At 36.3% G+C, this 72089-nt stretch overlaps 1 protein-coding gene across 4 annotated transcripts; it reads left to right on the forward strand.

The window, feature by feature from the left end:
* Positions 1-6930: 6930 nt before the first annotated feature.
* Positions 6931-49584, forward strand: RBM26 (RNA binding motif protein 26). 4 transcript variants are annotated; one of them, XR_004256154.1, is made up of 23 exons: positions 6931-7428; positions 14261-14379; positions 15014-15150; positions 16098-16186; positions 17017-17234; positions 17972-18253; positions 19651-19890; positions 23076-23213; positions 24450-24590; positions 25554-25662; positions 26700-26859; positions 28083-28247; positions 29097-29228; positions 30115-30186; positions 31370-31498; positions 32757-32831; positions 34082-34249; positions 35114-35218; positions 36163-36372; positions 37327-37413; positions 40469-40582; positions 43426-45456; positions 45824-49584. XR_004256154.1 is itself a non-coding variant. In XM_032226347.1 (22 exons), the coding sequence occupies exons 1-22, from the start codon at positions 7358-7360 to the stop codon at positions 43513-43515; spliced, it is 3051 nt and encodes a 1016-aa protein (XP_032082238.1). In that variant the 5' UTR covers positions 6931-7357; the 3' UTR covers positions 43516-49584. The 4 variants fall into 4 exon arrangements, 2 of the variants coding, with proteins under 2 accessions (XP_032082238.1, XP_032082239.1); XR_004256155.1 differs by having other exon boundaries at positions 43426-44543; positions 45370-49584; XM_032226347.1 differs by having other exon boundaries at positions 43426-49584.
* The last annotated feature ends 22505 nt before the right edge of the window (positions 49585-72089 follow it).

A 72089-nucleotide genomic window follows, 5' to 3' on the forward strand; every position in this document is an offset into this window, starting at 1 on the left:
TTTTAAGGAATGCCTCTATTGCGTGTCTGGAAAAAATACCAATATAAAATTAAATGATAAGATACCTATGTGGGCAATACCCAGACACGCGATAGAGAATATAAGTATAGAACAAAAACAGGATGTAACCACATACAGAAAACTTCTCACCATAGAAATGGGTGTATTACAGTTAAAACCTCTGAATGTATTAAAAGAGGAAAGGGTAATCCAAACCTGGTTTCAGTATGGATAGCTACAGGCTAGATGGAAAAAAGACCAGAAAATTGGTATTATGCAAAATGTGGATAATTTAGTAAAACAAATTAGGGACCAGAGTCAAATGCATATAAAAAGGTTACATAATATATTGATAGAAATAGATTCTGAAACAGAACTAGTTAAAGACTGTATGATAAAATGGGCACAAAATTTTGAAGAACCAATAATGATGGAAACATGGGAAAAGATATGGGTAGGAAATGTAAAATTTACACAAGCCCAAAACCTGAGAGAGAATTTTTACAAGACGTTTTATAGATGGCATTTAGATCCTAAAAAATTAGCTGGTATGTATTTAAACTTACAACCGAAATGCTGGAGATGTGATTGTGTTGATGCTACGTATTATCATATATGGTGGATTTGTAAAAAAGTCAAAGCATTTTGGATAAAAATATGGTGGATTATTCAAAATATTCTTAAAAAGAGGATAAAGTTTACTCCTCAGTTATTCTTGTTAGGTATAATTACAGATTGTACTGTACTGTTATAGAGACTAATTTGATTCTGAATTTAACAACGGCAGCAAGATTGTTGGTGGCGCAGTATTGGAAGAAGGAAGAATTGCCTACCATTCAAGAATGGACGTTAAAGTAACAAATTTAGCAGAGATGGCTAAAATATCAGCATATCTCAAGGACTATTCAGATGAGAAATACAAGCTGGAATGGAGAAGATGGATTGATTATATCCAAAATAATATGGGACTAAGAAATTTCAGATAGCTTATGAATGAACTAACAAGGAATGTTACCATTTATCTAAAGTTGGCTTTACAAAAGGGGAGTTAAAGTACAAGCGAGGGATGATACTAAAGTTAATTAGTTTATTTTAGTGTATGGTTGTTAAATGTTTATACCCTGCATTTGGTCTGGGAGGTTGGGGGGGAGGGGATGTGGGATTGGGGGAGAGGAGGGAGGGGAGGGAAAAGGTATATAATTGTAAAACTCATTAAAACTTTTAATTTAAAAAAAAGGAAAACAAAAATGAGGAAGTGATTAGTCTCATGTATAGGTAGACCTCGACTTATGACCACAACTGAATCCATAATTTATGTTGCTAAATGAGAAATTTGTTAAGTGAGTTGTGCCCCAGCCAGTGGTGGGTTGCAGGCGCTAAGTCTGAGTACGAGTGTACCGGAGCCTGCCCGGAGCACTGAGTACCGTTCAGTACGGTACTCCAGAGTGCCCACCCACCTTCCCGAGCTCCTTACCTGTCCTTTAAGCCTTTGGCGCTTACGCGCACACGCATGGCACATATGGTTCCTGCGTGATGCTCCGCCGAGCAGCTGGAGCGTCACAGAGGCTTGCAGAAGCATCGCAGGCAAGTACAACGCATGCGTGCGCTGCGCACGTCCATGTGGGTGACGCCGGGCCGGGATCCAGAATCCACCACTGGCCCCAGCTTATAACTTTTCTTGCCACATTTGTTAAGTGAATCACTGCAGTTCTTAATTTAATAACATGGTTGTTAAGGGAATCTGGTTTCATAATAACTTTGCTTGTCAGAAGGCCCCAAAAGGGGATCAAATGACGCCGGGACACCGCAACCATCATAAATATGAATTGGTTGACAAGCATCCAAACGTAAATCACAAGACCATAGCGGATGCTGCAATGGTCATAAGTGTGAAAAATGGTCATCAGTCATTTTTTTTCAAGGATGTTGTAACTTTGAACAGTCACTAAATGAACTGTTGTAAGTCAAGAGCTACTTGTATAAGCCTTCTTTTATGTATTCAGGCAGGGGTGGGATTCAGGCGGTTTGGACGGGTTCGGGCGAACCAGTAGTTCTGGTGATTATTTGGCCCGCCCACCTGCCTCTGCGCTTTCCTGTCCTATATTTCCCTGGTTTTTAATCTCAGCTGATTTATAGCGGTGTGGCGCGCATCAGCTGTTTTACTCACTGGCGCTGACATAGAAGGTAAGTTTGAAGCTTAAAAAGGTCATTTTTGAATGCTGCACGCTCACGCAAAGCCTGTGTAAGGTGCACGTAAAGCGTGCACTCACCAAACCAGTTGTTAAACTGGTTGCATCCCACCAGTGTGTTCAGGCACTGTCAAAAACAGGATACCGAATAAAATGAGGCAGTTAAATTTCTCACTGATATAGATTACATGATATTTTACCCACAACAGAGCAGTATGATCATTTTTTTCCTGTGCAATAACCACAATTATAAGGCATTTTTTTATGAACCACCGATTACTATCTAATGTTTAACACAAAATACAATATGTTTAGATGTTTAGCATTATTTTTGTTTGTTCTGCTTAGATTGCATTACTTTTGTGCGTTCACTGTTTGTTAAACTGTTGCATTTTTTTTTTGTAATCGTGTTATACATTAAAATTAAAAAAGCAATTCTGAATTAGCCTCTGACTTTTGTTCTCATAGATTATGATCTGCTGCAATATTTTGTTACTGGATGTTCTTGTACTGAATTATATTTGGCATGTCTAAGTGGATACTTTGAATATTTAATTAAATAAATCAAGATTTAAATATTCAAAGATATTTTTGCTGCTGAAGTGTTTACAACAGCATTGCATTGCAGACCTCTGCAATTATCTTTCTAATGCCTTCTTTGCTTATGTTAGCAGTGATTTACCCAATTCATATCTCAGATTTACAGACCTAGTAAAGAATGTTATTGTGCCATTAGAAGGAAACAGAAGTGAATCAGAAGTAGCCTGCAAAAATATTAGGAAGAGAAGAAAGCCAATTTACTCTGTTTATTTAGTATAGAAGTGCAGAAATAAAATGAATTTTGTCAAAGAGTAACTTACTAAATTGTAAAAAGCTTGAATTAACATCTAGAATTTGAAAGTAGGCAATTTCATGCTAATATACAAACAGTGCTATGAAGAGCTCTTTCCAATATCTGGATTCCAAACACACCAGCCTGTTGTAATATAGTTGCAGAGCCACGCTGAATCACACAGGAGAAAACAAACTCCTAGAATGCCATAACATCCTGATAATGCATAACATAACATTCTGAGATGTGCCCTACCATTGACGTCTAGGATTTGACCATATATAGACTGAGCAGTAGATTAGAAATTGTACTTTTACAGGCTGTTTTTAAGCACATGCTATTGCTCCTCCTGCCTTTGTCCTATCTCAATAAAAGGGGCTCTCAGACCCCAATCTGGGTCGCTCCATCCCGAGAAAGGTTGTCTCCTGTCTTTTCTCAACATTGGTCTCATGGGCGAACCACGGGAACGTCACACCAGCCTGATTTCCAATTTTTAAAAAAATCAGAATTAAGCATTTTTGCTTTGGAATTTAAACACTGAAATACTTTGTCTTTGTTCACCCAAATCATTAAACTTTATTGAATAAATGTATTACAAATTACAAATTTCTATTAAAATCTTTGATCTTTTGACCAGCATTTTCTCCTAAAACCTGTAATTTTTACAGGATCGTTTCCTTCTTTTCTTACAATTTTGGGAGGAATGGGGTATGCCTTACCTGCCATCCACTCTGCCTTCCTCGGCCAGATGTTGATGTTCCTAGCTCCATTTCCATGCTTCATGGGCATAAAAATATCTGGCTAATAGAGTGTGTTAAATCTTAGTCTTTAACTGCAGCCACCCCATCAGATCCATAGCTGGAGGCTGATGTCATCAAATTCTAAGTTCTGTCACTATATTCTTAACAATTATCTTGCAGTTCTTTGTAACCAAGGATATTGAGGCATTCCAGAAACATGGAGAATTTCAGCCCAAGATCTTCAGCTCAGGTCCATCCCCGGTATGTCTTTAATTCTCAGAGGTCTTGCTTCATATGATTTTAGTAGCTTCACATACTACCCAACGGGATTCTTTTTATTTCACTTGACACATTTATTGTATTGATTTCAGTAATAATGCCTCATAAATGTGTCTAGAAAGCCATGGAGAAGTTGGCATATGGGAAGCAGACAAGAGCCAAATTGCAAATGATCAAGCACCACCAACAGTTCTCTCCTTAAATACCTCCCTCCAGAGAGAGATGTTGTTGTTTTTAATTAAGAACAAAGATATAATGGCATACCACACAAAGACTAATAAACTCAAGAACTCTCCATATTATATATTTTGGAAAAACACAAATCACAGCTTGTAAAACAGATATCCATGCACAACCACTGAGAAGCACTAGTTTTTGGTACTGTACCCATCATGAGTATTGATGCTAGCTTAGGTAAAAACATGCTACTTGCTGGAATGACAAATGTTTTTCTTGTCTCCTTTTAATGTCACTATCAGGAAGTTAATAATTTTTCCTATAATTCTGATGTGTTCTTTAGCAGATCTTATTAGAATATTCATTACCACTTAACCTAATTGTCGTTACTAGTTTATTATCCCATTCGTCAGATTAAAAGACTTCCAAGCTGTTTATAAGCCTATTTTCTAATTTAAAATTTAAAATCGCATCACAAAAAAAAAAGGAAGTGGAGGGAAAGCAACAGAAAAGTCAGGTCAGATACTAGCTCTTAAAGTCACAACTGTTTTAGCAGATAAGAGAAGAAAAATGTGGATAATTCAATACAGTTAATCCTCCACTTATAACAGTTCATTTTGTGACCATTCAAAGTTACAACGGCACTGGAAAAAGTTATGACCATTTTTCACACTGACAACCGTTGCAGCATCCCTGTGGTCATATGATCAAAATTCAGGTCCTTGGCAACTGATTCACATTTCTGATGGTTGCAGTGTTCCGTGGTCAAGGATCACCTTTTGTAACCTCCTCACAAGCAAAGTAAATGGGGCAGCCAGATTCATTTAACAACTGTGTTACTAACTTAACAATTGAAGTAATTCATTTAACCATTGTGGCAAGAAAGGTTGTAAAAAAAGGTGGGGGGAATGCACTTAACAACTGTCTCACTTAGCAACAGAAATTTTAGACTCAATTGTGGTCATAAGTTGAGGACTAACTGTACACTGAATATACCCTGTGACATGAGAATGGTGTAATCAAAAGTAGCTGATCTCTATGCCACAGGAGCAACTGAATACACTTATTTCATCTATACCCCATCTTGATAGCACTACTGCTGCAAGATGATGATTAAAAAACAGCTAGATTCATTTTGTTGCAAATCAGAACTGTTTTTTTTTCTGAAGCTTAGCAGAATGACTATTAATAATAATAATTTATTGCATTTATATACTGCTCAACTCTCAGCAGATCTGGGCCACTTGCAGTCATTAAAATATTTAAAAACAAAGAATAGATACATTATTGAACTATTTACAATCTATTACACCTAGTTATAGGGCAGAGAAAAATTAGCATTTGAGTGGATTTTTCCATTATGTTGAAAGATGTTACATTTTTATATGATGTAAATACAAGATTAATAGAGAGAGGATATTAGTATTAGTATTCTAGAGAAACTCCAGAATCAAAAATAATCTTTTAAATATTAGATGTACAAATAGTTCTCGACTTAAGACCACAACTGAGCCCAGAATTTCTGTTGCTAAGTGAGACATTTGTCTCACTTAATGGTCATAAGTCACTTTTCTAAGTGGCGTTCTAACTTTGAATGGTCACTTAATGAACTGTCCAAAATCAAGGATTACCTCTATTTCATTATATCTTAAAAGATATATCTCATGATTCATGTAATTGTTTTTATTTAGTATCCTATTATGATTTATGTTGATTGCTTTAGTATCCTATGACTATCACTGAGAGTTGCATCTATGATTTATGATAGTAGTTATGATTATGTTGCTTGTATGTACAATGAGAGTTTATGCACCTGAAACAAATTTGTGTGTGTCCAATCACACTTGGCCAATAAAGAATTCATTCATTCACTCACTCACTCACTCACTCACTCACTCACTCGCTCACTCACTCACTCCATCCATCCATCCATCCATCCACCCATCTTTTAAAAGTAGTTGTGAGATGTCAAGCGATTGAAAGCCAGGAAATGGACTAGTTCAGTGTTTTTCAACCTTTTTTGTGCAAAGGCACACTTTTTTCATGAAAAAAATCACGAGGCACACCACCATTAGAAAATGTTAAAAAAATTTAACTCTGTGCCTATATTGACTATATATAAAGTAATTTTCCCACGGCACACCTTATACTATGTCACGGCACACTAGTGTGCCGCGGCACAGTGGTTGAAAAACACTGGACTAGTAGTTAGTACTGGTTTCAGCAGATCCGTGAAGTCTGAGCGTTATTTATTTATGCGTTAAGAATTACACGGGGGGACGGGCTGAGGGACGGACACAAGGTTTTAAAGCAAACATAGGAATTTTTCAGGCGCTCAGTCCCCCCCCCCCTCTTCATTTGTCAGTCAAGAACCGACAAAACTTGGCCTTATGCATAATATCATTCGGGAGCTGAATGGAACGAAATTTCATTTTAATGGATGCTGATTAGGGTACATTTAAAGTGAGAATAAATTTGGTGCGTTTTCTAAGAGGCCACTGGACGCTCTTCCGGATCAGCCCGGTAGGAGGACCCTTAATGAGGTTGCACCTTTCCTTCGAGAGCAGCCGTCGCTTAGCAACGGCCCTCACGCCTCTCTCTCTCTCTCTCTCTCTCTCTCTCTTTTCGCTCGCCCTACGCGACTTCCCCGCTTCCTCCTCCCGCCGGCCTCTCTTCCTCCTTCAACCCTGGCCTCTTTCTCGCGAGGTTCCCCCACCTCTCGCGACAGCCCCGCGTCGCCATCTTAGTTATTCTGGCGCGGTGATCTCCGTAGTCGCTGCCGCCGTCCGCGCTGCCGGTGGGGGGCAGGGGGCGAGAAAAAAAGAAAAGCCAAAAAAGCAAAAAAAAAGCGCGTAAGCGGCGGCCTTGGCAAGCCGGGTTTCGCGGGCGGCTGCCACGGTCCAGCTGCGAGAGCGGAGTTTTTCTCTCTCTCACACACATACAGATCCCCCCCCGCCCCCACGAGCGGTTTTGTTGGGCGTCCAGCAGCTGCGTCCGGCCCGCTTGTGGCGAGGAGTGTCGCGTCAACTGTCGTTGCTGCGGTGCCGCCCCCTTTCTCGGCTGGGTCCCCGGGGCCCTCGCGGCCACCGCCACCACTGCTGCCATTGCTGGTCGGGGAGGCGGGGCTGGGGCCGCTCTGGATGGTGGTTAAAATGATCATAGAAAACTTCGAGGCGCTGAAATCCTGGCTCAGCAAAACCTTGGAGCCCATGTGAGTAAACCCAGCCAGCCCCGACCCCCCCCCCTTTGAGGCCCCTTATGAGGGGCTCGCATGTGCGCACCCGCACACACGTGCGTGCCTGCCTGTGTGTGTGTTTGGGGTGTCTCTGGAAAAGGTAGGCTGGGGTCCATGCAAGCAGTGTGGCATCTCTGTCCCTGGAGGGCTATAAACAGCCTTAAATGACCCCCCTGCTATCCAGTTGAGATTGATGAAAGGCCTGGAGACTAAAACATGCGAAAAACCGATTGCAGGATTTGGATTTGGCTAGTCTTAGAGAAAAGGATTAGAGGAGGGTGGGGGACTAGTCTAGAGGAAAGACTAGTTTAGAGAAAAGACTAAGCAAAAAAAGGAGGGGGGACTAATCTAAATGGAAGGCTAAAGAAAAGGAGAGAGACTAATCTAGAGAAAAGTATAGTCCAGAGAAAAGATTAAGGAAAAGAAGGGCTGGGGAGACTAAAGACTAGAGAAAAGAACGGAGACTAATCTAGAGAAAAGTGCAGGCTAGAGAAAAGTCTAAGGAAAAGAAGGACTAGAGACTAATCTAGACAAGAAAGAATAATCTAGAAAAGTCTAGTCTAGAGAAAAGGCTAAGGTAAAGGACTAGAGGGACTACTCTAGATAAAAGATTAGTCTAGAGAAAAGAAGACTAGGGGAACAGGATAGCAGTATTCCACTATTTGAGGGGCTGCCAAAAAGAGGAAGGGGGTCAACTTATTTTCCAAAGCACCTGAGGGCAGGACAAGAAACAATGGTTGCAAACTAATCAAAGAGAGAAGCAACCTGGAATTAAGGAGAAACTTTCTTACAGCTAGGACAATTAACCAGTGGAATAGCTTGCCTTCAGAAATCATGGGTGCTCCATCACTGGAGGTTTTTAAGAAGAGACAACTGAGAAGCAGCAAAAAGCCTAGTTGTAATGGAAATCAAGCAGGACCATGGGGTCAAAACTATAAAAAAATTTTTGGGTAATCGCTTTGAAATAGCAATAAAGGATACAATTCCTTTGACCAAGCATCCTGCTGACATTTAGCTGACCCAGTTGCTTTACTCCTGGATCATCTAAACTAAGTCTAGAAGCAGGCTTGGTCAAAGGAATGTATTTCTATTTATTGCTATTTTAAAGCATGTAATTACCCAGTGTTCTCTATAGTTTTGACACCATCATGATCCTGCTTGATTTCCTTTGCCACTAGGTTTTTGCTGCTCCTCAGTTGTAAAACTGTGTTACTTTGCAAAGATCCATGTTACCAAAAGTACATAGAAATAACCTTTGAAATAGCACTAAATAGCAATAAATTCCTTTGACCAAGCCTGCTTCTGCCACTTAGATGATCCCTGAGGGAAGCACCTGTGTCATCCTTTTTGGTTATAGCTGGCATTATGGTAATAAGGAAATAGTTGAGATAAACATATGGCAATCTGTATGTTTTGCTTTTTCAACTGGCTTTCCTACTGTTGTTTTATCTTATTTATGGTAGACCCTGCAGAGTTACTGGCTCCCTGGTAACTTCACCAGAGCCTCATAAAAACACTCAGTGACAAACATAAAGAAGTAACCAGTAATAGATATTTTTTCTATATGACTAGGAAACATATACATGTGTAAAACTGGTTCTTGTTAAAGTGGAATCTGGATTGAGGTATGGCTCCATGGAGGATTTTCCAAGAACCATCAAACTAGAGCTTAATTAGATGATTAGTTCAATTATTTTCTTCTCTCTTTGGTTCTTTGATTAATAAGATTCAGAGCAAAATCTGATCTTGTACAATTATTTGGCTTGCGTATTGTTTTCAACAAGAGTGTTTGAATGAAGTTACTAATACAGAGTCTTTTTGAACCTTGGAATCAATTAATTGCCAATACATTTGTGAGATCAAATTCATATTGTCGAAAATATTGTTACAGTATTCAGAAACTCATATACAAAAATACATGTTGTAATGTGCAGTAAAGGATGGTGCAAACTTTTGTTATGCTGGTGGATATTTCTCCCAATTTAATTTAACTGCTGCACAAAAGCTATGTGGAAGATCATGGATTAATGTTCATTTCATTGTTTTGAGAAACTGAACAATATTTTGATATGCCATTATACTTTGGATCTTGGTATGGAAACAGTTTATACAAACTCATCAATGAAGTTTAGAAGAGTTAATATTTTGCTCAATTTGTGAACTGATTTTTCCCCAATTCCCAAAACTATTTTCAGCACTAGAGGGGTAAATATCATAGACAAAACATAATACTAGGAATGTTCTTTTTTTTTTTTAGAAAACCATAACATCATGTAAATAGAAATCATGTATGCTGTAAATGAACTTGTAAATGTGTTACGTTGAATTTGGAATCAATATTGGATTGTGAGGGTACCTAGGATACCCCCTACCCTTTCACCTATTATTACAGTAGCAAAGTACAGTACTAGAATAGGAAAATGCATAGATTTTGGGTGTAAAGGCACATTTACATACATTATATTTCCTTTCAAGACCACAAGCCATATTTGTGTAGTAGAATTTTTGTATATAGTGAAACTTAGAGCAGTTGGAACTGTGTATACAGGATGAGCTGTAATCCAGCCTATTTTTATTGCATTAAATTGCATTACGGTAATATTTTCTTGACATAGAAATTTTCAAAAAGTGACTTCTCATCCTTCTTGCATCGATATTTTGATATATAAGTAGTGTCATGACCACAGTTGAGCCCAAAATTTCTGTTGTTAGGCAAGATAGTTATTAAATGAGTTTTGCCTTATTTTACTACCTTTCTTACCACTGTTGTTAAGTGAATCACTGCAGTTATTAAGATAGTAACATGATTGTTAAATAAATATGGTTTCCCCATTGACTTTGCTTGTCAAGGTCTCAATAGATGATCACATGACTCTGGGACACTCCAACAGTCATAAATGTGAGCCAGTTGCCATGCATCCGAGTTTTGATCATATGACCATCGAGATTCTGCAATGGTCATAAGAGTGAAAAATGGTCATAACTTACTTTTGTAGTGCTGTTGTACCTTTGAATGGTCACTATCTGTATAGTAATTAGGACTTTCACTTTTCTTCAGAATTCAGTTTAGTACATGATTTGATCAGACTTTTTTTGGGGGGGGCATATATGTGAATTTAGTAAGCTCTAATTTGCTCATTAAGTACTCTCTCTGCATGCATGTGTATGTATAATAAAATGACTTTTAAGTACCACATATGCTGAGATAACTTTTTTGTTATCAATCTTCACAACTGTTTGTGAAGAACAATGGCTGCCCTATCTTTTATTAGGCTGAAGGTTTTCTTCATCTAGCAGTAAATCAGCTACAATTTATTACAAGAATAGGTTTTGATGTATCATTCTGAATAATCTTTCCTATTGTTTTCTGTCTTTCTCCCAAGCTGGAAATGTCCTTGGAGATGTTATCCATGCAGGCTGGGCAAACACTTTTAATGTTGTTAAAGTGTTGATTTACTGCACTACTCCTTGGGGTGTTTCATTTCTATCTGATTTGAACTTGTTGCTTTGGCTTTTCTCATTTTTTTTTAAATTTTCAAAGTAACTTCCTCTTTTGGCATTATGTTCTTCATTTATTTGTTAATATTGGATGGTTGAACATTTTCATTATATGTAGACATTGTGGAAACATAAGCTCATTAAAATACAGTGTTCTTTATGCTTGCTAAATGCCCTGGGATTTTGTAAATCATTATAAAGGGAATATGAGTAAGATGATGCTTTAATTGTAACTCCTTTTGTATCTTATCTAGCAAATAAGAGTGGTATAGTATAAGCGAAAATATAACCAAGTAAGAAAAAGCCAGCAACATTAGAATCAAAATTTTGCTAAAAATATGAGAAAACAATTAAAAGGGAAACATTTTTTTAAAAAAAGGAACCATCAAAAATCAGAATATAGCAAGCAAAAAAAAAATACTTACGAATAATATCTAAAGATAGATTAAAATATCAGTAACAACATGGAAATTGAGAATGAGTAACAAGGTTTCAAAATGAAATTCCCATTTTCAGAAAATATTTTACATATTCCCAAGATTGTTGTTAAGATCAAATTCTCTTAGCTTTTAGTTGTTTGGAGATTTTAGCAGTGGAGCGCAGCTATTGTTGACTGAAAATTGATATACTATTGCCTGGGATAGTCACCTTCATGCAGCTTCAGGAAGATGCTCATGGAGCAGTGAGGGAAGAAAATAGTCAAATCAACCCTAGGGATCAGTAGAGTGACAGATGTTGCTGCCAGTTAGTCTTACAAATCTTCTACATTGATTTATGAGAAGATGGTATGGTTGATCCATTCAGACAAATACTGATATGCTTTGGGATCCCTGAAATAACAAGAATAATCATTAATAACACGATTCCTTAATACTGCCAACATTTATATTTAATATTATCAGAAATATTAAAAAAAGTGTGCAGACCAAAAAATTGAGTACAACTATAGCAATTAGAGCCAGGAATTGAAGTGTGCAGCTGTTACCTATTTTGCTTCTTTTCTGCAGCTCTTTATTCAGTTTATTAAGATTAACAAGTTGTCAATGAAGCAGTGAGGAAACTTTTTATGTCAACAAAGTTTTGGATATGGATTTATTTCTTACATCAAGAGTAAACACATTTTCTATGCATATAAATTCACAAACATCACAACTTATTTCATTTCCATACATGTTCATTCCTACACATCAATTCATAATCTTCAGAACTTAATAGAGCAACATACTGTTGTTGCTAAGCTCCACTTGGTTGCAGCTTAAGTGATGGATCTCTAGATCCTGTGAATTAAAATGTCCAGTATACCCTAAAGAGTTTGGTGTAGTGGTTAAGGCATGGGTGTCAAGCTCGATCATGTCATGTGATGTATCGCAACGTCTTTTGCCTTTGCGGAGCCGGGGTGGGCATGCACTGCGTGTGTGTATCTGGCCCATGGGCCACCAGTTTGATACCCCTGGATTAACGCATCAGGCTAGAAATAGGGAGACTTAGGAGACTGCGAGTTCTAGTCCCAAATTAGGCACAAAGCCAACTGGGAGACCTTGGACTAGTGACCTCCTCTCAGGCCTAAGAAAGATAATAGCAAGCCAATCCTGAAAAAGCATGCTAATAAAACTACAGAACTTGTCCAACTAGTTTCTGAGAATTGGACATGTTTGAATTGGGTAGGATTCTACCAGTTCGGACTGATCCGGGCAAAATCGTGTGATCACCCAACCGGTTGTTAAACCAGGAGGATCCCACCACTGAATTGAATGTAAAGCAGGGGGGGGGGGGAGTTAGTGATACAAAATGTTTGAAGCCGTACTTCAGCAAGACTTGAAGGACCATAGGTTTATCAGTATGGTTAGTTAAAATTATATCTGTAATTGAAAGAAACATACATTTGAAATTATTTTATGGGGCTTTTTCAAATAGTTTAATAGTTTAGATTTGAAAAAAGAAAAAACGTTTTTCAGAATTATCCCTACAGTCTAATTACACATGTTATACTAACTTTCTTACTTTTGACAAAGCTCATATTAGAAATGTAATAAACTGCAAGTATTAGTTTTAAGGACTAAGTGATATAATGTCAGAAAATGAAGTCATTTACAAACTATAAGTAAATCTTATGTGGTATTTTCCTTTATTTTCAGCTGAAATCAGTCTTATATTCATACATCATGCTATGATTAGTGGTACTTATGACTTTCATTTAAAATTCAACTTAAAAATAAAGAATTTATTAATAATTTATTTGCATTATAATATGCAAAATATATATCAGATAATTTGGACCCACATCAATAAAAACTTGCTTTAAAAAAAATAACCTAAAATTTTTAAGATCTATAAGCGTCTGTTCTGTGGTCTTTAATTCAACTCCAAATTAAAGAAGAAAAAGCCCTGAAGTATATTTATATCATTAAGATATAGAAGGAATTTATACAAAACTCTTACGTTAAATGTTTAAAATAAATCTTGTATTAAATATTGCTTCTTTGTTATAACTGCTTTTTGCTGAAAGGTTATGGATCAGGAGATATAATTAAAGTATTGTAAAGTTAATTTTTAATTTAGAAGAACATGCAGCCTTCCAGATATATCTGATATATTTGAAAATGCTTCCATTTTTTTGAAAATCGTCTTTGAAGTCTGCTTGCTCGTGACTTTAATGTTAGTGGGTTGGTGGAATCTTTGTAATGTAGATTGAGAACATTATGTTACTCAGTTGAAGCATTAATATAAAACAAGATTGTTGAATCTAAACTAGGTATTACTGTCATCCCATCAATATTCTCAGAAGGCTAAACTCCTTATTGTGATTACAGAAGTGCTGTCTGCCTTTCAAAGTTACATTACTTTGATAAAATCCTCTCCCTAATTCAGCATCCTAAATAATCTTTAAGTATACATCTCTTCAGCTTACAACTTTCTTGAAGAAGTAAAATAAAATTGAATGGTTCTTTGGTCTGTATTTCTGATGAGGGGAACTTTCTTCTCCCTTAAATGTTTACTCACTACATAAATAATTGCTAGATATCTAATGATAATACCTATTGGTAGAACAAATTGTATAAGTGCTCAATTGAAAGGAGCTTTTTAAAAAGTGTTGTTTAATATAAGAGGTAGGAAAAAGTAAAGTGTGTCTATATATTTGGAATAATCTTCAGTATATTTTAATTACCTTACGGCTACAAATTAAACCTGATTTTGTTAGATATAATTTGCATCAAAACATTACCCATATGGGATATGTTAAACTTTATCTATTACCTGGAAGTGAGGTTTAAAAATGCCTTTATGAATTAGTTGTGTTCTTCATTTGTAGATGTGATGCAGATCCATCAGCCCTTGCTAAGTATGTTCTTGCTTTGGTGAAAAAAGATAAAAGTGAGAAAGAACTTAAAGCACTATGTGTGGATCAACTGGATGTATTTCTTCAGAAGGGTAAGTTCTTGTGAATTTAAAACTTGACCTAATTTCAAATTTTAATTTCATTTAAGATTTAATCCATTTGACATTAATTATAATTTGGACATTATTATACCAATGTCTTAATTCCCCATTGAAATATAAAACTACAGTATGACATATAACATAAGGTTTGACTGACTAATGTTTGAATGCTGCTCTTGCAAATAAGTTCATCATGAGGTTTTCTTTTAGATTCTCCAAATAATACATTTTGAAAAGTTATTAGACAACTGCCTAGAATAAAATAAACAACTCTCAGGCAATTAGTATGTGTTTCTTCCTTCCCTTGACTGTTCAGAATGAACCTTTTTCCTCCATTAAGTATTCTAAAAGATTACTTTTGCCTGAAAATATCATTGCCTAAGGAGCTGAATGTGTTATTATTATTATTGTGTCATTGCCACAAACATTTAATGTCGCATTGCAGAACTCACATAAAGTTATATGTTGTTTCCAAAGCTGGAAATCCTAGAACTGGTTCTATGGAAATAGAATTGTCCCAATAATGATAAAGTACCAAAAGGTTAATATTTCAATAATAATAGCCCTTAAGGATGTTCGTTAAGTTCCCTGTTATGTACTGTATACTGTTTTGGTTTCATTTCAGAGACACAGATATTTGTAGAAAAATTATTTGATGCCGTAAATACCAAGAGCTATCTACCTCCACCCGAGCTGCCATCTTCAGGAAGCCTGAAATCAGACTTCTTTCAGCATCAAGAAAAAGAAGCAAAAAAAGAAGAGGTAATAATCGGCCGTATCATGTTAAGCTTATGCTATACAGCAGGGCTGTCACATTCCCAACCGCGTGGGCCAGATTCGTCACACGCTGGCTACACCTGGTTTAGCGAAGGAGAAAAAAGTCCTGATACGTCACATGATGCTGCCGTGATGACATAAGTTTGACACCCTTATTATACAGGTAGTCCTTGGCTTAGAGCAACAATTAAACCCACAATTTCTGTTGCTAAGAAATTGCATCTAAGAAAAAACATCTAAGATAGATGTTAAGTAAGTTTTGCCCCATTTTATGATCTTGGTTGCCACAATGGCTAAGTGAATCACTGTAGTTGTTAAGTTAGTAACAAGTTAAGTGAATCTGGTTTGTCAGAAGTTTGAAAAGGTGATCACATCACCCTAGGACATTGCAATTCTCATAAACACATGCCAATTGCCAAATGTCCAAATTTTGATCATAATTACTGGGATGGTGCAATGGTGTGTGAAAAACTTGTCATAAATTAATTTTTTTCAGTGCCATTGTAGCTTCAAATGATCACTAAATGAATAGTTCTAAAATGACTACCTGTATCTTGTAACCTGATTTGTAGATTTCATTGCTGTTCTCACTTTAGTACATATGAATGGCAGTTTGTTAAAACTATGATATTTCTAGTGAACATCTTCTAGACTTCAGTCATAGTCCTGACAACTTATAAGATAGAGATATAAAACTTAAAATATATCAGATTATGTAATTCTATGAGAAACAGGTGGTAAGGGGTACTAATAGAGCACAGCAGCACAAAATATCCCTCATGGTTTATTTATAACTTACTGTTATGATGTGGTATTTATTTATTTGGCCAAGTGGTTAGATGCAGAAGAAATTTATCTCTGCTCCTTTCATTTTCACTATCTTTCATTTGGTTGTTAGAAAAAAGATCTGTTTCATGTTCTTTTTTATCAAGATAATTAAGGAAGAAGAACGAGAGAAAAAATTCTCTAGAAGGCTTAATCATAGTCCTCCTCAGTCAAGTTCACGATACCGAGACACCAGGTAACACCTATTTTTCTCATTCTTGCAGTTGATAAAAGTTTCTGATTTTTAGGACAAATTCTCAGATGCTGAGATATTGGTTTATGTCAATATCACAAGGTTTACAAAGGTAGAAATGAAGATGTATCTGTGCAGAATGTGTTTTAAACAAAGAATTAAAAATCAAAATGTTTTGAAGTTACATTTTCAATAGACATACAAGCAAGCAAGCACATTTCATGACATATAACTTATTCACAATAGAATAATTGCATTTTAGAAAACTGCCAGTATCTGGACTTCTTTTTTGTTTTTGTTTAGTTAACAAAACTAGCCAGTACTGTATATGTTAAGGGCTGTTCAAGCACTAAATTTGCAGTAAAATTGCAAAGTAAATAAAGAAAGTAACATTGTTATTTTCATTATTTTTGTCATAGACATAGTGTTTTTATATCTATATATGTCTGTCTGTCTAGCCTATCTATCTATCGATCTATCTTTGTTGGATGGGTATCTAGGAGCGTTTATAACTCATCCGTCTGAAAATGGAACATTGTAAAGAACCTACATCTGAAAAACCTTGAACCACTCTTGGTTTGAAGGATTTACTTCCAGGAATTGCTGAACCCTCATTGCAGCAGCATATTCCAAAATTGGAATGGAATATTCTAGAGTTGTCTGGAAAATCCCCTTCTCAAATTGATGAATTTTGCATTCCTACCAGCAACTTCTTTGGCAATGTTTTATGTTATATATTTCGAATGTTAATATACATAGCCTTTATTATATATGAATTTTCCATTTAAAATATATTAAATTTATTCTTAAGTTTTCTTGTCCAAAATACTTAGAAGCAGGGATGACAGAAAGAAAGACGACCGTTCTCGCAAAAGAGATTATGATCGGAATCCTCCACGAAGAGAATCCTATAGGGACCGCTACAATAGAAGAAGGGGAAGGAGCCGAAGCTACAGCAGGAGCCGTAGTCGAAGCTGGAGCAAAGAAAGGTTGCGGGACAGAGATAGAGATAGAAGTAGGAGTCGCACTAGAAGCAGAACAAGAAGTAGAGGTAACTATTAACCTCAAGCATTAATGTGCATAGTATACTTTATTATTATTATTTAAATAATAATAGATGTAGCATGTAGGGAAGTCCACTCAGATATTCTTTGCCCTTGCTTTGAAATATGGACCAGATATTTGGCTTTTAGCTTTCCCTTACATCAAGGGTCCAGAAGCTGGGCGGTGCAAACAAGCAAAGCGCCATCTGCAGGATGCAGGCAGCACATGAAGCCACCCCCCCCCCCAGTCCACAGAAAATCCTCTCCACGGAACCTGTTTCTGGTGTCCCAAAGGTTGGGGGCGGCTGCCAAACATGCCTTTTCCATTTCCTGTATATTAGAAATAGAATGGAATTATCAGACCTTCTAAGCCCAACATGTATTTGACTGCCCTGTATTCTGGCTCCATTGTCCAGAGCGCTGTGAAGGAACGTTGTCTGGATGCACTCCTTCCCAGAAAACTAAATAACATTCCATCACAAGCACTATCTGTTGCCGTAATTAAAAATATCTGTCTAACTCAGGAAAAAATGTCCAGTTTTCAAATTAATAGAAAGCTACAGATGCCCACGGGAAGGAATTTAGATTTTAGAATTTATCATATTATTTGAAATGTTCACTAGGTTTTTTTTGGGGGGGGGGTGTTTTGGTCACAATTAGATTTTGGAGGGGTTTTTTTTGCGAGGATTGATTAGCTTGCATAATTGTTGCTGTTTTGCTTATGTTATTCTGTCACCGTCCACAGTTCTCCAATATTGTTTTCTAGAAAGAGATCTGGGGAAGCCGAAGTATGACTTGGACAGAACGGAGCCATTAGAAAATAGTTACCCTGCGGTTTCTTCAGTAACAAACATTTCATCCGCTCACTATCCTGTCCCTACACTAAGTAGCACTATAACTGTCATTGCTCCTGCTCATCATGGAAATAGTACTACTGAAAGTTGGTCAGAATTTCATGAAGAACAGTTGGAACACAATTCCTATGGAAGGCCTCCCCTACCAAAGAAACGGTGCAGAGACTATGACGGTAAGCCCAGAAAATTTGACCCAAGTATTAAAGATAAAGATGCATGTACAGGTAGTTCTCGACTTACGACCACAATTGAGCCCAATGTTACTATTGGTAGGTGAGACATTCGTTAAATGAGTTTTGCCCCATTTTTCTTGCCACAGTTGTTAAGTGAATCACTGCAGTTGTTAAGTTAGTAACATGGTTGTTAAGCGAATATGACTTTCCCGTTGACTTGTCAGAAGGTCGCAGAATGGGATGCCATGATCCCGAGACATAGCAATGGTCATAAGCATGAGTCCATTGCCAAGCATCCATCTGAATTTTGATCACATGACTGGGGATGCTACAACAGTTATAAGTGAGAAACGGCCATAGGTCACTTTTCTCAGTGCCGTTGTAACTTCAAACAGTCACGGTTCAAACGGTTGAGGACTACCTGTACTATTTTTATATTTCTCCTTCCTTGAACTCCTCAGATAATGATGATCAAAGATCTTAAATATTCTGGTTAGATGATTTTGTCTTTAGTATTTTATATTCTATTGTGTAAAGCAAAGTTCATTGCATTGTAATGCCTTAGTCCAGGGTCAGCAAACTGCGACTCTAGCCGCATGTGGCTCTTTCCTCCCTCTGCTGCGGCTCCGTCACCGGTCGGCGCCACAATTTTGAGAGGAGCTTCTGGTGGGGGTGGGAGAGAAGCATAGTGTGCCAGGAGAAGACTTTATGGCAAGGGGAAGGTTTTCCATTTGTCTCCACAATTGATAGGGCTTTCGGTTATGACAGGTAGAAGAAAAAATATGCTGTGCTACGAGGAGACACTATGGTGGGGAAACTGAACTTCTGGTCAGCTCCAAAATAGAACAGGGTGCTTCCGGTTAGGACCTTTGTGGCTTCCGGTGTTTTCTTTTCTGTGGGAAACGGTTCCAAGTGGCTCTTGGAGTGTTTAAGTTTGCCGACCCCTGCCTTAGTCTACTGCACCAAAGGGAGTAGGAAGTCAGTGCTTTTTTATTTTTATTTTCCCCTTTTTCTTGCCCTCCCTTTTCCTTTTTCCTTCCCTATTTTCCCTACTATTTACTTTTATATTTTCTTTGTATGCTCTATTATAAACCAATAAACGATTGAAAGATGAAAAAAATAAAGAATTATTGTAAGTCGAGGTCTATTTATATTTCTCCTTTTTTCCCCTTGAACCACTCAGTTATTAACAGTCAAAGATCTTAAATGTTCTCAGACGATTTTTATCTTTAGTATTTTATATACTATTGTGCAACGATATCAAAAAATAAACGTTCATTGCATTATAATATATTCAGCTATTGCATGGCCACATTCGTAACGTTTATTAGGAATGCCATGCAGTTTCAGAATGCTACACGCTTTCTTAACTTTATTTTGCTTTCTTTCTTTTTCAGAGAAAGGTTTTTGTATGAGAGGAGATATGTGTCCCTTTGATCATGGAAGTGACCCTGTAGTTGTAGAAGATGTGAACCTTCCAGGAATACTACCTTTTCCAGCGCAGCCTCCGGTTGTTGAAGGACCTCCTCCTCCGGGGCTTCCTCCTCCACCACCTATTCTTACTCCTCCTCCTGTAAACCTTAGACCTCCTGTCCCACCACCAGGCCCTTTACCACCTAGTCTTCCACCTGTTACAGGTAGGTTCTATAAATTCCATAAATCTGCTGGCTGCAAATGTTACACATTATACGTTCAGGTAGAATTTACCAGTCACGGTTGGGTTTTGTTGAAATTGATATGATTTCTAGTCAATTCCAAAACGTGTGAAATAAGATCCGTTTTCTCTAAAATATGGGAGTGGAGAAACATAAGGATTTCACTTGTCTTAATGGATACCTGGCAAAACTAGTGAAGCCCTTCTAAAATGTACCCATTGGATTTTTTTGTAGATGCCCCGCAGTCCTAATGCCATGGTTAGGACGGGTATAAGTGGTGATTTTTTTTCCCTTGAGACCTTGGCTGAGACTGAATGTGCTTGCCTTTGTACATGGATGGATTGAGATGCCCATGGAAATTCTCAGTCATCCAGTCATGGTTGTCTCAAAGGTGCCTTTTCAAAAGACAATTGGACTGTGTTTTTTCCTTGAGGAAGAAGACGGTTCATTTCTCATCCAAGAAGTTTCATCAGTAATTGATGAAGCTACTTGGATGAGAAGTGAAACGTCTTCTTCCTCAAGGAAAAAAAAAGTCCAGTTGCCTTTTGAAAAAAGCACCTTTGAGACATGGATAGGCAAAAGTGTTTATATATTACACTGTGCCTTAGGGAGAGGATGAGTTTGGCTAGTTCCCTTTCTGATTTATATGTTTCATTGGTGCTGAATCAGTGTAGAGGCAAGAGACTAGCTGAGAACATCAATCTTAGGTACCAGTCTTTAAACTTCACTTTTCAGGGAAGGTTGGAGGTCTTCAGTTTTAGAGAATCCTATAGGAAAGAAATTTTCTGTACCCTTTTCAGTCAGGGTTCAGGCCAGGCCATGAGAAGGAAATTACATTTTTCTGCTGGATGACTTTCATCAGGACCTGAATGGAAGGTAGGGTATTTGTCCACTCTTAATATTGCAGGCCTATGGTACCTGGTTCAACCATACCCATGTCAACTTGTGGTTAGATTTCTCATACAATACAATACCATACCACACCACACCACACCAGGAAGGGACCTTGGAGGTCTTCTAGTCCAACCCCCTGCCTAGAAGGAAACCCTATACCATTTCAGACAAATGGCTATCCAACATCTTCTTAAAGGCTTCCAGTGTTGGGGCATTCACAACTTCTGGAGGCAAGCTGTTCCACTGATTAATTGTTTTAACTGTCAGGAAATTTCTCTTCATTCTAAGTTGCTTCTCTCCTTGATTAGTTTCTACCCATTGCTTTTTGTTCTACCCTCAGGTGCTTTGGAGAATAGTTTGACTCCTTCTTTGTGACAGCCCCTGAGATATTGGAATATTGCTATCATGTCTCCCCTAGTACTTCTTTTCATTAAACTAGACATACCCAGTTCCTGCAACCGTTATTTATGTTTTAGCCTCCAGTCCCCTAATTTCTACAATAGATTTTTTTTAATGGATTGTCTTTGAAGACAACTTGGAAGCTTACTTGGTCAAGAACAGCTAATTCATTCAGCCCTGTAACACCTGTGGTGTTGTTCCATGAGTTAATTTGTTACCGACCTCATTCAAAGTGTCCGTTATTGTCCTTCAAACCTCAGGTAGCTTGACTCTGGGCTATATTCAAGATTATCTCTCCTGGCAAGATTTGTTCTACTCCATGCATTCTTGTAAGGAAGGCTTGATGAGAGACCATATACATGGAGTGAAGTTGGTGGGGCACCCATACAATACCTCATGTTGATGCTTTGCCTCTTGAGTAATAGAATGCCTGGAATGTCCTAGGCTTTTGGAAATTTCTTTACAGTTTCCTGTTTACTATACTTTTTGGAACCTAATGATGTTTCCGCTGCTTTGCAGATGATTATTTAGTACTAATTGCTCCTAGTTTTATGAATGTATTTTTCTTACGGTTTTGTTAATTGCGTATGTGTACAGAAGTTGGCAGTCTATCAAATGTGTGAAATAAATAAACACTCCTACTCTACATTTTATAACCATTTCTTCCAAAACACACATTTTCATTATGATAATATATAGAAGGAGATATCTTTTTAGATATGCAGGATTCAAATGAAGCTTTAAAAAATTAAAATTAGATTGATTGCAAAGCATACCAGAGTGTAGCTTTTTTTAAAAAAAAAGTGTGATATAATTTGTGTTTTCTTTAGTTACAGTTCTAACACTTGTATTATGAAATAGTTGTACAGCTGGCAACAAGTTGGAATTAACAATGAGAATAATTCATAGTTAGAACTGCTGCAACTATTTTTTTCCACATTTTACATTGTTTCTATGGTCCACTAACATGACACGACAGGTATTTCCTAGTTATTGCAGAGTTTTTTTTTCATAAAAGATTTATATCTACCCTGATACTATTGCTGTCTCAAAGAAAAAAAACCATGCTAATCATTATTTACTTCCTACTGCTACCTATCTACTGCTAAAACTTTCATGTCTGATTATTTGTAATCTTTAATTCGGCAATAATCAACATCATGGGGCAACAGTCAAGATATTTCCAAGAGGCTAACTTAGAAATGCAGCTAAAATCCACAATGTTTGTGGGATTGAGATTTGTAAAACCTCTGGTTTCTTCAGTGCTATCATGCCCAGTCATGTTCAGGGAGTAGTTATTTACAGTGCTCCTTGCCAGCTTTCTGCAAGGCAAGCCAATGGGGAAGTTGACAGGGAAGTCAGAAATTGTTCCCACTCCCACTTCCCACTACTGTTTAGTCCACTTGTGGTCATTTGGTTATTATGTTTGGATAAGGAAATAGCCCTGAAATGAAGACCCGACGTGGATTATCTAGTGCAGGGGTTCTCAACCCCCAGGACATAGCCTACTAATGACCTGTGGCCTATTTGGAACTGGTCTGCGTGAGTGGCTGGCTGGAGCACGCGTGTGCACACACAACTCAATTTGCATGAGTGGAAGGCTGATGGGCGCATGCGGATGCCGGGCTGCTGCTTGTACAAGTTGAGCTGCTGGTCCACCGCTTGTGTGAACCAGTTCCTCTCTCTCTCTCCTCGGCTGGGCTGCCAAGCCACAAAGGTTGGGGGCCACTGATCTAGTCTATTTCTGAAGATGCAGAAGATTTTAAAAGACAAGATGCCCCCATCTTTTTTTTGTGTGTGTGTGTGTGTGGTACATGGCTGCTTTTTTGGGGGGGTCATTTTTATAGCTTCACTATTTTTAAAATTTTTGGTAGGACCACCACCTCCACTACCACCGTTGCAGCCCTCCGGCATGGATGCCCCCCCAAATTCTGCTACCAGCTCCGTTCCTACAGTTGTAACCACGGGTATTCATCACCAGCCGCCACCTGCTCCGCCCTCTCTCTTCACAGGTGTAGTACTGGATTTTTTTTTTTAACAAATGAAAGGGGAAACATGATGTGCCGTGGAATATTAGAATTTTGGAAGAAAAAAAGTGATGTGAGGAGTAGTCCACCTTCTCAGAGGAGAATGGGACAATTCACCACAGCCAAGCTCCTGCGGCCAATTCACCATGGCCAACTTGACACAGCGAACTCTCTGTGAGGCAACGCACCATGAACAACTCGCCATAGGACAACTCACTGTGGGAGACTTTTAACAATTGTTTCATTATTTACAATAAATAATTATTTTAATTTTTGCCATTCACATTTCATTCTGTCCCTCCTTTGGAATCCTTTCTTTAATCCATTTCTTTGATAGTAGCGTAACTCTTATCCCGCAGCAAGATGGCCATGGCGAGTTTTCCTGCAGCGACTTGGCTGTGGCGAGTTGGCCACAGCGAATTGTCATATTCCCTTCTCAGAGTGGGCTCTGTCAGTGGCCCCTCTCTTCTACAGTCTTCTCTATGTTGCTCCCAAAATAGCCCCAAACTTTTAGAGATTTTCAATTTATGGAGGGAGGTAAAACATTTGGGATTGATTGTACCTTAATTGAATGCCATCATATATAGTTTATTTTTTTTAAAGGCCCTTTTGAGTGACAAAAAGGATAATTCTAGCTAACTAAAATAGTGCACAGTCTACGTTTTTAATAAGACTCTGTGTTGGATGCAATTTTGTAATCAAAACACAAGATCTTGTGAATTGTGAAATTGTAAAAACTTGGCTTCCAGACTTAATGGAGCATTAAATGTATTTTCCCCTCAAAAGGTCAAAAGCTTTTGAAATTAAGAAAGCTCCCAAACGAGTTTACTGTATATTACAAAAAAAATGTTTTAAAGAAAATTTGGGGTAGGAAAAAAAGTGTGAAAAAAAGTTATTTTGTGTTCTAATTTTGATTGCTCCTATATGAATTATATTAAGTTTATATCTATGATGGAGGTGTGAAAAGCTGATATGCGCACAGCTTTTAGCATACATCTGTTTAGTAGGATAATAATTCACTCTTAAAACTATTCAACTTAATTCAAAATTATTCAGTTTAGAAATCCAGCTACTATTGTGCACATGTGCCAAATAACCCCCCCCCCCCAAAAAAAAACCAGATTGGTGATATGAACCATTTAAGGGTTGATTTGCATGTCTGCAGTATATAGTTTAAGTTTTTCTATAGTTGTATGATTAGATAATATATTTTTTTGCCAGAAACATACGACACGGATGGCTACAATCCTGAAGCACCAAGTATAACCAGCACTTCAAGACCCATGTATAGACACAGAGTCCATGCCCAAAGACCAAATTTGATAGGACTTACCTCAGGTGATATGGACCTGCCACCAAGAGGTAACATGAAAGATTTCTTGCTTTAAAACGTAAATGAGTAGTATCACGGGATTCTAGAAGGTCTTACGTTTATTCCTCAAGGCTTGTATCTCGTCTCAAATGCTCACCTTTATGTCATTCAATTTTACTAATTGGCAAATGTGGTGGGAACTGAAGTAGCAAGGATCCTCTCTAGTGGTATCATCCTGCTCATCATAATTGCATTTTTCCCAGTCAAGCAAGCACGCCCTTGTAAGGCTTAAAAGAGTTAATGGAAATGTAATAAACCATTTACCTTGTGCTCTCTTTTTAAATCATATACCTTTAATCAACTGGTGTTGGAAGCTCCTAATCAGATGAACAATGGTGGAAGGGATAGGATAGGATGGAAGCTGTTTGTTTAGTGAATCTGGCTTCCCCATTGACATTGTTTATCAGAAGATTGCAAAAAGTGATCACATGACCTTGGGACACATCATTGGTCATAAGTATGAACCAGTTGCCAAGCTTCTAAATTTCGATCACCTAACCATGGAGATGGTTCAAAGGTCGTAACTGTGAAAAATGGTCACAAGTCACTTTTTTCACTGTCATTGTAACTTTGAACGGCCACTAAATGAACTGCTGTAAACCAAGGACTCTCTGTACTTCTTTATGAGAGGCCCTTTTCCCAAAGAAATCCCTCTCGGGCTTCAGGTCTCAAATCATCTGCTAAATATCTACAGCTGTAAAGAAATTATATTTTTTAAGCAGTGTACTCTGTAGTTGCCCTCTGTGGTTACTTGCATTTCCTTTTGAAGCATTTGGTTTTAGTGTATCTTGGACCAACACTGAATCAAAGGAACCTGGATTTAAAGAAGTCCTGCATTTAATATGCTGTGAAAATGTAGTAAGTCGGTTGTCGGTAATCAGGAGAGAAAATTCTACTATAAAATGCACAAACAGCCTTTAAAAATTAATCAGTGTACTCTTTTCTTCCTCCAGAAAAACCTCCCAATAAAAGCAGTATGAGGATTGTAGTGGATTCAGAGTCCCGGAAGAGAACTATCGGTGCAGGTGATGGACTTGCAGCAAAGAAGAATTGGTTTGACAAGTAAGCAGTTAACAGAATAACAGAGTTGGACGGGTCCTTAGAGGTCTTCTAGTCCAACCCCCTGCTTAGGCAGGAAACCCTATACCACTTCAGACAAATGATTATCTAATCTCTTAAAAACTTCCAGTGTTGAAGCATTTTCAATTTCTGGAGGCAAGTTGTTCCACTGATTAATTATTCTAACTGTCAGAAAATTTCTTCTCTCCTTGATTAGTTTCCATTCATTTTTAATATACATGTCAACAACTTCCTCATTCCACACTGAATTAATCTTCGTTTATTCAATTTGCAATATACATTAATGTTGTGACTCAGCAGACGTCTCCTGTGAGTCTTTTTGGGATGCAAGATTAACAATGCAGCTGGGGCTCGTTAGTGGCGTCTTCTGGTGATAAAAGGACGGATGGTGCCACGCCCTGATTGCAGGAGTCAACGTTCATTCGTTCGTTCAACGTTCATTGATCCTAGGTCGTGGTTTATTTGTGAGAGACACTTGGAGAAGTGCTTTGCTTTCTTTTTGTACACCTTGTTTTGCCGTAAGAGAGATTTGTTTTGCATTCTGTTATCTTCAGGCAGAGACTTTATTTAGGTTTATTTTGGGCTCGCAGCCAGTTTGAGCCGAGGACTGATAAAGTGAGTTCCTTTTAAGTTTGTCTGCCTGTTGTCTGTTAAAGAGCGGAGAAGGGGGGACCGAATACATTAATATACACAAGATTAAATCTTTAAGATTTTTAAACAAGCACAATAGGGGTTTCTATAGAGGAAAACATGAGAATCTAGAGGACTGTACTCATTTATGATCATGGATATTTTATCTATAGACATATGTGATAGAGGCTGGCATTTGATCATGAATTAATCTTTGATTTTTCTTACTTGGGTAGCTGCCGATACTGGCATACTGAAGCTTTTCTTGTTTTAAAACAGTTTAAAAATAGATGCTTCCTGGAATTCAGATTATTTAATTCCACATTTTAACTATCCTCTTGTGAATTGATTTCTATTAGTAACTTTAAACATTTGATATTTTTTCCCAGACAAAATTTTAATAGAACAAATAGTCCTGCTTTCCAGAAGAAGATGCAATTTGGGAATGAAAACACAAAACTTGAACTGAGGAGAATTCCCCCAGAGCTTAATAATATCAGCAAACTAAATGAACACTTCTGCAAATTTGGAAATTTAGTGAATTTGCAGGTAGGCGATAGCGTGGCTGGCTGGGGATTTCTGGGAGTTGAAGTCCACCCATCTTAAAATGTTCCAGGTTGAGAAACAGTGCTGTAAACCTTTTTACTATGTTACTATGTTGTTTAAAATTCTTTACTAGTTGGAACATGGATCATGACGGTTGTATTTTTTCTAATACATAAAGCCCTGAAAATTTAGCATGGATGTAACATCTGTTTAAATAGAGAGCTTTAATCAGAAGTTAAATATTGGCAGGGAATTAATCTGTTGCAGTTATCCCAAGGTAACATTATTTCCTCCAGATATTTTGACCTAAATATTCCACATTTCTTTGCAATTGTCCCTGCTGATAGGGCCTGATGGGAATTTGAATTCCAAACATTTGAAAGGCATTGGATTGCCTGTCTCCGTATTTGTAAAGTGGCACAGATACTAATTCCTTCTCAATCTATACAGGCAGTCCTCAATTTACAACCATTCATTGAATGACCATTTGAAGTTACAAAGATACCGAAATAAGTCACTTATGGCTGCTTTATAGTATACAGCAGTTTCTCACAACTATTGCAGCATCTCCATGGTCGCAAGATCCATATTCAAATGCTTGACAACTGGCATGTAGTTATGACATTTGCAATGTCCGAAGGATATGTGATCCCTTTTTGTGACCTTCTGACAAGCAAAGTCAATGGGGAAGCTAGATTCACTTAACAACCGTGTCACTAACTTAACAACTGCAGTAATTCACTTCATTGCGAATTTTAGGCTCAGTTCTGGTCATAGGTAAAGGACTTACCTGTATTACAATTTGCTGTACTGCAATTAAAAAATATTAAAAAGTTCATTTGGCAGGCCTTCCCTTAAACATTTGATTCATTTTGTACCCAGTTAAAAGTCTATGATTTGGAATTGGGTTTTCATTTTGGCGGGGGGGGGGGGGGTTAAAGATTGCAAGAAAATTTGGTTTGTTTGTACCAAAAACATGCTCAGTAAAATGCCCAGAAATGTACATTCTGAATATTCTTCTCCACTTCCCGACTAGGAATTACAAATTAGACAAGGTTACTTAAAAATTATATTTTATGAGATTTCTAGTAAAATTTGCTTGAACTCTTAAATGTCTTAATAATCTGAATATTCTCTGAATGACATTCCTTGACAATCTTGTGCTTCTTTGAAAAGACTCACTCTGCATCTCTACATTGTGTTTGCCTTTCCTTTAAAAATCATAGGTTGCCTACCAGGGAGATCCAGAAGGTGCCCTCATCCAGTTTGCTACCCACGAGGAAGCTAAAAAAGCAATATCGAGTACAGAAGCAGTCTTAAATAATCGATTTATCAAAGTCTATTGGCATAGAGAAGGCAGTACTCCCCCAATTACAACTTCAGTTCCGAAGGTAAAGAATAAAATTTGACTAATTTGGATAGCTCTTTTAAGCTAAAAATCTACTTTAGCATGGTTTTCAAGAAGTTTGGATCTTGAATTTTCCAAATCAATAATAAGAAATCAATATTTTTTATTTGAATAAGAATTTTGCTTAGGAATATAAATCAGTTAAATATTTTGATTGTTTTACTATAAGAAAAACAGTCAGTTAGAGCTTATAGCATTTTAGTACCTGATTGTTCTTGTAAGATGTTCTTTGCCCTTCCTAGTTTCATTTAAAAAATAATAATATTGTTCATAATTCAGTGTTCTCTCAGTCTTATGCCGAAAATGTCTCTGCTGCTCATTAAAACATCCCCCCCTCTTATATATAAGCCTAAAAAATAATAAGATTGCTTTATTAATGAATGTTACAAAGATGTTTCATGAGGTTCAACCACTTCTGTAAAACACATATTTAAGCATGCATGGCTCTTAAATATTATTTGTAAACTTTGAGTATATTTTGGTGATAAACTGCACAACACTCATCCCCTAATCCATTTCTGAAGTATTATATAGAACCATATAATTATTTATTGGAAAGATAATCTGAGGATATTAACACAGTCATACAGAATTTGTTAGCATGAAGAAGAAAGGTTAAAGAACACTTATTCTTAAACTGTTGTTTTTAGATTTAACTAATCTGAGTAGTTTCAGGACTATGGCCTTATGAAACTTACTGAAAATATAACTATGCCAAAATAGATGAGAGAACATCACGAAAAAAGGAATAATGGTAAAATGTCTAGAAGCCAGTCATACTTGGAGTTGAACTTTTTATGAACTATTATGAAGATTTCGTTTCCTTTTTAAGGTAATACAGCCTTTAGTCCAGCAGCCCATTTTGCCAGTTGTGAAGCAGTCAGTCAAGGAACGATTAGGCCCGGTGCCTATCAGTAACATTGAACCTGCTGAAGCACAGAGTGCCAGTGCAGAAATTGTTCAGGTGAATGTGACTCTTAACTTTCTTAGTCTGAAAAACCAAACTATATAGTTTCTTCTCTGTCAGAAGCACCTGTGGTAAACGGAACATGTTAAAAAGGAAATGATTTTTATGTTTAATTCGCATGTTTAATAAAATTGCATATTTGAATTGATAATAATTAATAACCAAAAATGTTTAAAGGGATTAATTAATCTTGTTGTCTCTGAAGAATTAAAGCGTTCTAATACTCAAGTAAGGTTTTTATTCATTTATTTATCTTTGAAAATTCCCCATTGCAAAAAAAAAAGAGAGAGAAAGGATATAATGGCTCTCAAGCTCATTGAAAAATTAATTAAAGCAACTTCATTAGTAAAATAAATGTTACATGAATTTGTGGTGGGGGGAGGCCAATCTAGAAAGTTGGGTATATAAACAAAACTTTAAACATTTCAGTCTGGGGTGTGGCATATCATAAATTGAGGACTATCTGCATTGCCAAATCTCTTGTGGATGATAGACTTTGCTTTGAGCAGCCACCGTGAGTTTTAATGAATCACTGCTTTTTGCTCATCTGTTTTTTATGCCGCGAATGGAAATGGTATATTAAAATAGGCCCTGTTTCATTGTTTATTGTATTGTCTGCTCGCTAGTTTTTAAATCAGCTTGCAGCTTAATTTTTTCCCAAGTTGGTATTTGATCCAGCAGAAAGTTGTATACTGTATGTTTTGAAGTATGCCCCAAAATGCTGTAGATGAAGGGAATGGGTGTTTTGCAAAACCCGTCTATAATCTTCTATTTATCTTGACCGAATTGGTTGGGTTTTAGATAACTACCTTAAAAGTGAGACAAAATGTATTTAAAAACATGTATTACAAACATTAAACATATCCTTTTTCTCTTCACCTAGAATGTAACCAAACTTTCTGTGAAGGATAGACTTGGGTTTGTGCCTAAACCATCTATTCCAACTACAGAAAAGGTAAGAAAATTATAATGCTCAGCAAACTATCTCATAATTAATCCGAGTCAGCTTCAAAGCAGATGCTCATGTGTGATAAATGCAAAATAGTTGTCAGTTTCTTTAAAACCATGACAGCTGTGACATGAAGGTGGTTGAAATGCTACTAGCCATGCTTGTTTTTCAAATAGGCATCATCAGTGAAACCTAAATAGTTGCTGTTTCAGCATGGAGTTGCATGCCAAGATGGTGGTTAACAAAACCAGGTTGAATTTGGTGCAGCATCTGTTAACATAGAGAAAATGAAATTGCTTGACATTTAAAACTGACTTTAGTGTAGTAATGCTAACAGCAGGAAATTGCTAAAGCAATTCCTAAAGCTCTTGGCAAGAGCACCCTTTTTGGATTAACATTTTAATAAACCTCTGTCAGCATCGCTGGTAGGAAGAGATTAGGGGAGTTCTTGCCCAAAGCACCCAGATGATGCCTGCTAGGCTATGTTATATTTTGCTTTAATGGTTCCATCTCTTTGCTTGGCATTTGTGGTTATGTGACTTTCAGTATTGGGATGATACTCCTACTCAGTACAGTTTTATTTTACCTAGTGGAATTTGCACATTGGGTAATAGAGTAGGTAGATACTGAATAGTGTGGGTATAAACTGCACATTAAAAGCTTGCTGCCTTTTATTTGTGAGTTTACATTCTTTTGTCTCGATGAGTCCAATATGCATATAGTGATCCAGGATAATTTAAGTTGGATAAAATGTCCATAAGCTTTTGGGGAAAAAGAAGCTGGTAAGAGAGAATTCATTTAAGGCATGAAACTCTTGGAGATTATTTTGAAAACTTATTTAACTCCCTTAGCAAGCCACAATTCATAATTTCAATATACCCTTTTAATGTATACAATTTATTAGCTTTTTTTTTACTGTTCCTTCCATATATTGTAATATATTATAATATGGAAGGAGCTGTAAGAAAAATTAATGAGATATCCAGCTATGTACATTTGATTAATAAATAAATAAGACAACCCCCTTTTTAAAATTTCCATTTTTTCTACTATGAGGAAACTAGAGGTTTTCTGAATGTACGGTAGGAAAATCATATCTTGACTCAACAGCATTCTGTGACTGCTGATTTTACAAGTTTCAAAATTATCCTTTAGCTTTCAGTTAAATTGAAAGATTTTTCTATTACAGGTGTTGTCAACTTCTACTGGCTTGACAAAAACAGTATATAATCCAGCTGCTTTGAAGGCAGCTCAGAAAACTTTGCCTGTTGTTAACACTGCCCTGTTAGATTCCAATGAAGCACAGAAGAAAAAACAGGTATATTTAATGTGATTATGGGTAAAGGACATTTTTCTTGTTGAAGCATATTGTTTATGATCTTCTAAGTATAATTCAGAGCACTCATACTTCTTTCTTCCTATGAATTTCTTTTTATATAAATATATGCTTATTTCAAATATATTTATGTGAAACTCTGTGTGTGTGTGTGTGTGTGTGTGTGTGTGTGCATTTGTGTGGTTTTCCAATCACAGCATGCACTCATGATTACAAATAATTTAAAAATGGTTATTTTGGTTATCACTGAAACCACTAGAATAAAAGTCCTAGTGTTATTTGTTGTTTGTTTTTTCCTCATGGACTATATATCCTAAAAATCCAATATACTAGAAATGATATTAGTTTTGCTATATTTCACGGTTACTTTTAGCTACCCAATGAGATATAATTGAACTATAATATTTATTTCCCAAACAATAGGAAATGCAATAAAACACTGAGATATAAGATTTAAGAAGATATTAAATACTGTTACAATTCCACAATTACCCCAAAGGTGCCTTTTTCAAGAGGCACCTGGACTTCCTCATTTTATTATTATTATGTAGTGTATGAAGAAAAGTAAACGTATAGACAATCCATGTAATTACATATAAAACTTCCATGGAAGTATAGCAGTGGCCTCATAACTATGTCCAATTCAACTATTCTGGAATGGCTCTATGCAGCTCTTCTAGGGAACCAGAGAATGGACATGGTGGGCAATCTTTCCACAAATTCGACAATGATACTACCATCATGGCAATCTCATGTTGAAGAATACATGCTTGAATTATGGATAGTTCTTTTCTTTTGCTAGATTTTTTAGGATTCTTTAAATCTCAAGTTAAATTATAGACTCTTACAATAATAGGAATTAAATATATTTGATTTTGTTCAATGAATTGATGACTTAGTTTCCTCCAATTATGCCTTTAAATTATTGTGTTTCTGCATATAAATTGAACAAATATCCCATACACCAGAAGAGAATGTCTAGCACAGATATTCTTCAGATATAGTGATGGTTAGAAAATTATATGTATTAATTTAGTGAAAATATAATATGATGGTTTATGCCTTTTTCCAGATATAATGATTATTTTAAATTTAAAAAAATATTTAATGAATTTAACTGTGTGTGTGTGTGTGTGTGTGTGTGTGTGTACCTACCTGTACATACATAGTTGGAGGCATTTTAATTATTGCAGCATTAGTTAAGGTATTGAGATTCTTCATGGGATTTTTATATTTTTAGGAGGCATTAAGACTTCAGCAAGATGTGAGGAAGAAAAAACAAGAGATCCTGGAAAAACATATTGAAACACAAAAGGTAATAGAATGATAATAGTCAAATATATACCTTTAAGATATAAGGGTAGATTTATGTCATTAAAAATTATATTGTAAAGCTAGTTAAATGGAAAAATCAGAGAACAAAGAGAGAGAATCAGTCCCTATTTAGCAACTGCAATTGGGATGGTAACTCAGTCATCAAAAAAAGCAGTTACTAAGTGAAAAATCATATGAATGCAACTGTGCTTACTATTTTATTTCAGCTTTCCTTTGCTTTACAGTGTCAGACGGATACAACCACAAACCACTGGGTGAGCCCAAACAAATCTGGAAAGTTTGTGGAACTTGACTCACAAGGAAGCAGGGCAGAAGGGCAAATCTTATAGCCCTTTTCCCTCACTCTCCCACCCTTTGGAATGCTCATCCCAACACTGCGATTATTAGCAAGAAAAAAATATGTTTATAGTTTATTGGAGAGGAAGAGATTACAAGAGAGTAAGCAGGCATACAATGGGAAATACAGATCTAAAGTAATACATTAGGGCCAGCTCTTTGCCTAGCAAGTTGATAGTTACAAACCACTAACTGCCTGGAAGGCAAAAAAGCCTTCAGTATAAAATTGATTAGAGTCTTGTCAGTGTCGGGCAGCAGCACACCTGGATGGCTCTAATAACTAATTAACTTGGACTTTTTAGGGGGACATACTGTGCTGTAGAGAAAAGCAGGTCAGGGCTAGCTTACTTAGGCAATTTCTCCTACCTGTGAGGAGGTAAGAAAGAAAAATATGTCAGACACAGGAGAACGTACTGATTGTATAGACAAATACATGAGAGAAAGAAGCCACAAGGATTGTAAATGTGGGCATAAGTTGCAAAGTTATTTTTTCATCTCATAACTGCGAGGAATCATTGATGAGGCAGTTGCTCAAGAACTACCAATTTTCATATTCCAGTAAGATGCCATATATATTTTCAATACAAGTAAGACATAAGCAAAGCTTTATGAGTTTGGAAGAATTTTAGTTCTATTTTGTTTCTTGTGAATGAATTTTTCAAGCAGATTTTTTTTTTTTTTTTTGAGAAAGTAAGCCAATAAAATATATCTTGGTAGTAAATGGTCATTTTTCCCTCTTTTTTATTGTTGATTGGTATGGATTTTTTCAAATTGAAACATTTAATTGGATCCAGGATCTGTAAATGTAACCACATTGGTATTAGAATGAATATTTTTATGTGTGGGAAAAGTACTCATAAATAATTCCTGTTACTAACACGATAATTCCACTAGATGCTGATTTCAAAACTGGAGAAAAATAAAAATATGAAGTTAGAAGACAAAGCTGAAATCATGAAAACTCTGGAGACATTAACCAACAGTATCACCAAGTTAAAGGATGAATTAAAAGGAGTTTCCTCAACAAGCACTCTGGTAAAAAGCATGAAAACAAGGACACAGGTATACAGATTTTTTAAAATTTTGTTTTAAATTTATTTATTTGTATCCTGCCTTTATTATTTTTTTCAAATACTCAAAGTGGTGAACATACCCAGCACACCTCCTTTCTTCTATTTTCCTCACAACAACAACTGTGAGACAGGCTGGGCTGAGAGAGAGTGCCCAAAGTTACCCAGCTGACTTTCACAGCTAAGACGGGACTTGAACTCACGGTCTCTTGCTTTCTATCCTGGTGCCTTAACCACTAGACCAAACTGGCTCCCATTTTGTTCTCTTCAGATCTCTTTTATCTCTTTTTTTATTTAATTAGTTTTATTTTTTTACATCTGATTGTATGTATGTATTTGTGAGTGTTTACAATTCATTCTTCCCTTCTGGGGAACAATGGAAAAAAATGTTCCCTCATTCAATCCAAATTTTTGAATGGGGTTTTAACCCACTAGTTTTCCCATACTGGTCGAATGCTTTATAACTTGGTAGATTATTGAATATTTCTGCATCATATGAACTACTTTTATTTTTCCAGATTGTGAATTATGGTTTTATGCTGAATATTAACTCCAAACAAATTATTTGCTTGCTTAGCAGTCTGAAGTAATACTGCTAAGCAAGCAAAATAATTTGTCCGGAGTTAATTTTCATTATGGAATCATAATTAAGAATCGGGAAAAATAAAAGTAGTTCATTTAAAACTGATTAAAAAGAAAATTATGGTTAGTGTTCTGCTAATGCGCATAACCTCTGTTGGGGACTTCTTTTTCTATATAGCATCCTTGTTATACATCCTGTGGAATCTAGTTATTTCATCTGGTATTTGTGCGTGAGTTAGAAAATGCAAACTGAATTGCTTCCGTAACATTTTAGATGCAGAAAGAACTATTGGATACAGAGTTGGACTTATATAAGAAAATGCAGGCTGGAGAAGAAGTTACTGAATTAAGGAGAAAGTATACAGAACTGCAGCTTGAAGTAAGTATATTTCACTATTGTTGGTTATCATTGTAGATGTTTCACTTCTTGTCTATGTAATGCAAAAATTATTTTAAGCAGAAATCACCGTAAAACTTTTGTTTTTATTGGAGGACTTGGACTTGGATATTTCTGTTCACTTGTCTTCAGCAATTTTGTCTTTAACTTAAGTCACTATTCAGGAGGCATTTTTACAATGTACCCATAGATGGTGCTATTGGTATTGAAATGTCTCTCACCTATTTCCCTGGCCTGGCCTTTACGATTCACTGCCCCTTTTTCTTACTAGAAATATATATTAACAGAAATAGGTCTTTGTTAAATGTAGCTTGATCTGGGTTCTGCTGTTTTATAAAGGGAATCTAAGTGACAAATAACAGCACAATTTGGTGTTTCTTTCATTAATTCCGTAAACCATTCATTATGGAGCAGACAAGTGTTAAAAAATTAACACATACACAGAGAGACATACCTTTCCAGTTCATTCAGTTGAATTTTGGCTCAGTCTATGGCATGTATATTTGGAAGGCATATTTTAAATATATTTGCTTTAGTTTCACTTTCTTTTAAGAAAATGTTATCATCAAAGAATTAAACCATCAATGACAAAGATTTGGGTTAGATTTGAACCCTTTTTTTTTCTTTCAATGTGGCATAATTAGCATTCCCTTCCCTAATTTTTCTCACATCAAGAAACCTCTGGGAAAATTCAGTTGAGAGAGAACAGGTGATCTAAAGTCACCCAGTTAACAGAGTCACCTTTGCTTTAATTTCATGAGCCAGCCTTATGGCATCAATCTGTAAGAGCCACCTACACTTCAGAGATGATAATGCTATGCGTATGATTATAAATTACATAATGCAGAGCATTGTTCTAAAGTTGAAAATGCATGCAGAGAATATCTCTCATTTTGGTCTCTATGAACACTTTTTATTATTACTAGGCAGCAAAACGAGGCATTCTTTCCTCTGGCCGCGGGAGAGGAATGCACGCACGAGGTCGAGGGGTATCTCGTGGGAGAGGTAGGGGAGGTCGAGGCCGGGGTCGAGGAAGAAGTCTTTCTGTTCATGCTGTGGTGGATCATCGTCCTCGAGCCCTAGAAATCTCAGCTTTTACGGAGAATGACAGGGAAGATCTCCTTCCTCATTTTGCGGTATGTACCTGTCTATGGAGATTCTCGGTCATCCAGGTCATGGTTATCCTAAAGATGCTTTTTTCAAGAGGCAACTGGACTGTCTTGGTTTTTCCTTTGAGGACCTTTCGCTTCTCATCCAAGAAGCTTGAACTATCTTGTTCTGCTAATCTTAGTACGTATGTGTGATTTTTTGTGTATGGGTGTGTGTTACCTCTGACATTTTCACTGTGACTGATGAAATACTCAGGCCAAGTTAAATTTGCTGAACTTCTTCAGATGTTCCTTAGAACATCTGAAGAAGAACATCTATTGCCATATTTTTTTCTGCAGGTGTGGGAAAAGGCAGGACAGGATAGGAAATAGCAATTTTGCATGGTTGTTAACAATGAGGGAGAGAATGAAAATAAAGAAGCCTATTTGAGTCCTTCTCTCTTGTGCCATATCCATAATCGGATATTGACGATCCCATTTTTAGCAACAGCTGCACAAAAAACTCCATCTGGGTTACTGATTTGTAATAAAGAATTGGGTTGTGTTGTGTTGGGTTGGGTTCATACTCCATGATATACAGTCTGTGCCTTTGATCCATACATCATGACATCATAAATCCTAGATGTAGACCTTGCATCCTGCTTGTTTAACTTAGGGTGTGAACTTGGTGCTCTCTGAGCTTGGTTGCTTGGTTTTAGAGGTTGCTCTGAATTGGTTGCTCCCAAATAGGCAGATTATGAACAGATAACATTATCTTGCAAGATTTTTTTTTTTTAAAAAACATGCTTAAACTTTTCTTATATTCAATTTCCTTTCAAACCATTTTTTATACTTAACTTTTTTTAAAAAAAACAACACAGTTCTACAGTTATTTTAGATTTGGAATCATTGTCAGTACAAATTGTATCTAAATGCTCTTAGCTTAAAGTTAGCAAAGAATAAATATGTTGCCTAGATGAGAATTTTTTTTCCTTTTAAAAGCAATATGGTGAAATTGAAGACTGCCAGATAGATGATTCTTCTCTCCATGCAGTGATTACATTCAAAACAAGAGCAGAAGCAGAAGCAGTAAGTATATCCCTGCCCTTTTTTTTTCTTCAAATATGTTTATATTTGAAAGTGAAATGTTTTTATACGTCCTGTCTTTGGAGCATTGCAGTCTTCCAAAATCTGATTAACTCCTATCCTTTTCACTTTTAGGACAGTTACTAAATCTTTTCAAGATAGTTCTGCAAATATATCTGCTGTGTATCATGGGTATTTTATACTAAGCACTGGAATGAGGGAGGGATAGATAAAATTAGGTAAAGTCTTCATTTCAGGCAGTTGTACTTTCAGTATTTGTTCTACTGAATATTATTCTAGCTTAAATTATTTAATTAAATACAACAGATCTAGTGAAATAGTATTTCTGGGCAATCACCTCAGATGTTTGCATCACAATTTAAGATACCAGAAGAGAAAATGAACGTTGGCTATGAATATTTCTGAAAATATAATTTCTAGCATTCATTTAGTTGAAGCAATGGCAGTGGAAATGACGTCTGTGAAGAATGTCTTTCATTTCTCCTTTTATTTCAGTTGAAATAAATCAAGAATCAAGAATGTCCAATATGAAACTTAATAGTTCTAAGTCTACTTATGTCCAATACTTTTGTTGCTTTATTCACCAGTGTGTGAATATTCTAAAATTAGAAAATATTAATGTTATTAATTTTAATAATCAATGTTATTGATTTTAATATATTTAATCACTTATCTTCCAAAAATTAAAGATATTTTGGTAAAAAAATTCAACTTGAAAAGATTTGTGCCCTAATGTTGGAGCTATAAAAGCACAGCATATGATCATATGAATTTAATAATTTACTTACTAGTGTCAAATCACAGTTCGCTCAAATGTTGAACATTTGCAAGTTTATTATGCCACAGATATAATCCTGTGGATGGGGTAGCCTAATTAAAAATGAAGGATAATAAATAAAATATATACAACTCAAATCTGTACTTGTCAATAAACTGAATACGGCACAGTATATTTTTTGAAAATATAACTTGGAAATTGGTGAGAAAAATAAAATCTAGACATGAAAAACCAGATGAGGTCTAAGTGCACTGGTGGATTGTCTCTTAAATATGAGTCAGCAATGTGGTGTAGCTGCCCACACAGTCCAGGACTGCATCAACAGAAGGATAGTAGCAAGATCAAGTGGAGTTGTAGTACCACTCTATACTGTACATTTAGAATACTGTCTCCATTTCTGATCACCATGATACAAAAAAGAAGAAGATGCTGAGGCCCTAGAAAGTGTGCAGAGAAGAGCAACTAAAATTGTAAGGAATCTAGAGGCTAAATTGTATAAAGAACAGCTAACTAGGTATATTTAAATTTGCTAACTTAGCAAATTTAAAGAATATGAAGACAGTTGATAATAGTCTTCCAATACTTAAAAGGGTTGCCACAGGGAAGAGAGTGTTGACTTATTCCCCATATCACCTGAGGAAAAGCAATGGGTAGATGCTTGTCGGAGGGATATCCAACCTGCAAATAAGGAATTTCCTGACAATGAGGACTATTAAAAGCAGTGCAATTGCTTGTCTCTAGAAGTTGTGGATGCTCCATCACTGGAGGTTTTCAAGAAAAGATTGGGCAACCATTTGTACCGGGACAGTATGAGGACTCCCTATCTTGGGAGGTTGACCTAGAAGGCTTTCAAAGTTCCTTCCAACCTTAGGATTCTAGATTTGATTCTGTGGAAAAAGAGACTGTAGAAATTCATTTCTCAATTAGCTTCAGCTTCATGAGATTTCTTTGAAGGAACGGTAGTGAATATTTTACTGCCTTGAATGAAAAAAGGTTACATTTTATGATCACATACATTTGGGTTTGAGATGATTCCCTAGTCGCGAAATGTTACATTTTTATGTTGCTGTAATTTTTTTCAGAGATTACCATGTTTTTTAAAAGCTCAAATGTCATATATACTCAGTGTTTAAAATCCCACTTTGTGGTGTTGTGACAAGACCATGTACAAAAAAGTCTCCCGAGTTGCATTTTAATAGGTTTGTGGTATCTTTTAAAATTTATCATAAATTTATATGTACAGATTTAAAATTTATGCCTAGGGACTTTAATATCACACAATTCATGTTCAGATGTCATTGGACATGTAATTGTTTCCACATTTCACATTATGCTGTACTTTCAGATTATACCATAAATCTTTTTTTGACCATGGCAGTTATTATTTCAGAATGATGCTAACACTGATTTATGCTAGTTCATGTTACTTTAATTTGGAGGTACTATTTCCAAAGCAAGCACTTAATGTATCTGATACTTGAAGGCATGAATATCCCAAAGGTTTATTTTTTTTAACAATTCAATTGCCAGACTTTTGCCGAAAATAGAATGTTTTACTGCAAGATGAATTAGATTCATGAAGTTTATTTTTTATTTATTTATCAACCCATTGTGTTATCAAGGTGCCATGTTTTGGATTGCAGTCTTATTGATATTAATAAATATCAGTATTTTGGAGAAAAGCACAAATAAGGAAATGATTCAGTAACAGTTGGCTGTCTAATACAGTGTGATGCAAGTTTGAGAAGTTTAATTTGAAGTTCTTTTTTAAATATATACTGTATAATATAGTAGTGCAATAGAAGGGAGAGTTGTAAAAATGGAAAGTACTTTCATACGCTTGATTATAAACTCTGAAATAATTTAATGGAGCATTAAGCCTATTTTGCATTTAATGAATTTCTGTAATCGGAAGCAGGGCTTATTTTATCTCTATTAAAAGCTAGAAATAGAAATCATAAAATCAGTAGAAGAATGCCAAAAAACTGCATTTTGTCCTCTGGCTTTTTTTTACTATTTTTCCTTGGGACATCATCACCCTGTGAGATATCATAAGGCTGTTGATATATTTTACTTCGTTTTATATGCCTTGCTACGTAGCATAATAAATGCAGTCCTTTAGGCGCATGGAGATATTTGTGAGCTGTTCTTGCTCGTGCTTCCTCTGGTCCTTGGTTCTCTTCCTTTTCTGCAGTTGATTATAGCATATGTGTGTGTGTATGTTTTTTTTTCCCCCCTAAAAATATTTTTTGCCCCTAGGCCGCTATCCACGGATCTCGATTTAAAGGGCAAGACCTGAAGTTAGCATGGAACAAGCCAGTAACAAATATGTCAACCGTGGAAACTGAAGAGACCGAGCCAGATGACGAGGAAGTAAGTGTACAAGGAGATGAAGGAGTGTGAACGTTTATCTCTGGTTGTTCTGGGACAGGCTGCATCTTTTTCTCAATCATAAATGTTTGAAGAAGGCATACTACTGATTAATTTAAGAGAAGCGCTCACCCTTTTTACATTTAAGAAAGCAGTATCCCTTAAAGAAAATGCTGTCTTGGTAACAAATGGATATTAGGAAACATAAAAACATGGCATTCACAGGTAGTCCTCAACTTAAAGCCACAATTTGGACTGGACCTCCATCACTAAGGGATGTTGGCATAAAGTGTGATGTTACGTGATCATATCACTTAGTGATGGCAATCCCAGCAGTCTTGGTGGCCATTGTAACTCCAGACACATCTTTTCAGAGATGACAGATAGCAGTACTAAATTGAAAGCTCTGAAATTCATAATGTTTGTCTTTGTATAACGTTTTAACACACTTTTTAAAATTGTAGTATGATCTTACTACTAGAATTGTACAGTGTGTGTGTAGCATTTATTGAAGTTACATCTTCACATTAGTAACAAACATCTGGCGCAGTGGTTAGAGTGCAGCACTGCAGGCTACTTCAGCTGACTGCAGTTCTGCAGTTCGGCTGTTCAAATCTCACCGGCTCAAGGTTGACTCAGCCTTCCATCCTTCCGAGGTGGGTAAAATGAGGACCCGGATTGTTGGGGGCAATATGCTGACTCTGTAAACCGCTTAGAGAGGGCTGAAAGCCCTATGAAGCGGTATATAAGTTTAACTGCTATTGCTATTGCTATCCTGTATTTATTGGTTCCTTCAATTACACTTTAGTTAACAAGTTATGTGAGTAGATTTTTTTTCTCTTCAATAAATGCATATACGTAATAGATTTCCAATCAAAGTTTCTTCAACCATTTAGCATGATTTTATTACAGGTTTTTACAAAGATAAAAATCCACCATTACTGCTCATAAAGTTATATATGAATATTAAAATGTATGTAACAATCAGATTCTAGAAATATCAGTTGTAGGGTAAATTATGGGTGCAGAATTCCACTGACTTAACCATAAATTTTATCAGAGTTGCTGTTCCATTGTCATGTCATTTATTTTATTATTTATAGTCTTAATCTCTGGCCTTTGTGCAAGCACCTTCTAAAAGATGTATATTTCATCTCTGGGAAATTACTTTTGTATTTTTTTTCTTTAAAATTGACTATTTCCAAACTAGAATTTCATATAAATTGCAGAAAATCTACATGTATTAATTTAAATATTTTTCTACATTTTATTTTTTTGTGATAAAGGAATTTTTGGAGCACTAACACACAATACAAAATCCAGTTTTTATACAATTCAGGCTCCTGTGCCTTATCTTTTCCGTAGAATTTGAATTTATTTCCATAGATCAGTCCTTGTACCTCAAATGTATAGAGAGATTATTAGGCAGCGTGACTTCTAATGGTATGCAACAATATGACTATGAGGATAGTCCAATCAATTTAGTTGTATTTATTTTGTACATTGACAATAAAGAAGAATTGTTTTCCCACATTACTCATTCACGTTTCCATAAACCACACTTTAAATACTGTGTTTAGTTTTGGTCACCATGATATTAAAAAGATGATGAGACTCTAGAAAGGGAACAAAGGAGAGCAACATTACAAACAAATAAAAATTAGGGGATTGGTGGCTAAAACATACAAAGAATGATTGCGGTATATCTAATCTATTTAGTCTAATGAACAGGAGGACTAGGAGTGACATAACATTCTTCCAAAACAGAGAAGAGGGGTCAACCTATTCTCCAAAAAGCACCTGAAGGCAAGACAAGAAGTAGATGGAAACTTATCAAGGAGAAATCAAAAAGCTAAACAGAAATTTCCTAATAGAACAATTAACCATTGGAATGGCTTGGCTCCAGATGTTATGGTGTTCTGTCACTGGAGGTTTTAAGAGGACAACCATTTGTCTGTAATAGTATTGGTCTTCAAACACTGGTTTGTTTTGCTTGTCATTTAAAACACCAGGTCATGATTTATATACAAGTAAAGGCCTGGGATTTACTAACTGAAACTACAGGTAAGGCAGCAGGTAAAAACACAGTCTTGAAGCTTCACATAGGTTTGTGCGTATTTTTGCCCTTCTCTTTTTTGAGGTATACTTTAGATATCAACTATTTGACTGAAAACCTAAATAATTTGGATACATTCAGTGCTAGAAATTGCATAGTTCTTCACATTTTGTTACTTCACTTACACCAGCATAACAGCTTGACAAATAGTTGAAACGCCTCCCCCCTGCCAAATATTCCTTGGTTTTCAAAGATCCTTTTTCAGTTTGATATCTGTATATTGAATGAAATAAATAGAGGTAGTCCTTGACTTGCAACCACAATTGAGCCAAAATTTTGTGTTGCTCAGTGAGGCAGTTGTTAAATGAGTTTTGCCCCATTTTATTACCTTCCTTGCCATAGTTGTTAAGTAAATCACTGTACCTGTTAAGTTTGTAACATGGTTACAAACTTGTTAATTGGATTTGGCTTTGCCACTGATTTTCCTTGAAGACCCCAGGACACTGCAACCATGATAAATATGAGTCACTTGCCAAACATCTGAATTTGGATCGCATGACCCTGGGGATGCTTGCTGTAAGCGTGAGAAATGTCCATAAGTGACTTTTTTTTAAACTTCAAACAGTCTCTTAATGAACTGTTGTAAGCCAAGGACTGCCTTTAGTAATGATGATTTTTTTTAAATTAAACAAAATGTGCTTGCCTATCCTTTCAAGGTTCTGATTTGCATAATCTCAGATTCTAATGGATGTATTTCTTCCAGCAGAGTCTTATTAAATATTTCTTTTAGTTTCAGGAAGAATCCTTGGTAGATGACTCATTGCTTCAAGATGATGATGAAGAGGATGATGACAATGAATCTCGTTCATGGAGAAGATGATTCAACTGATCAGAGACAGCGCTAGAGATTTAGCTACATTGCATTAACATTTCCTAAAGAACTTTTGAATATTTGTACTGCAAGACAATTGGATGGAAAGAGAGATGGATTTCAGATGAGAAACAAGCGGCTGATTGATCCTGTATTTTGAGTGATTGATGTTCAGGTTGCATTTACATTTCGGTAAATGATTGCTACAGACATCGTATTAGGAACATATGCAATGTTTTTATTCTATGGAAACATTACAGAATTCTTTGGATTCTTTGTAATTTAAAAACAATTGGTCACACATCAAAATGACCAAACGTTGCTATAACATAGAATATTCTTTGTTTGTTTGTTTTATTCCAAGTATGGAATGAAAATTTGCATTTAAGATCTTTGTGAATGTTTTCGGAAATAATAGATAACAGTACTAAACTGAAGTCTCTAAAGTTATGTATTCATAATATTGCATAGTAGTATGCTTAGGCTTTACTATGTACTAGCCTTTTGTTGGATTTGTGAACGTATTTTACGTATGAGTTTTAACGATACAGTGTATGATTGCTTTGCATATATCTCTTTATCACCTTAAGATGTTAAAAAAATAAAGAAATGGAATGGTCTTGGGGAAAAAAAAGAAAAAAAAGCAATAATAATGAAATTATACCCACAGCCCATGATAATGGCAAAAAAAAATAATAATTAAAAAGATTTTTAAAAAATTCCAAGAGACCATTCCAAGTGGCAATCCCAACCCCCCAATCGTCAAGAAAAGAGCTGAATCACTGTCATTTTTTCACTTCATAATGAATAAAACAATACAGAAAACAAGGCATTGAAGCCATATTGCTCAGTTTACATATATACAGTGCGCTAAAATCTTTTGAAACACACTTTAAACTGCTAAACTGGCAATCTAACGTCAGATGGAGTTCTTGCATTGAAGCAAATCTTCCTCACACCTGGGGAATCGAAAATCACTTTCTCCTGCGAAGAAGACTTGAGCTTAAAGATCCGTAACAAAATGAGTTGCAAAACTGGTATGTACTTTTTTTAGTTATTAATCGCTTAAAATAGTTCAAAGAATCCAAATAGAGTTTCCTATCGAAGGTGCATAGTTTGAAGCTCTTTAGACCAAGAAAACGTAATTTATCCTAATTCTGTTAAATGTTGTATTTGTTAAATAAGCAGAAAGTTGCTCTCCTTTGCTCTTTACTAAGACTTTTTGATTTGTATTTTATATTATAATGACCATGATAAGTGACTTGACAGCTTGCCTTATTCAATCTGGTTTTTTTTTTTTTTTTTTTGGCCTGCTGCTTCCTGTCCCTTTCTCAACCTCCTTCCGAGAAGGCGTCAAATTACCTAGCGTAAAATACAGGAGCAGGAGGGATGATAGCATTTAATATTGGTTTGGATCCTAAAACATGATAGAAATTTGTAAAAAACAAAAGCAAAGAACCCTGCTTTTCTGGATACAATTTCCTATATCCTCTTTCCTGTAGTCCAGGAATATTTCCTTACTTACCAATAGCACTTTTTCTAAAGATCATAAGTAACTGAAACTGAAAGGAATAGAACATACTTCCATTAATTTCCTTAAATGATTTTACCTAGGTTCCTAGCCATCAAATTTCATCCTAGAATATAGTATTTTGCATATCCAAAGATGAGAATTTCAAAGTGCTGTATAATAGTGACCTTGCTGAAGCTAAACAAGAACAGGTCTGAGCATTGGTTTGATTAAAAGCCTTGTGCTTTTAAGAAACGTTGACTAATAATTAATAACTCTTAATTACAAAACTGATGTATTTCAAGAATACATTGAGTGTTTCATTACAAGAGACTATTTCTGTTTTCTTTTAGGCAAAGGGAAAAAAAGACCACATGTAATCTTCAGTATTTCAAGATGTACAGTGCAGACTGAAATGCAGTACAGCATTCTTAATAGAAGTAGGTTCGAGAATCTCTTAATTGATTTTTTTATGGAATCTGATCGATAGATTGCTGATAACTAAAGTGTTATATTGTTATACAGCTTAACAGAGCCTGAGTTACCACTTAGAAAGTATCTCATTCTGGCAAGAGATGAATTTGACCACAGTTCTATAAAATTTCAGAAAGTAAGAAATATATGGTCTCTTTATGGAGCAATGAAAATAAAAGAATCACACCATGATAAATGACTACTCGGATCTGAAATGACTCTATGTTTATTTCTTGAAGTTCTGAATGCTTTTAGATGCCGCATTTGCTGCATTTTATTGCAAACAACACTGAAATAAATGAGACAGCAATATAAGATGTTTTTGTTCTTTAGGAATTTCAGCACAGAAGTACTAGAAAGTTTCAGCTGCAAAAAAAATTCCCATCATTTGAATCTTCCCTAAGCAATGTTGAGAAATGGTAGTCAATGCAGCTTACCATGGATAATTTAGCTGCATTATCTTAAGAAATGCTGAACCATGCATTTGCTTCAACATTGCAAACAATATTTTTAAATTTCTAAACGAATGGATGGCCATGTAATGCTTTGCTCCTGGGGGAAAAAAACCTGAGTCAAGGTAGGCTTAATTTTAAAGCAGGTACGTATAATTATATATATTCTCTGGGGAAATGAATTATTTTGAAAGAACAATAGTATTAAGCAACATTTCTTCACAATTTGTTGTGATGATTTATGTCTAGGAAAAATGCAGGTAGTCTTCAACTTACCACCAGTTCATTTAATGACAGTTCTAAAAAGTGACATAACCACTTTACTGATGTTACTAATGCTCTTCTCAGATTTGTGGTATCCAAGTTAATATCCAAATGAAAACAAATATGCAACCTGGTTGGATTTTTAAAAAAATCCACTTAATTGCAGAAATGTTTCTGGTACCTTCCTAACTGAATCTCTGGTACTCTCATTAACGAAAACCTTGAACTATTGCTGAATTAATGATTATGGATTGAGGACTATCTGTAATAATAGTAATCAGCACAGCCTGATCAACTGATCAGGGCTATAGAGTGTGTAAAATTTGGAGGAATAAAATATTGTTTAGAAAAAGAGATTATTTTTAAACTAGAGGAAGAAAGATCCTTCAAATATATAGATACATATATACACCTGCAGACAAAGAAAAATAAGGTGATTGTCTGTCTATCTATCTATATCTGCCTTTCTATCTGTCTATCTTATTTTAACCTCTTATTTTTATTTATTTGAATACATCTGTTGGCAGTTTCTTGTCTTCATATGAACCTACTGCAGCTCTGGAGAGTAGCTAGGTGAAAAGAAATAGTTCCCATAATGAGTTGCTGGTAAGTAGCCATTTGTCCCCCCCCATGCTCCTTTTCCCCCTTGAGTCCAAAGGCTGGCACAAGGCGGATTAGCAATAGCAGATTACCAACTTTAGACATCGGTGTGATAGAAAAGCAAATGTTTATTTTATGTTATAAATTTATATAGAGTTGGAATTATATGGGCTGATTGTAAATGGCCTACAGTAAAACTCTTGACATGCCACATTTTGAATCAGGTGGTTTTTGATCCATCTTTAAAGAGATGAAAAAGACCCAATTAATCAAGTTCAGTTACAGTTTATTAGAAAAGGTGTTTAACAATCTGCCTTTTTTTCTTTTCAATCTTGGGAATCACATTTTTATTTTGCTTACTTAATGCTAATTTACTTTACTAGGAGTTGCTTGTTTTAATTGTAATAATTTTTATTGTGTTATTTTCTTTTACCCAGTTTTTGTTCCATGAACAAAAATCACAGCTATCTTTGTCCATAAATCTTTTCACAGTATCTTTAAGGGGAAAAAAAAAACGGTAAAGTTATAAGGTTTTTAGAAGTGGTTTTATAAACTTCAAAGTCTAGCCAGTTGTCTTTTACAAGCTTGATATAAAAATGCATGCATTGAATGAAATGTGTGGAATTGATCTAAAAGTATATATTTTTGTATTGCTGAAGCAGTTTTTTTAAAGAGATGTTTTTATATTTTCAGCCTCCTGCCAAAGTTGGCAGAAATATTCAAAATGTTTTCAAAAATGCAAATATAGCATCTACTCTTGGACTATTTTTGAGTTGCAGGCATGAAATATTATTTTTATTCCCAGTCTATTTTGCGGCTAAGGGCGTAAGAATGATAAATATATTGTTTACAGTATTGAGGCTAATATGAAAAAAGTATGGCTTTTTTGCACAGTTACAAGTCTTGAGAGCTTTACTGTAGATTGATGATTTTTCTCCTGGTTTTGCACTACTGAGAAAAATTGCTAAATGTTATTGACAAGTAAATGGAAAGATGTAATCTTGTGATTTAAATGGACATCTTCAGTTCTCTTTCAAATGATAAAACAATTTCTAAAACAACTCAAATATACTTGACTGATAAACATATTAATGAAGCTAGTAGTTGACTTTCACATTAGCAACATTTTTGTCCCTAAATGAAAGTTTTAATCAATCTAGTATAACCTTTTATGCAGGTTATACAAAAATAGAAAAGCAGATAAGAATGCTTAATTTCAATCATTTTCATATTTCCATGACTTTTGTAATGGGGGGGGGGGAGCTTTTCTGTTATAGCAAAAGTAATTATTCTTGGTAATATATTTGAGAATGAAATAAAAAGCCAGCACTTTATAAATGCTGCATGTATTTTTAAAAGAATTCTGCACATTGGAGGCTAGGGGGCACTGTCTACATAACTAAAGCTAATTTCATTTTCTTTTATGCGTCAGTTTATCATCAGACCTTTACAATCTAACAAACGAATGTTTATGTTTTGCTATGCAAAATACGGTATGTATTCCTACAAAGAACTCATTTAAAACTATTTTTATCTAAGCCGGTGTATTCCTCTCAGGGATCCATCATTGCTTAAGATCATTATCATGAAATCATTAATGGAACTCATACTAATATCCCTTAGCAAATGCAAGCTTCACCTGCATTACAATCATGTACATTACTCTTCATGCACGTTAGTGAAAGAAATTCAGAAGACTTCAGTGAATCATAGAAAAGCATTTCATTCTGGAGAAGAGCCCACAACGACTTTCCTTCTTTAAAAAAGTACAAGTTTTCCAATTAATTGTCACAGTTTTATTTGTTCATAATCTCCCAATTATGATAAACCTGACTTTTTCATTTAGCAGCTGCTTCCAATGTTTTACTCCTTTTTCGGGCATTTTCAAAATAAACCATATGGACATTTCTTCCCTATTTTTAGATGTTCATATTAACATCTTAGAAAATAGAAGCTGCACAGAATGCTTGCGAGCATGGTGGCCAAATTGTGAGGCAGTCATTGAAATGAAAATAAGAAAAATAGAAAAGGAGCATTTTCATGCTTTGAGGAGAAATGCAATCAAACGTATTGTTCAATCTGCAAAATTATATGTGATAGTCTATATGTTGTCTGATTAAATTTACCTTCGGATGCCTGGTTGCAATAGTCTAACATGGTTACCTATCTTCTGATTAAAAAGATTTATTTCCCCGTTATCTCCTTAGCGATCTGCATTTTATTTTAAATAACCATAAGAAAATTCCTTACTTGCCAACATTTGGCAATAAAGATTAGTTCCTTATGTCGTAATGTTCGTTAAATAATTTTGATTTTAATATAAATATATATTTTTTAAAATGTTATTGTATTGTACAATTTTTGATGGTTTAAACATCCAGCTTTTAACAGAACTTTTTCATATTTAGATGATAAGGTTTTGAAATATGATCTCTGTAATCGAGGAGATTAAATAGTTAATTAACATCTCAGAGAAAAATATGTTGATTAATGTTGAGGCTAATTCTTGTCTTGTATATACGTCAATTTTTGCTTCATTATTCTACTTGTTCTCGCAATTAATATTTCCACTTCCAGTTTATTCTTTTCCTTTTTTTAAAAAGGTAGCAATTACTGCTGTAAGTTTTAACTTAACTATTTTGTGTGTGTGTGTGTGTGTGTGTGTGTACGTGTGTGTACTGATTAAAGCAAGGAACAGTATACCTAATACATTGCAATCATTTTTCTTGAAATTGCATTTGAAAAGATGTGATTGTTCTTGGACAAGATCATTGATCATGAACAAAATACCTATTTTAAGGTGGGCTCTATGTGAGCCAGCGATAGTGCATTGCTAAGATGGGTATCCAAACTTTCAAACTTATTTGCAGGCATACGTTTAGTTTAGTTGAACTTTCACTGATTCTTCTTTAGTTGTTTGCCATATTCTATAGCTATTCCATCATTTGCTGCGATTTTCTGGCTTGGCAGTGTCCAAAGTACCGATCCAACTTTATTTTTTAGTCTGACAAGTTTTTTGTAAATAGATCGTGTCTTCTAAGATATCTTGTATGTTGCCATCTTTAGTGTGCAGAATCATAATACCTTTTCTATTTTTACTTCATCATCCTAAATTTGAAAGAAATGGAAATAAAGCAGAAAAGGTATTATAAATCGTATAAACTATTTATTTATTGGTTTCCTTTAAGATCATTTGAGATCATTTAAGATCATTTGAGGCCTTTATTCATTTCTCCCAAAGTGAGACCTAGCAGGATTTTGGGCATACAATCGCCCAATTGTAGCCGCCTTGTGCTCCAGAATTATTTATTTTTTATGTGTATTTTATATGTGTATGTATATGGGTACCTTTCTAAATCTTAGTTTGGCCAAGTAGAACAAGACTAGTATATGCAATCTTGCCTATTAAAGCAAGGATTTATTTGGGATATATTTTCTCTCCATTTCTCTCCTTTTTCAATCAGTTCCAATTTAATATTCAGATCATTGTATTTGAAAAACAGTACATCTGGACTTATATAGGGGAGCAATCGGAGAACTCTGCTATTTGACACTCTTTAAATTTTTAGCAGGAGTCTGCTAACAGTACAATAATTTGCTTATGCTTTTGATTATTTTCCTCCTTCCCTGTTCTCGTCTCCTTTCTAATAGTGTGACTGCATACCAGTTGTTGCCTAATGGTAAGATAAATGGCCCATGTAGTTTATAAAATTTATTTCTTCGTTATCCTCTTCAGGACTTTTTTCTCCATTTCTCCATGCTCCTAGAATTCTCACCTGCCAATTGGCTACAGTAAATTATCTATAAGAGACACTGTTTTTCTCCTATTTCACATTGTCCCAGTAAGACTGAGGCACCAATACCATTTAACTCACTCGCACTCTTCTCACAGTGGACAAGTGCTGCTATTTGTATTCCTGAAAGAAATTGTGTGTACTTCCATTTTTACATTAAAAATGTATGTGTGATTGTCAATAGTTTCAGCTGAAAAGAATGACGTTGTTATATATGTGAAAACTGTCTTTAATTCAGTAATAGGCATTAATGATAATGTTTAAAATCTTCTAAAATGGATAAATATTAGGGAAGGGTCCAAATTTGGTGTCACAATCTTATACTTATCTGATAGAAACAACTTCTCTTTTATAAATGTTACTTCAGTGAGTTGAGTTTGAGTTTATTGATCTTGTATGCCGCCCACTCCCGAAGGACTCCGGGCAGCTTACAATAAACAAGGGAAGGGGATAAATACACAAAACAACACTTTAAAATACACAACAGTCACAGTTTCCGAGGGGCTGGATATTTCAAGAGCCCCCCGGCCTGCTGGAGCAGCCAGGACTTAACGGCTTTGAGGAAGGCCGGGAGGGTAGTAAGTGTCCGGATCTCCACGGGGAGATCGTTCCAAAGGGCTGGAGCTGCGACAGAGAAGGCTCTCCCCCGGGGAGTCGCCAGCCGACATTGGCTGGCAGATGGAATCCGGAGAAGACCTAACCTGTGAGATCTAATCGGTCTATGGGAGGTGATCAGCAGGTGGTATAGAATAAAGTAGCTGTTATGCATGAAGGCAAACATTAATTTGTTTTTAGTATGTATGAAGTAGGGATGTGGGGTGTTTTGCTCCTTCCTCTATGTGTTGTGATTCATTTCCTAGTCTGTAGTAAATTAATTGTCAATTTGGACAGGTAAGGCCAGCTAATAATGTGGAAGAAGTAGAAAAATCAGTGCACAAGGCCAACATTACAATCACATTCTTTGTAGTTCTTCCTATAAGTCAGTCGGTCCTGCTGCAGTCTTTTTTTAGATCATCACTTTGCAACTTCCCTGCTACAAAGTTTGGATTTTTAAAAAATTAATTATGTGATTAATGCGCAACTGTATGTGAAGTAATGGATTTGTGATCATCTTTTAAGATTACAGCCTTTCTAACAGTTGAAAGAACAAAGTCAACTCTGAAGCTCAGTAATGTCTTAAGATGTGAATTGATTCTATTCTCTATTTTCGATAGAAACTCTCGAGTGAATGCTTAGAATGTATCATAATTGTGAATTTTACACTGGCCTTTCTAAACAAAACACCTGTTGTTTTTTTTAAATGAACACATGGTTGTCATAATTGAAATTTATGTTTACGTTGCTTTTCTTATTTGAGCCTTCTCATCATTGAAAATAATTAAGTACACTTTTCTCTTTTCCATAGTAGCATTTATATTGCTGATCTTTCATCTTTGAGGATGGTATAGTTCTGTTTTCCCAGAAAATAACAATAGATATTAAAATTCAATTCTTTGTTTAATTATTTTGAACATGAGGGACAAGTCCCAGGTGATTCAAGAGTAGTTACATAGTTGAAGATTTGTTTACCTATTGTTTCCTACAGAATAATTGATAATAAATTGTTGCTCTTAAGGTCCAAAACCTAGTGTGTTTTTTCTTTCTAATTTACTAAATGTGATTCAATTTTTCATATAATGGAATTGTGTATTTAGTAGAATAATATAGTTGGAAGGGACCTTGGAGGTCTTCTAATTCAGCCCCCTTCTCAAATACCATTTCAGTCAAATGGCTGCCTAGTCTCTTTTTTAAAAGCTTCCAGTGATGAAGCACCCACAGCTTCCGAAGTCTGGTTGATGATTCTCACTGTCAAGTTCTAGGTTGCTTTTCTCCTTGATTAGTTTTCATCCATTGCTTCTTGTCCTGCCTTCAGGTGCTTTGGAAAATAGGTTGACACCCTCTTCTTTGTAGCAGCTGCTTTGTAGCAGCTTCTCAAATATTGGAACACTGCTATCCTGTCGCATCTAGTCCTTTTACTAGACTTGACATACCCAATTCCTGCAACCGTTCTTCATATATTTTAGCCTGCAGCCCCTTAATAATTTTCGTTGCTCTTTGATGTTTATACACATTCTTCTATCCAGATTACCGTACTATCTTTGGGCTAGTGTCTTAGTTGTGTAGCTGATTATGATTAAATGCTAATTAAATGAAGGAAGAATGGGTTGCAGGTAACACAGGCAATCTCAACTAACCATGGGAAGATTCCACATGTAGAAATTATTTAAAATCTAAGTGTTTTTAAAAAGTAATAATAGATGTTCCACACCCACTTCCAGAAATTAAAGAGAAGTCAAAATTTGAGTACATTTTGCAGGTGAGAACATAAAGGAACACTAGGTGACTCTGAACCTTTCTAGTAGGTCCTCATTGTTCTAATCATATTTGTAATCTAATTTTATTGTACCAAACACAATCCCTTTGATCAATGGATTGGAGTGTAATCATTTTTATTCCTTATTAACAAACTAAAAAACACTTTTTCCACTTAACACACTCCAAAATCCTATGGATGTTCAAGAGGAGGTTTTTTTCTCCTTTCTTCCGCTGAAACTTATGTTGATAACCAGGATACTGAAAGATGAGCTGTCACTTAATCTGGTCCTGCAAAGCACATTTACTACAACAAGAACAAGAAATTAACTTTTAGCTGATGGCAAAGTTGTCCCATTTGTTCTCATGAGACAGATTATCATCTCATCATCACAGTATCTGTGACAGAAAATAGGAGAAAAAGGCAGAGTTGCACAAAACTTCCCCACATTCATTAAAGAAGATCATAGATTAATCTAAGTATCTAAAAATAACCATAAATACGCAACAATATGTTGTTAGTGTGTTTAATATTTGTTTTTAATGTGTCTTGGGTTTTCCTTAGGGATGCATTAAAACATGTTTCCTTCTCTTCCAGTGAAAGAAATAGCAAGCATCAGAACTTTAATTTGTAGTTTGATTTGATTTTTGCAATGAAGGAAAATTACAGATCCAGCTTTATGGGCTATTACGTCAAGTCAGTATATCTTCAGATTACTTTTCATGCTTAATATGCATGCCATAGAAAAATAGTTTATGTAATTAAAAATTTTAGATGGGCAAATTCAAGCATCCTTTTATTTTCATTTCTGCCTGTGATGCTAGGTTGCGTTAACAGAGGGATAAATCAAGATCACGAAGTATCATCAAGAAGTATTAGTACTACTTTATAAAGCCTTAGTAAGACCACACTTAGAATACTGCATCCAGGTTTGATCGCCATAGTATAAAAAAGATGTTGAGACTGGAAAGACTGCAGAAAAGAGCAACAAAGATGATCTGGAGGCTGGAGTGGCTAAGCAATGGTTGAAAATTAACCAAGGAGAGAAGCAACCCAGAACTAAAGAGAAATTTTCTGACAGTAAAAATAATGTAACCAGTGGAACCGGTTGCCTTCAGAAGTTCTGGATGCTCCATCACTGGAGGCTTTTAAGAAGAAACTGGTATAGGGTCTCCTGCTTGAGCAAGAGGTTGGACTAGAAGACCTCAAAGGTCCCTTCAAACTCTGTTATTCTTTTCTGTTCTGTTTCCCGGCTCCCTCTGTCCTTGTGTTTGTCTTAGATATGAAAACAGTGCTTTAGATCCTTGGCTATCAAAATCACTGAATACGTCTGATCTGAAAATTGTCATTGCTTCCCTTAGCTACAGTTACCTTTCCAGTTATTGGAAAGCTAGATTATTTAGATGCTCAGTTTCAAAACAAAACAAAAAATTAAAAAGAAAAGGTTCACAGTAAAAGAGTAAGACCACATGTCTTTCAATTGTCATAGTGTTGATTTCTCAAGTATAATAAAATCTGCTTTGTTTTCTGTGCGCACTGGTTGAGTCTGTCTGTCCTAAAAATGTTAGCACAAACATTAGATCCTCCCATGTGCTATGTAACACATCGGACAGCAAGGGATCTCCAGTAATGTCAGATATGGGTGAGTACATCAATGTGAAGTTTAAAATCTTTTAAGTCGTCTATGAATGTTCTTCGCCCTGCATTTCAAGGGTGTCCTTCGGCATCAGGGGGATCCATCTCATTGCCATCTTGGGAATTCAGTCATTCTCCATATGGAATATATGACCTGCAAGCTGGACTCTCTTGGGGACTACTATGTTATGTACCGTATTTTTCAGAGTATAAGACGCAGCTAGATTTCGAAGAAAACAAGAAAAAATAGTTTTTAGCTTCCACGTGTCCGGTTTTTGCCCTCCCTGGCCCCCAAGAGCACTCTGCAGGCCTCTCAAACCCTTCATATATCCCGTTTTTGGTGAAAACAGGATGTGTGTGTGTGTGTGTCTCGGGAGGCCAAAAACAGGACCATATTCGGTCTAAGACGCACCACCCAATTTTTTTTGGGGGGGGGAAGTGTGTCTTATAGTCTGAAAAATATGGTAATTTGCAGGAGAAACCCTTTTGGAGCATGGTCAAAATATTGAATCTTTAGGATTCAACGAAGAGATCTTTGTTGGAAGGTGCCAAGTCTCTTGTTAATACTTGCTGATGCCTTCTAGGTCTCACTGGCATGAATAGCTGACAGGATCACTACAGAGCCAAGCAAATGGAATTTGTATCATTTTTATGGTCCTGGAAATGGCTCAACAATTTAAGTAGAAATCTTTAAATTAATGTTATGCTATTTTATTAAAACTACTTTTCTGGTAAAGTTTCTGACATATGCAAACACACCCACAATTAGAGAATGACTATTGGTATTATATAAACATTATTTTCCATGGATTATGAAAAACATTACTTACTAAATTAAATCCAAACTTGGCTACGTTGTCCTAATTTGGATTTTGTAATTACTCTTAAAGCAAGCTCAGGCTCAGATAATGGTGTTAACTGTCTTGTTCTCCAGACTGTTCTCAGGTGATGATGAACAAACCAAAATGTTTGAAAAGTGATGGAAGACAAAAAAAAAATATGGTTGTTGGAATTCAAGATGATATCTTGAGAACGAATCAGAGCAGTCTTGGGATAGATTCAGGATGCAGCTAGAACTCCCAAAGCTGGAGAAAGAGGCAGTTGGTTGATCACTTAATTTTGAAGATGACTCTGCCCCAGTAAAATTGCACCATCTGAAATTCAGTTCCTCTCTTTAGAACATATCTGAGTTGGTAGCCACCCAGCAGGATATGTAAATTGATACTTACAAATAGACTGTTTGCATTCCCAAAGAGATGTTTTTTATTAAATAAAAGAGCAAGTAATAAGCCTATAATTTTCAAACAAAATTACATCAGCTTTTCCTAAGTAAAAATTTACAAATATGTAACATTGCAGTTCTTAGCTAAATTTCTAGGTTTAATTTCTGAATAGAGAGGTTTTAGACTGGAAGCATAATTCGCAGCTTAATTGGGTCTTGCTGCAATTGTGTTCTCTCAAGTGCCGTTGAGATTTATTTGGCAAATTCTATTTGTGTATACATAGAGGGAAGGTGAATTGCTCTACAAATTATAGTTTAGTAAACCTCAAGTTGCCATGTTTTTCTTTGTTTCCAACCTTTCTCTTTCATTCATCTGTTTCTTTAGACATTGATACACAACGCCATTCTTAAAGCAAGGCATAACCCAATTATAATTTTTAATACAATGTATTGGATTTAATGAAGAACAGACTTGAACTGGTTTTCGTTTCTTATCTTTATGTTTTTGATGTACGAATGTGAAAGATAATTGTAAGTTATGTGTCTTTTTTTTTTTAAGAAGTTTTAAATGAGTTCATGAGATTTCCAGGCCTGTTTCTTGTCACTTCTCCATCAGCTCTCAGTCCATTTAATCCAAGCTTCTTAGCTGTATGACTCCAGCTCCTGTTGTGAGTGATCGGCCTGCTTGAGTGCTCTCAGCTTCTCCTGTCACATCACATTTGCATAAAAGAGGACAGATAACCAAATTTGAGTGCACAAATGAAAATGCTAAGCGCCAAACCTGTCACAGTTGTTGTTCAACTAATTGTGAAAAATTTGATTTGCTAGCTTTTTGCTGTTCATCATGCGAGCCCCCATCTCAAATTTGCTGTAGCTTTCTGCTACTGGGCATGTACCTTCTAAACTATACACACAAGCTGGTCACCCAAGGGATTACTTACCTCTTCTACTAGCTTTTAATGTTGCCTCATCTACTTGACTAAATTAGGCCACCATGGCAAACAAACACATAATTAAAAACCCGGGTAAGACAACTGCAGACACATCTCTTAAATTGATTTTTTTTCCTTTTGTAGTTGTGTGTTGAAATCCAGTTGCTTCTCTTCTTCCACTCCTCACTCCTCTGTCTTACGCTATTTTGATATAAATGGATTGTTTTTCCCTGTATGAATTATTTTGAATTCAAATTGGCTTGACTTTATAGATTATTTTCTATAGAAGTGTGACAGATCTCTTTAAAGCTTTAAGCCTCTCATCACCAAAATGTGTTCCATGAAAAATAAAATTGTTATGAGTCTGCAAATTTCCACATGGTACTATTGATATATTAGTGGTACTTTCATTCATAGTCAGCTAAAATAATTCACTGCCAATCTGAAACAAATTTTAAGGAATGCTGTTTTCACATGTTCTATAATCAGAGTCTTTTTTACACCTTCCTCGAAAAATGTAATAAAACAGCAGTCACAAGCCCAAGAAGACTTACAAGTATGTTCAGGTGAATGCAAGTTGAAACTCTTGTCTTCATTATCTCACATTTTAATTGAGCTCATTATGTGAACTGAATCCACTGGACATGTATGTATGAAACATGTATGCATAATATTCTATCTGTAATTGCTAATTCTAAGTATACTTGGTAAGTAATTCAATGTATAGTAGATATATGAAACAGGTTCCATCCTGCCCCGTGTGTGTGTGTGTGTGTGTGTGTGTGTGTGTGTGTGTGTGTGTGTTATAAGTTAAAAATAAGAATTTTTAAAAATAATTTACTTTGAAAGGGCCTGAAGGATTCCTGGGAGTTGCCAGACCATACTTTGAAGTATGATGCTGTAGAGAATATACAATGTTAGGAAAAAAACCTTGTCGCTTCCCTATTAGTTCAAAACCCATGGTTAAATGAAAGAACTTAATTAAAATGTAGATATTATACCTATAAGGGCTGAATTTTTAACTGTCTTTCAGAGACAGGCGATGCCATCATTTGAGCTGTACATGCATTCATTTTTCCACCTCAGGTAGCAGAACGTTAGTTTTCATAATGAACTGAGTTTCCGAAAGCTAATGAATCAGATGTATCTTTAGATGGACTCTATTTTTTTCTTGTCCAGAGTACGAAATTGTCCGACAGAGTGTTTGTACAGAAGTGACATAAGATATGTACCAAGTCTAGCAATCTATTTAATTTTTGAACAAATATTAGTGGGAAACTGTTTTGTTCCGTTCCCTTAGGTCTCAAGCCTGCAGCTTCCTCTTACCCTCCTATTAGACAACTATTGACATTTGATTAACAGCAGTCCTTTCTCTCGCTTCCATTAGTACCCCTGTGCGTTGTGCTGGGATTTTTCTCATTTGCCCCTGTCCACTTGCGCAAATATTCTCCCTCCCCAAGGCTTACTCTCTCTGACTGGGTATGAAAATGGAAAGCCTCCACACACATGCAGCTTGATTGCTACGGACTATGATTGATTCTTTGTTAGAAATCTACTCACTGTTGGAACTCTCTTCGCTGGTTAAAAACTTGGAAGTTCCACGCCAAGTTACATTGAAAGTTTGCCTGCTTGTAACTAGCTCCTAGTTAACCTGATCAGAAACCTGGTGCACCTGACTGGGTAAAAATGGTATCATGACAGCATTGTTATGAAATACAGATCGCCCTTGACTTCCAACAGTTTGTTTAATGACCATTCAAAGTTAACAATGACAAAAAGAGGTCCTAAGATCGCATTTCACACTTAATGACCGTTGCAGCATCCCCATGGTTATGTGATCAAAATTCAGATGCTTGGCAAACCCGCGTATATTTCTGACAGTTGCAGTGTCCTGAGATCATATGATCACTTTTTGCGACCTTCTGACAGTGGGGAAGCCAGAATCCCCATTGGTGAATCTGATGAATCGCCACCATGTTTTTAACTTAACCATAACTTAACAACTGCAGTGATTCATTTTAACAAAATTTGTATGGAAATTTGTATTACAATCACTGACCAGAATGCAATCAGAATGTTGTTGTGCTGGTGTTCTCCTTCTAGAATAAAGCTTTACTATTTCTCTCCTGCTATAACCCTGTGTGTTTAATGTGCTATTATAATGGGTTGTTGTAACTTGGGGGAAGCAATTGATGGAAAAATAAAAAGTCAAAGTAGTTTTGCTTACACTAGATCTCAGATATATTCATAATCTACCTTCTCAGTATTAATTGCAACATAAATCTTTGGCCAACCATCGACTGGATTCCAAGGGTTGAATCTACATCTACTTAGCTGACTTAAATTGGAATTAACAACTCATTCAAACCTTGTCCTAGTAATTTCAAAGGCATTCATATTCAAATAACTTAAGCTACAGTGAGATAGGCACTGAAAAAAGTGACGGAATGATCGTTTTTTCACACAACCATCACAGCATCCCTGTGGTTACAAGATCAACATTCGGTCGCTTGATGACTGGCTCATACTTATGACCGTTGCAGTGTCCCAGGATCATGTGATCACCTCTAGTGACCTTCTGACAAGCAAAGTCAATGGGGAAGCCAGATTGCACTTTGCCCCCGTTTTACTAATGTAACAACTGCAGTGATTCACTTAACAACTCTAGCAAGAAAGGTCTTAAAATGGGATAAAATGCATTCAACTGTCTCGCTTAACAATGGAAATTTGGGGCTCAGTCATTGAGGACCATCTGTACCACATAAATTTATTGAGGAATTAACGCTAACTCAACAAAGATTTTTCTGAAGAAGAAGGGGTACTTCTACAGACAATCCCATTCCCATTAGAAGTTCAGAAATCTTAGCCCTCCAACAAACATAAGATCTTCCACTTTGGGAAGTCTTAATATTTTTTCTTAATAACGTTTCAGACTCCACTGACAGTATGGTTTTCATCCTACAACTCCCTTGATGGCAGCAGATCTGATCTGCTGTCATAGGAAGAACCAGCTGGCTGCTAGAAAAACCTTTTGGGAAGTACAAACACATAGTAAAAATCTATTCAAAAACCAGGAAGAGGCTTAGCAACAAACAGTAAACCACCAAAATATTTTTTTTAAAAAAAAATGGAAGGGATATTGCATTTCCTGGGTCATATTGTGAACATAATGCTAACTCATTAGCTCACGTGGGTTAATGTGAACTTGGAAAATATGGCATAACTCAGATACAAAAATTATGAAGTGATAATCCAGTTGTTAGATAAGTCACAAAACATTTACATTTTTAATTTAGTAGACACATTAGTGGATGTTGCGGATTTATTTAAAGCCTATACACTGGATTTCCAATGAATTAATTTAATTGAAGAGAGAATTTTATTAAGCATCCTGTTTGAAAAGATATAAAAAGTATGCAAAGATTGTATTCCTAACAAGTGCCCTTTTATAAAAGTTTGACTTGGCTTGATTTCTATGTTTCAAGTTTTGCTCAGTTTGCTAAATTCCCATTTTTAATAGTATCTTTAAAAATCTTAAACTAACTTCATGATTCCCTTATTAATCACAGCTATTGATTAAATGCTACATTGTAAGAGTAAGGGATAGTAAAATCAATTTTATTTAAATCACTCCCATTTTTGTCGATTGGGAGAGCAAGATAATAGGCCGCACATCCAAAGCTTTCCAGCTTTCACAAAATGCAATTCAAAAAGAAATGCATGTGGAACTAAAAAATGTAAAAAAAATATGCATCTGTGCTTGTCTTAATTGAGGCAAGGGCATCCATTTCTTGCAGTTAATATATGCAGAGATTGGAGTGAGTTCTGACTAACAGGATCTCGGGATGATTTGGAAGAATTCAAGCTTTTTACAGTGGACTTTATAAGGTCATGATTGGATCACAGAAACACTCAACAATAAAATAATAGCAATAACTTATTAGACTTCTATATCGCCCCATAGTGGTATACAGCACTCTCAGGGCGGTTTTACAGAATCAACATATTGCCCCCAACAATCTTGGTCCTCATTTTAACGACCTCGGAAGGATGGAAGTCTGATTCAACTTTGAGCTTCGTGAGGATCGAACTCCAAGCTGTGGGCAGAGTTAGCCTGCAATACTGCATTCTAACCACTGCGCCACCAGGGTGCAGAAAAATGTTCTCCTTGAGAGGCATTGACATTATCAGAGGATTTTAATCAAAATACAAAGATGTACATCTGACAACCCAGAGTGGCTCTGTTTGAGTCACTTCCAACAAATGATTCCAATTTTTCAATTGCATTCTTCTCAACATGGATGAGGTATTTCTTTAAAGTATTTTTGTGGCTGCCCTGGACAACAGAAGCATAGCATACCCTACATTGCTGATCAAGAAGACCCAGCCAGTTACATCTTCTGTCTTTTAAAAGAGCATTGAAGTAAAAGGGAGGTCATTATGACCCCATCCAAACCAAACAAATATTCATTTCCAGAAAACGTTTTTCCAGCTGCCCGGTAATGGCACAACCACAAGGTAGCTCACCGGGTCCCATCCATTCAGCAGAGGTCTGAGATGAATATGACTTACACACTTCAATAAGCTGAAGTTTGCTTAATAAGCCACAGTTGGCTGGCTTCATGATTATCCAGTTAGTCCAGAACGCAGCCGCGCGAGCGATTGTGGGTGCACCCAGGTACAACTACGTCACACCTATCCTCCGCGAGCTGCACTGGCTACCCATTAGTCTCTGGACCTGCTTCAAGGTGCTGGTCGTTACCTATAAAGCCCTACATGGCATCGGACCTGGGTACCTGAGAGACCGCCTCCTGCCGATTACCTCCCATAGACCGATTAGATCTCACAGGTTAGGTCTCCTCTGGATTCCATCTGCCAGCCAATGTCGGCTGGCGACTCCCCGGGGGAGAGCTTTCTCTGTTGCAGCTCCAGTCCTCTGGAATGACCTCCCCGTGGAGATCCGGACCCTTTCTACCCTCCCGGCCTTCCGCAAAGCCACCAAGTCTTGGCTGCTCCAGCAGGCCGGGGGGCTTGTGAAACATCCAGCCCCACGGAAATTGTGAATGTTGCATTTTTTAAAGTGTTGTCTTTGTCTATTTATCCCCCTTCCCTTGTCTATTGTGAGCTGCCTGGAGTCCTCCGGGAGTGGGCGGCATACAAGACAAATAAACTAATAAGTGATTGTTTGAAATTGTACCACATGCATTCATAGCAGACTATGCCAAGCCAAAACAAGCCATGTGAGCATGATGTGTAAACCCAAATGTGAGTGAAGCTTAGTATTGTCCACTGGCTAGCTATTTTGAGAATAATTTATTCAAAAATAGAACATCCATCCTCAAAGTAAATTCTAATTGCTATTTAAATAAATTCTAATCAGGCATATTAGGATTATGACAGGAAAGGTGAGGATAAAAAGCTAAACTGTTTCTTCTAGAGGCTTTACTTTCAGGGAAGTGAGAGAGTAAGGCTATTGGAAGCTGTGGTGAGTGAAAGCCTTCATTAGTCTAGATATTAATTCAAGACAAATATGAAGGAACCAGATTTAAAAAGCCTGAAATAATATGTTAAATTTATCTCTCTGGCCCTCCCCCCCTCTCAATCTCTCTCACACACACAAACAATCAAGCTTTTAGTGCGAACTTCTACTTGCAATTAATAGTACAGTTCCTCAAGAACTTTATCACATTTTTCAAATATAGAAAGGATTCTCTTCCCAATGCAATCAATGCAATAGATGATTGATGGACTCCGTCTGAAATAGCAGTTTGGATTTGAATCCAGCAATGCCAAAGGACAGACAATCTCCAGCACTCTGTTCAGGTTCAAACCACAGTGCAAGGCCAGAAGAGCAGCAGCTGAGGAACCTCAAGGTACAACCTTCTGATCCATCCATCCTTATGGAACCGACTTGGTCCCCTGAGGAATCAAACCCTCGCATGACATAGATTTTCAGACTCATGTAACTGCAACAAGAGAGTCAACTTTTTCAGGGGAACCTCTCTGAAAGGAGAGGGCTTTATGGTTTCACTAGGCTGGACACTAGACATTTTGGTGAGGTGCCGACGTTTAGTGCTGTGAGAAGCACCAGACCGCTCTCGAGTGAAGGCGTGGAATGTCTGCCAGTTTGAACTGAGGTAACGGAATGTGAGGCAACTACAGAGTTCTTTTCAGGTGGGGAGGGAGAGTAGAATGTCTTAACTCCTTAGCATCAGAGCGTATTAATATAAAACAACTGGCAGTTGGAACAGAGTTCGTTTCAGGTGGGGAGGGGGAGTAGAACGCCTTAGCATCAGAGCGTGTTAATTACTGTATAAAATACTAATGATCTGATGGTCATTTCAAAAAAATCTTAGCAAGCACCTAGAAGCAAGAGAAACGTACATGCCAAATTTCAAGTCTGTAGGCTTTACGGTTCTAGAGATTTCGTGATGAGTGAGTGGTATTTGGCTTTTAAATAGATAGATAATGTGAAATGTCAAGAATTATTAATATTCTGTCTCCTTGGAGGAAGCAAAGCCTTTTCCCTGTTCAGTGAAAGATGCCAAGTTTGTCCTCCATTTGACATGGTCTTGAGGGTGAGAAGTTGTAGCTTTCTAGGCCCCTTAATCCTTTGGCCAGAATGATAGTTTGGTGAGCTTTAAGCTTTTCTCCAGTTACAATGGAGGTGGCATGTGAAGAGGGATAAAGAGACCAATTAACCAATTTTTCTTGTCTATTCTCACATACCCAGACATGTTCTGTACAATCCCCAGTTTTGATGTATTATTTTAATTAATCCAAGTCTCTGATTTCTGAGGGGAGAAAAAGCAGGTTAGCAAATGTAACAATGCTCGGGAGTTTCTTCATCGTAAAAGACACATAATTTCAACCATTTAATAAGGTAGATTTATTCTGGGTAGTTTAGTTTGCCCATGCACTCAAACAACCCTCCCCAAAGACAACATTAAAAATGTGATTAGTTAGCTGCCATCAATAACACAAAGTAGAAAAACACCCTCTGAAGGGACAGCTTTGTGGAGGGCACTGCACAGTGTGTAGTAAAAATATATGGCCTAATAAGTTTACATTTGCAGGCTCATTTGTTAAAACTCTTGAATTTCTAATTTGTGTCGGAAAGATAAATGGATGGCGCCTCAGTAAAGTGTGAGATTAATACTGATAGATGGGGATTCGTTTTTTTGCTATGCTCTGACTTCCACGCAACCCAGTAGGCAGTTCAGGAGGAGAATCCGATGTAAATAAAAAGGATGGGCATTATTTACATTGGTCAAGACCAATTACTTGGGAAATTTTCTTTGCAACTTCATAACAGCAATGGAAATTATTTTAGAACATTTGATAATCAAAGATTTGGCCAGCATGAAGTCCACTAAAAGGATTGACTACTACTATTACTACTACTACTACTACTACTACTACTACTACTACTACTACTACTACTACTTTTCTCCTCCTCTTCCTCCTCCTCTTTCTTCTCAAGAACCTGAGATAGGCAGATGTTGACTGATGTTGATTTTGTCAATGCCAATGGGGTTCAAGTGGTGCTCCTGATATTTTGAAATTGTACTCAAAAGTGGTCATTATTATTGATATTATTTTTGCTTTGTTTGGCAGTCATGCTTTTGCCATTCTTAACAATTGTTAAATCTGGAGTGTTGTTATTATTTTGAGGACAAAATGCCCTTTTGCAATACTTTTGTAGGGAAAATATAGCGCAGACCAGAAGCATAACATTCTTAAAATAAATCCAATTATGTTTAATCTCTTGATCAATAGATGTAACTAAAAAGTCTTAAACCCACATGTTGCCTTTTAAATAACAGTGAATTATAGGAAATACAATAAATGAAGGACAACATACACCTTTTAGAGTTGTTGTTTTTTCTCAGAATACGACTACTAATACTGGTATCCTCATCTTTTTCTGTTGGGTTCAGGAAGCTATCTTCCTATCACTGAACGTACATTAAACTGAAAATAATTATTCATCAAGATTAGCAGATGAATAAGAATATGAATTCATGTCTTTCCAATCTAAAGCCAATGCCCTGTGTTATAGTGATTTTCTACAGAAAACTATGGCAAGGAAGCTGCATCTGTATTTTATATTTTAGATGAATGGTTGTCTGTTTATGAGAAGGCTGGGTTATGCAATCAAGCTTTATAAACTCTTCTAACAAACCAATTTGAAGAATTCTGAATGTTTCAGTCACATTTCTGACTTATCGCTTATGTCTCATCCATAGGTTATGAATCTTAAGGATCACAATGCTTCCGCCTTATCTAGGCCAACTCAAACACTGATGTTCTTGTTACAAATTGCCTTGAAGGCAGTCTTGCTCTTAATGTAAGAAATCAGGTTGGATTCCTAAGGTTTAATTTCTCAGACCAATGGCCTTAACTTTTATTTTACAGTACTTAGGAAGTAGGATGGATTCAGGCAATCCAATTAAAACATTCCAGCTTCCTTTGGTTTATATTTAGAATATTGGTCTATATTTTTGCATTGCATGGCGACGTGCATTTGCACTTTGCATTGCGTTCAGCACATTGCGTTCAACCCTGCACTGATATTCCCTAGGAAATAATTTCTCCTTAATTACGAAAGCACTAACATGAATGAGCAGGGTGAGCTGTATGATGGCCCTTAATAATTGGCGACCAATTATACAACAGACAGAACAAAGTAAATTTATTTCATTTCTGGAACCTGCTTATGGATTTGTGACAACTGAATTTATTCAACAAGAGTGTTTTGAATAAGTACTTTGTGTGCTTCCAGGCATATATTTAGTGTCTATTTCAAGCTATTTAGCTCTCATCTGCCTAAGATGCAATACAGCACAGGTTCGAATCCCAGTAAGGGTATGGCTAGCTGATGAGAGCTAAATAGCTTGAAATAGATCTATAGTAGTCTCACTTTATTTATTTATCGGCACAAATACAACACGCGTGCACACACACACACACACACACACACACACACACACACACACATCTACTTCTTTCACGTAATGTTATGTATGGTCCAGTTGACATTTTATGCTGATGATCCATATGGCAATCTCATATTCATATTTCTTTGATTTTTCTTTCAGAGATGAAGACAGTATCACAGTATGCGGAAGTACTCGTTTTTCTGTGTAAGAATTCCACTGGTTTTAAGTCCAACCTGGAAAAACAAAATTTCTATGACTTATTTTTATTTCAATGTGCCCATTCAAAGTATCAGGAAGCATTATGAAAATATTTATGGCATCCATGTTTCAGACTATAACATTTAAGTGTGATAAGAAGGGCAGCTAATTTTTTAGATTTTAGATTGTAAAGGAAGATTTATTTCCAATGTAATTACATCAAGTTTGTCCATTTAAAGCAGTATAGTATAAAATCATTTTGTCTGGTGCACCTATACAAAAGTATACTTAATTTTTAATCTTAATAAAAGATGACTAGGGGACTGGAGGCTAAATCATTCAAAGAACAGTTGCTGGAATTGGGTATGTCTAGTTTGATGAAAAGAAGGACCAGGGGGTGACACATAGCAGTGTTCCAATATCTAAGGGGCTGCCACAAGGAAGAGGGGATCAACCTATTTTCCAAAGTACCTGACAGGCAGGACAGACTATGGAAACTAAAAACCAAGGAGAAATTTCTTGACAGTGAGAACAATTAATCAGTGGAACAACTTGCCTCAGAAGTTGTAAATGCTCCAACAGTGGAAATTTTTAAGAAGAGATTGGACAGACGTTTGCCTCAAATGGTAAAAGGTTTCCTGCTTGAGCAGGAGACATCTAAGGTCTCTTCCAACTGTGTTATTCTGTAATATTTACAAATTCTCTTCTAAAACAATATATCCATTGTTATTAAAATATGATGGGTTTTTTGGGGGTGTGTGTGTTGTTCTAAAGGAATATGTCAGGATTTTTTCTCAAATTAAAATTGATCCAAGGAATATTTTATAGCAAAATTTCCTGAATTCATCACATTTTGCTTTAAAAAATGTATGTGTTACAACTAAGGTTCTTGACTTATGGACACAACACAGCCTTAAATTTCTGTTGCTAAGTGAGATATTTTTTCCTCACTCATAAAATGGGGAGTTTTGCCCCATTTTATGACTTTTCTTGCCACACTTGTTAAGTGAGTCACTGCAGTTGTAAAATTATTAACATGGTTATTAAGTAAATCTGGTTTCCCCATTGACTTTACTTGTCAGAAGGTCGCCAAAAGTGATCGCGTGACCCTGGGACATCGCAACTGTCGTAAGTACATGCCAGTTGCCAAGTGTCTGGCTTTGGATCATGTGACCATGGGGCTGCCCAATGACCATAAGTATGAAAAACGCCCCTAAGTCCCTTTTTTTACTGCCTTTGTAACTTTGATTGGCCACTAAATAAATTGTTGCAAGTTGTATAGCAACGTTTTGGAGTGTCATGGATCACAGTTTTAGCAGGATGAACTATATGTCATTATTATTTTTTTTAAAAAAAGTTAAAGAAGTATTTTTCTTTCAACTTACTGAATTTTGTTTTAAAATTAAATTGGCTAACTACTTCAGTAAATTAAAGATTTGGAATCTGTTCTATGGATGACACTCAACTGGATCAAATCCTAATTTAACTATCTTAAATGAATGTACCAGGCAGGATTTTTCACCCATATTTTTTCATGTATTTTTAATAGAATATGTTATTTCTGTGCCTCCATCTGTTGCAAAACAATATAATATCTGCTTACAGAATACAATATACGATGAAGGATGCTTAGGTGTTAGTAATGGGGCCAAACGAGAAGAACATCCTTGTAATGGCAAGGACAAATTGACTCCATAACTCACCATTGGATCAAGAGCCGGTTGATAAACATGTAGCACAACTTTCCATTTAACTAAGAAAGAATGAGCACTCAGATCTCAAGCAGGACCCAAAACATCGCTTCATCTACTAGTTTTGTCTTCAGTTTACATTGTGTGCTGGCATATGTGTGAATTATAAGCCTAGGGACAAAGCTTGAATTTATATCTTGAATTATGTATAGCACATAGTTCATTTAATTGCTCTAGCAATTTTTTTTTTAAAAAACCCAACTTTCTGCCTTTGTTTAATACTGTTAACAAATGACACAGAATCCGGGATATACAGTAGGTTCAGATCTATTAGTATCAATCTTTTCTATACTTGATGCCCTGAGTTTTGACTCATCTTCTACCTTAAAATTTGCAGTAATAAATATTGCATGACTTTCCCATAAAAGAGAATGTTTGTAGCAAATGAAAGTTTTTTGGTGCTCTCTGAGTTTGGTTCATTTCTTCCAGACGTTTCGTTACCCAACTAGGTAACATCACCAGTACTAATACCGAGGATTTTGCCTAGTTTGGGTAACGAAACGTCTGCAAGAAAACAGCCAAGCTTGGATCACTTTCTTCAAGGAAAAGACAAACATTTCAGATCAACATTAATAAGAGCTCCAAGTTGGTCGATTCTTGGGATGTGATAGCAGAAACAGAAAATAAGTATTTTAGGGGAGCATGTCTCCTTTGCTGTGGTATTGTAGATCCATTGACTCATTTGGTTTAGTGATTTTCTATTCCACATTAGAAAGCAAGAAATTTAAATGACTAAGAAGGACCTTCCAAAAATTCATATAAGAAACCATGAAACCTCATAGGCTTATTGGCTGCTATCTATAAATGCATCTTGCAGATTATAGATAATTAAAGTGGAATTCACATTCCATACCATATAAAGTTCCACCGGAAGTTATGCTTGAATTCCATTGCGAAAAGAATATTAATCCTCAGGTCTTCCTTTGTGGTGCTCTTCTGCAGTAAGATTGATCAACTTTGCCTGGTAATCAATAAAACAATTAGTAAACAAATTAAGGCCCATTCACAACATTGCTACCTCCAGTATGAAGTTGGAAAAGCTCCATTATTAAGTTTACATTCTTAAGAATGCTGAATGGAGATGTTGCTACCCTCCCAGCATTGTCACATTTGCCACTTGTATAAGTTCACCTTAAAGCAGAGGTCTTCAAACTTGGCAACTTTCAGACTGGTGGACTTCAACCCCCAGAATTCTCTAGCCAGGCTGGAGAATTCTGGGAATTGAAGTCCACCAGTCTGAAAGTTGCCAAGTTTGGGGACCCCTGCCTTAAAAGAGTCTTGAAGGACCTTCCCTAATACATCCTTCAACTGCCTCACCACAGATGGAAATATGGGCCATACACCTGAGACACCTTACAAAGACAAGCTAGTTTATGAAGTTAGGAAACTTAAGCTCTAGACTGCGGATCAATATAATCCCATCAGTAGCTGTTGATTGGCAAAGTGGCACCAGTCTTTCCATTTAAGACCAACTAATAGATTGCCACATTGTTCAATATTTGAGGGATTATCACAAAAAGGGGGCAATCTATTCTTTTTTTCCCAGAGAACTCAGATAATTTTTTTATTGAAAATTTTGAAAAAAAAACTTTTACAAATGTTTACCTCCCTCCCCCTGCCCCCCCCAACCCTCCCAGTCTTCTCCCCCCCTTCCTGGCTTCCCAGAACCAATACAGGGTATCAATCTTTAACAAAGATATTCTAAGATAAACTTTAAAAAAAGTTAGTATCATCTTTCATTTGAGCTTTAACTTCTCTTTGTTAGGCTAGCTCTAAACAGATTATATCATTCCTTGTTTCTTCAGTCATAAGCTATCTGGAATTTCTTAGTCCCATATTTATTTTGAGTATAATCAATCCATCTTCTCCACTCCAGTTTATATCTCTCATTTGAATGGTCCTTGAGATATGCTGATATTTTAGCCATCTCTGCTAGGTTTGTTACTTTTAATGTCCATTCTTGAATAGTAGGCAAATCTTCCTTCTTCCAGTATTGCGCCACCAAAAGTCTTGCTGCAATCTTGGGGCAACCTATTCTTCAAAGCATCCGAAGACAGGGCAAGAAGTATGGATGGAAACTAATCAAGGAAAGATCCAGCCTGGAACTAAGGAGAAATATCCTGACAGAACAGTTCATCAATGGAAAAGCTTGCCTTCAGAAGTTGTAGGTGCTCCATCACTGGAGGTTTTTAAGAAGACCTTGGACAACCATTTGTCCAGATTGGTATAGGATCTTGGGGTTGGATTACAAGACCTCCAATGTTCCAGCTCTGTTATTCCAGTTCTGTTATTCTGCATTCTGTTTACTGTTTAAATTTCAAGTATCTGGATAAGGAGTTTTACAAAGTCATGTCATCCTGAAAAAAATCAGTCTGCAAGAGACCCATTGCCACCCATGTCTTCCGTAGCAGCTTACTGCTTTCATCAGAGTGCCTGGAATTAAAAATAAAATTGGGAGAAAAGTAAAATTTGCAATTTCTGAGAGTGATATGGAAATAGTAGTCCTATTCAAAAAGGATAATAAAATGTTTTAAATGCTATTGCTCAGCAATCAAAGGACAGAAATAAGACTGTTGGAAAAAGGTAAGGCTAGAGTTGTAAGTGGAGAAATTGTCAACTCGCAAAGCATCCCTGGCCTGCTCTCGAGTTGCCATAGGCAAGGGGGATGTCAGTCAAAATAAAAGCACATTCCAGCCATATCTCTGTCAAGGCCGTCTCCGCAGTTATCCACAGTGGCCAGAGGGGAGTGATCTCTACAACCCATGAAATTGCTTTGTTGGAGAATGTGACTGATGACACACCTTGGGGGGAAGGGGGAAACAGGGTCAGAACTAGAATGTAAATTATTTGGGGTCAGAGCTGGCTTCACTTGGAATGTGCAGACATGAATCTCCTAATAAATAACTGGATTTCTTTTGAAGCTTGGCTCAAGACTCATGATTTAATTAGGGCATCAGTTGGAACCCTGACAGAAATATTAAACTGGTGTAACTGGAATAATTGAGGTGGGGAGTCAATATTGTTTTCTAAAGCTGCACAGGAATTGCTTTAAATGTGTCTGGGAAGGTATTTTGTAGAATTCTGAATGAAATGGCATAAAAAATGACATTGAGAAAAACTTGGGAAGAACAATTTGGCTTTTTAGACCAAGTGCAGACCAGATCACTGAGATACATAGAACTCCAAGAAAGAAAGTCTTACTATATATTGTTGATTTAGAGGTGGCATATGGTAAAACAAGTAGACCTGAATTATGGAATATTTTCCATGACGATAAAATGTGTTGAGCAGGGGTGAGAATAAATGGAATGTTTAAATCCTAAGTAGGGAACAGACAAGGATATGTGATGTGCCCTTGGTTCCTTATTGTGTTTGCGGTCAAATGTTCTGTATACGGAGTGCTTGTGGTAATGCTAAAGGTATGGTGATTGGGGACATGAATGTACATGCACTGTTTTTATCCAGGTGATGCTTTATTGTTGGCTAAGAACCCCAACCCCTTATTTTGAAAAGTGAAAATTAGGAGAATTAAAGGCATGTTGGTGGGTGGGAATGAAAATGGAGATTCAAAGAACTGAGATTTGACACGGAGTTACTAAAAAGATATGAACAGACAAGTAGAAGCATTTCAATAATGTTTGCGTTTCCAAATTTAAGATCACATCCCACATCTCCCCACTTGCCTTACAAAGGGATGGAGGGAGGGAGGGACAGAGAGAGAGAGAGAGAGAGAGAGAGAGAGAGCGGAAGCCGAGATGAAATAGAAAAACAAAAGAATTTCCCATGCCAAAAGAGCTGTGGTAGACCACTTTAATGAGCTGCAATATCCTGGGAAGCAGCTGCCAAACAGAGTGAACAGCACTAGGCTCTGGGGATAAATAAGCTAACATGGCATTAAGAAGCCTCCTATTTATATTGTTCAAAATAGTAGTCCATTACTTGGACCATACAAGAAAGAGGCATCTCTATCGAGATAACTAGCTTTAAAAAAAATACTATTGTGTGAAATATATTTACCTTGCTTTTTCTGATGATGATGACGATCTGTTCTAGCACAGTTTATTTTATCTGGATAATGTAGTAATATTAGAGGCAGTTTGGCATTGTAGTTAAAGGATGAGGCTAGAAAACAGAAGATTGTGAGTTCTACTCCCATGTTAGGCATAACGCCAACTAAGTGATATAAGATCCAGAATACTGAACAACATAGTTGAAAGGGACCTTGGAGGTCTTCTAGTCCAATCCCCTGCTCAAGGAGGAAACCCTATGCCATTTCAGACAAGTGGTTATCCAGTCTCTTCTTAAAAGCCTCCAGTGATGGAGCACTCATAACGTCTGAAGGCAAGCCATTCCACTGGTTGATTGTTCTCACTGTTAGAAAATTCTAGGTTGCTTCTCTCCTTGATTAGTTTCCATCCATTGTCTTGTCTTCTGGCACTTTGGAAAGTAGGTTGAG

Source organism: Thamnophis elegans, chromosome 11 (assembly GCF_009769535.1).
Source record: "Thamnophis elegans isolate rThaEle1 chromosome 11, rThaEle1.pri, whole genome shotgun sequence".
Lineage (NCBI taxonomy): Eukaryota > Metazoa > Chordata > Lepidosauria > Squamata > Colubridae > Thamnophis > Thamnophis elegans.

What these genes read in the sequence shown, in the direction of transcription:
- RBM26 (XM_032226347.1), top strand. Translation starts at nt 7,358, where the DNA reads ATGGTGGTTAAAATGATCATAGAAAACTTCGAGGCGCTGAAATCCTGG. An exon ending in AAGAAGCAAAAAAAGAAGAG is followed by an intron (nt 15,151 to 16,097) that starts GTAATAATCGGC and finishes TTTTTTATCAAG; the next exon opens with ATAATTAAGGAAGAAGAACG. An exon ending in AACATATTGAAACACAAAAG is followed by an intron (nt 32,832 to 34,081) that starts GTAATAGAATGA and finishes TAATTCCACTAG; the next exon opens with ATGCTGATTTCAAAACTGGA.